Here is a 72,089-nt window from a genome sequence, read left to right on the forward strand (position 1 = left end):
TAACATTTATTATTATATCATAAAACCTAACCCTAACCCTCCCTTGCTATCCGATCAGCATTGCTGCAGCCTCCCCCACCTGCGATTTTCTTTTTTTTAGCCAACATAAGGGTCTAAACCTTCAATTCAAGGTTAGTTCTATGTTTCCCCAAGTCTTTTACACCTTAATTGATCATTATATCACGCGTATTGATTGATAAACGGCTTGTTCTAGGCTAACCGAGTGGCTGTCCAATTGAGCAATTCCGGGACTGCTCTGGTGGAGGATTTTGCATCAACATCATCCTATGTATGTATAGTATAACATACTATAAGATTATGCACATTGGTGTTAGTTTGATTGGTCAAGTAGTTGTAGTTTGAAAGATAGTTTTCGGTTGACTAGAATGGTAGATTGTTGAGTTTAACGCGAGGGATGATGTAAGTGATGACCAATTCAGTTTGGATAGCTTCGGTTTAATATACGGGCTATTGGAAAATGATTTTTATAAGTATTGGGGATGAATTGGTTGTCGGTTACTCAAACGGGTCGGTACAACGCGCATTTGTGTTTATTGAATAGTAGGTGCGTTGTACTTACGAGTTACCGACCCATTTGACTCGTGTAGAGTCGTGTGGACTTGTTGGCTGTGAAAATTTCATATTGGGTCCACACGGGGTTGAGTTGGATTTTAATTTCCTAAACGACTCTTAAACGCGCGTGTTAGTATTACCTAGTGCTTCGGGGGTAATTTGGGAATTCTTTATTCCTGGGAGTATCTAAGGGTCGTGTTGGTGAATGTAAGGCCCCGGGGGCTGTTATGATTGAGTTTGATAAGTTCGAGGCTTTAGGTAACTCGAACCATGCTAGAACGTCTCGTAGGGTAAACGAGTCCTTTCGGTGTCGTTAGTAATGCTTGTATGTAAACCGACAGACGTTTGAGTTTTGGGGATACTTAGGGGTTCTCTGGCTCGTGGTGAAAAAGTGCCTTGTGTCAGGTGAGTTCATGATGCCCCTTTTTACTCTTTTTAAGTTTTTGGGCTAGCATGCACACCTAAGCAATTTTGCTTGATGAACCGTTTAAATTATTTTGTATAGGCTTACTTGTATAGGGTAGGCCTCGGGATGATATTATGGTACGTTTGTATGTATTATTGTATGGCCAATAATTGGCGATGTTTATTAGTCATTATCGACTAAGGATGTTTACGTATGCCTACTTTGTGTTTGCATACGTTGGATGAGATGTTACGTGTTTGGGTTGTACGTGTGCTCGACCCAGATGTTATTACTTGGATGATATATATAGGGATATAATTATAAGGATGTTTATATATATATATATATATATGTGTGTGTGTGTGTGTGTATATATATATATAAGAATGATTATTTATTGATGATGATGGCCTAATCCCCTTTATTTTAAAACTCTTGGAATAATTATTATGGTTTTTATTATTTTAGATGTCCATTATTAAAACTTGAACTCACTCAGCTCAATCTGACTTTGTGTGCATGTTAGTGTGAGTTTCAGGTTAGGAGGAGGATGCGTTTCCGCTTGGACGTGCACGAGGCTACTTGGACGGTGGAGGGCATACTTGGTCGGAAGTTTTAATGATAAACATTTTTATTTTAAAGTTTTATTAAATACATTGAAGTTTGGTTTTGGGCATAATTCCCGGGTTTTAGGAACTTGTTTTAATAATTATGATTTATAGCTGAATTATACTCTGAATTGGTTATTTTAATGGGATGAATTGTTTTTGTGTTTAAGTATTTTTGTAAGTATTTTGTATGAATACCAACTGTAGGATTCCCGGTATTCGGGTTCTTACAAGTTGGTATCAGAGCCATGGTTCGAGGGATCGAGCATCCCTGAATGCTTGGACTCGAACCGTAAGGGAAGAGACTAATATGCCCACCGCGAGTAGCTGCACGCCAAGAGGTAACTTTAATTGTTAGTCATTCCTTTGAATTTTAAAATTTTAATTGTGATTAATTGTTTGACTGTTAGATAGAATGTTAATGTGGTTAGGGGCAGGGGGTGATTAGGACGTGCGGGTAAAGTAAATGACTAATTACACTTGATCAACGTCATTAGCAGTTTATCCTTACCTTACATGTTCTAAATGCCACTTGTACTTGACCGTGTTATAATTCTGGTCATGGGTAATACTCGTGCAGCTAAGAGAGGTGGTCCTAGTGTTCGTGGTCGTGGCCGTAAGCCACGTGTCGAAGCCGAGAGTGAGATCCCTACTCCCCAGCAGGAGGAAACCCTGATTCATGAGGAGGGGGATAACCCCGCCTTAGATCCTGCTACGCGCGCGGCAATCGCGGATGAGGTTTACCAGGTGCTCCATAGCGCCATTCCCAATATCGTTGCTGAGACTGTTAGGGCTATGGAGGAGTCTTTGGTTGGTAAGAGTTCGGGTAAGGAAAGGAAGGGTAAGGAGACGCAGGTCGAGGAGGAGGAGGAGGTGTATGTGCCGAGTGGGGATAAAGACGATGTGCGGACTATTAGTGTATCTACCCGAGGTTGTTCATATAGAGACTTTAAGAAATGTGACCCTTCTTCTTTTGATGGTACTAAGGATGTGTTGGCAGCACATCAGTGGGTGAGGGAGATGGAGGCCGTTCTGAGAGTTAGTAAATGTAAGGGGGATGACATGGTGACTTATGCCACTGCCTCGTTTTGTTCCGAGGTTCTGTGTTGGTGGGATAATCTGGCGCAGGCTATTGGTGATCGTTCCATTAGGAGGATGATTTGGGATGAGTTGAAGAAGTTGGTTCTTGATCAGTTTTGTCCTCCACACGAATTGGATAAGATTGAACAGGATTTCTTGACCTTGGAGGCGGGCAGTATGACGGATCGGGAGTATACCACAAAGTTTAATAAGATGGCTCGTTTATGTCCCGATTTGGTTACTCCCGAAGCTAAGAGGATTAAGAAGTATGTGAAAGGTCTTCAGGTGGATATTTGTAGGGGTGTGGTGACCACCCACATGACCTCCTTTCACTCGGTGGTTACCCTAGCGGGCACATTGTATGATCAGAAGGAGAGGTTGCCGCCGACCGAGACTAGGAAGACATGGAACTCAAATTCGTACGGTAAGCGGCCCGGGGGAAATAACTATAACTCGGCTGAGAAGAGGGTAAAGAATGAGGCTTCGGATTTTAAGAGAGATGCGGCATTTGGTAATTACAAGAAGTGCGGGAAACCGCACAAGGGGGAATGTAAGATTGGGTTTGGTTCTTGTTTTCGATGTGATAAGGTTGGACACCCCCAGTTCGAGTGTCCGATGTTGACTTGTTTCCGTTGTAAGGGTGCCGGCCACTTGGCATCAAATTATCCTACCAGCAAGGCGGGGGGGGGGGGGGGTCCGGTCAGTGGACTTCCTCTAGGGAGAAAGTGGAAAAGAAGCCGAAGGTCAGGGCGAGGGCCTTAGGAAAGTTGAGATCGCCGTAGAAAAGTTCGTTTCCATATCGATGTGTTTGAAGTTGAGATCGCCGTAGGAAAGTTCGTTTCCATGTCTAGGGCTATCCAGGGTTGTTCCATCGAGTTGTTTGGGTATATATTTCTGATGCCGTTGTACTTGATGCCGCTTAGCTGTTTCGATTGTGGTGCTTGGGATGGATTGGCTCGCAAGTGTTGATGCTCAGATCGTTTGTGGTAAAAAACTTGTACTTCTAAGGGCCCCGGATGGGACCCAAATTACGGTCTTTGGTGATCGGAATGGTGCGGCGCCACATATCATATCTATGCTTAAGGCGGGAAGATTGATGCAGCGGGGTTACGGGGCGTATCTGGCGTATGCTATAAACGTGAAAACCGAGGTGGCTACCGTCGGTGATGTTCCTATTGTGCGGGATTTCCCGGATGTATTTCCAGATGATTTGTCAGATGTGCCGCCGGATCGCGAGGTTGAGTTCCAGATAGACCTTGTGCCGGGCGCAAAACCCGTTGCTCGAGCCCCTTACCGTCTAGCACCGAATGAAATGAAAGAGCTTATGGCTCAATTGGAAGACTTGCTCGACAAGGGCTTCATTCGACAGAGCATCTCGCCTTGGGGTGCCCCGGTCCTATTCGTCAAGAAGAAGGACAGTAGCATGCGGATGTGCATTGACTACTGCAAATTGAATAAACTCACTGTGAAAAATCGGTACCCTCTACCAAGGATCGACGACCTATATGATTAGCTCCAAGGAGCTAGTTGGTTCTCGAAGATCGACCTTAGGTCCGGGTATCATCAGTTGAAAATTCGGGAGGAGGATATCCCTAAGACTGCCTTCCACACTCGTTATGGACATTATGAATTCCTGGTGATGTCTTTTGGTTTGACCAACGCACCGACTGCGTTCATGGATCTTATGAACCGGGTGTGTAGGCCGATGCTCGATCGTTCGGTTATTGTGTTCAGCGACGACATTCTTGTGTATTCCAAAAGCGAATCCGATCACGCCGGTCATCTCACGGAAGTTTTGGAAGCTCTGCGAAAGAACAAGTTGTACGCGAAATTTTGTAAGTGTTCTTTTTGGTTACGCGAGGTTCAATTCTTAGGTCATGTTATTAACCCGAGTGGTATTTTGGTTGACCCTGCAAAGGTGGAAGCCGTAAACGAATGGGAATCTCCTAAGTCTCCATCCGAAATCCGTAGTTTTCTAGGCTTGGCGGGGTATTACCGCCGCTTCATTCCCGACTTTTCCAAAATTGCATCATCATTGACCAAGTTGACTAAGAAGAGTGTTAAGTTTGTTGGGGTACCGAGCAGGAGGAGGCTTTTCTTAAATTAAAGAACAGGTTGACCCATGCTCCAATTTTAGCGTTACCCGATGGCACTGACGATCTAGTTGTTTATTCTGATGCCTCTTACCAGGGGCTTGGGTGTGTTATGATGCAGCAAGGCCGAGTCATCGCTTATGCTTCACGGCAGTTAAAGCCTCATGAGGCGAATTATCTTACTCACGATTTGGAACTGGCGGCGGTTGTGTTCGCGCTTAAGTTGTGGAGGCATTATTTGTATGGTGTCCCTTGTGTCATCTATGCCGATCATAAGAGCTTAAAGTATTTCTTCGAGCAGAAGGAATTGAATATGCGTCAGCGTCGGTGGATGGAGTTAATTAAGGATTATTATTTGGAGATTATGTACCATCCCGGTAAGGCTAACGTGGTAGCCGACGCCTTGAGCCGGAAGGAGAAACCGAAACCTATTCGTGTGAAATCTTACTAGCTTATTCTTAAACCCGATATTTTGAAGCAAATAGCCAATGGTCAGAACGAAGCTTTACAAGTGGAATGGATTATGTCAGAGCGTATTTGGGGTCAAGAAAAATTGTTGGAAGACGTCGGTGATGGTGTGAAGTATAAGGATGGGCGTTTATGGGTACCCAGGTATGGGGGATTCATGGGAAAAATATTGGATGAGGCACACAAGTCGCGCTATTCCATTTATGGTTAATTTTCGGTTTAATGATTTATATCTTGTAATATATGTACAATTCTCGGGAGTTATCCGTCGTTCCTCGATGACCTTATTATCCTTCTAGTACGTTAAATTACTTAAACTTTTCTTTCAAGTTGCCATATCCTTTAAATTGGAGGGGGTAGAGCGTAACATTTATTATTATATCATAAAACCTAACCCTAACCCCCCCCCCCTTGCTGTCCGATCGGCATTGCTGCAGCCTCCCCCACCTGCGATTTTCTTTTTTTCAGCCAACATTAGGGTCTAAAACTTCAATTCATGGTTAGTTCTATGTTTCCCCAAGTCTTTTACACCTTAATTGATCATTATATCACGCGTATTGATCAATAAACGGCTTGTTCTAGGCTAACCGAGTGGTTGTCCAATTGAGCAATTCCGGGACTGTTTTGGTGGAGGATTTTGCACCAACATCATCCTGGGTATGTCTAGTATAACATACTTTAAGATTATGCACATTGGTGTTAGTTTGATTCGTCAACTAGTTGTAGTTTGAAAGATAGTTTTCGGTTGACTAGAATGGTAAATTGTTAAGTTTAACCCGAGGGATGATGTAAGTGATGACCAATTCAGTTCGGATAGCTTCGGTTTAATATACGGGCTGTTGGAAAATGATTTTTATAAGTATTGGGTCTGAATTGGTTGTCGGTTACTCAAACGGGTCGGTACAAACGCGTATTTGCGTTTATTGAATAGTTGGTGCGTTGTACTTGCGAGTTACCGACCAATTTGACTCGTGTAGCGTCGTGTGGACTTGTTGGCTGTGAAATTATCATATTGGGTCCACAAGGGGCTGAGTTCGATGTTAATTGCCTAAACGACTCTTAAACGCGCGTGTTAGTATCACCTAGTGCTTCCGGGGGTAATTTGGGAATTCTTTATTCCTAGGAGTATCTAAGGGTTGTGTTGGTGAATGTAAGGCCCTGGGGGCTGTTATGATTGAGTTTGATAAGGTCAAGGCTTTAGGTAACTCGAACCATGCAAGAATGTCTCGTAGGGTAAACGAGTCCTTTCGATGTCGTTAGTAATGTTTGTATGTAAACCGACAGGCGTTTGAGTTTTGGGGATACTTAGGGGTTCTCTGGCTCTTGGTGAAATCGTGCCTTGTGTTAGGTGAGTTCATGATGCCCCTTTTTACTCTTTTTAAGCTTTTGGGCTAGCATGCACACCTAAGCAATTTTTCTTGATGAACCGTTTAAATTATTTTGTATAGGCTTACTTGTATAGGGTAGGCCTTGGGATGATATTATGGTACGTTTGTATGAATTATTGTATGGTTAATAATTGGCGATGTTTATTAGTCGTTTTCGACTATGGATGTTCACGTGTGCCTACTTTGTGTTTGCATACATTGGATGAGATGTTACGTGTTTGGGTTGTACGTGTGCTCGACCCTGATGTTATTACTTGGATGATATATATATAGGGATATAATTATAAGGATGTTTATATATATATATATATATATATATATATAGGGGTGGGTTCTAGTGAAACCTCCTCTTAAAGAGAAAACTTAAAAACTCTTAAAAACTTCTAAAAAACTATTTTTAACTTTTTTTAAAATTTTTTTTGAAGTTTCTTTTTTTTTCCATTATTCTTATATGTTTTTATTGGTTCAAAAAAAAAAACTTATCGGTAACCTCGTCAGTATAGTGCGCATGTGTAATAGTGTGCATTGCATATATGCAAAAGTGTTTGTATTGCATAGAATACAACACTATTGCACATATTTGATACACACTATTGTATATATGCAATATAAGACTAATACACACATCGAATACACATTAGTACGTATGTGTAATACAACATTAACGCACATGTGCACCACATCGACTTTTATTTTATTATTATTTTTTTTCCTTATAATACAACACTACTACACATATACAATAAATAAATATTGAATATATGTAATAAAACACTATTAAACTCAAAAATACATAGTAATACACATGTGTAATACAACGGTATCGCACAGTAATACGTATGTGCATTACAGCAGTTTTTTTTGTTTTTTTTATATTTTTTGAGTGAAATATAAGAAAAATGGCTAAAACAGAATTTTGAAAATATTTTTTTATTTTTAATTAAATATAATTCTTTAGGAGCTTTTAAGAGTTTTTTAGTTTTCTCTCTAAAGATGAGTTTTCTCTTGATCCTCTCCCTATATATATATATATATATGTATATATATATATAAGAATGATTATTTACTGATGATGATGGCCTAACTGTTGTATCTCGTTTATTTTAAAACTCTTGGAATGATTATTATGGTTTTTATTATTTTAGATGTCAATTATTAAAACTTGAACTCACTCAGCTCAAGCTGACTTTATGTGCATGTAAGTGTGAGTTTCAGGTTAGGAGGAGGATGCGTTTCCGCTTGGACGTGCACGAGGCTACTTGGACGGTGGAGGGCATACTTGGTCGGAAGGTTTAATGATAAACATTTTTCTTTTAAAGTTTTATTAAATACATTGAAGTTTGGTTTTGGGAATAATTCCCGGGTTTTGGGAACTTGTGTTAATAATTATGATTTTCCGCTGAATTATACTCTGAATTGGTTATTTTAATGGGATGAACTGTTTTTGAGTTTAAGTATTTTTGTAAGTATTTTGTATGAATACCAACTGTAGGATTCTAGGGATTCGGGGTCTTACAATATATATATATATATATATATATATATATATACATGAAAACTTGTAACGAGATCAATTGACAAGAAACGTTTAGCTTTATGATGTCGGTGTTAAATAAATAATGTTTATTTAATATGTAATATTAATTGTAATATATTATAACCAATTAAAAACAAGTTAAAAATGACCAAAAAGAATTTGGCCGGCCGGGACTCGAACCCGTGCCTATGTCCGGTTCCCTCGTTAACATACACACACCAGCCGGCTGCGATGGTGTGTCAGTTGATTAAGGTTTTGAAACAATTTATTATATACAGAACTTCATAAGATCCCCAATTGATCATAAACCCTAATTCTTCAATCATTCTAACTGTTTAATGTTTGATAAACTAATGTTAGGGTTTATGTTTATTGCTGTTAGACGAGTAATCTGCATATTTTAATTACATGGAACAATGATTCAATCAAGGAGAACGATCACTTCGTATTGCTGTCAAGAACAGAACGCGAGCAGAGGTTACGCCCGCCAATAACAAAATTAAACTTAGGGGTTTTGATCGCCGGGCTAAATAGAAGGTGTAGATGCGAGGAATTGAATTATTATGAATCCTAGATTATATAATCAATCCTAGGTTAGGACGGTTTAGCTTGAGAATCAATACACGTTTATATCTGATCTTGTTTCTTAATTAGAGGAGTTGGTTAGGCTCATAATGGCAATAATAATCACAAACTTGATTCAATTCCTAGTTTAGATCGATAATTGTGGCTCAAGTAATCTAAACGGGTCACGGATTGGGTATATGGGTCATGGGTTAACGAGTTGCGGGTTTGGTTAAATGGGTTATACGTATAACATGTAAAAATTGCATTTAGTCCCTGGAGAATTGTGGGGGAAACAATAAGGGATTAAAATTATTTTTGGGCTATAAATGTATATTTTGCAAAGTTATATATATATATATATATATCTATTAAACAAATATAATTGATTAATATAAATTGTATAGAAATTCCTCAATAAACGCGATTATTTTGCATTGTTAAAATTTCCCGAATATAAAACGGGTCGAGTAACGGGTATGAATCAGTACGTGGAAACCGAGTTGTTTAAAAACAAATGAGGCGGAGAATCACAGTGGATTATCCTAAACAAGTAAATGCGTATGCTAGATTTTAACGAGTCTAAACGGAAAGGAAATTACAACAAATTGGGACTTAGGGCTTTTTCATTTAAAATGAGTTTAACTAAAATGAATTAATGTTTTGTTTTTGAGTAACATATTAAATTAATTTACTAATTAATTTAAAGGTTTTTACATGAATTATTTTAAAAAAATTATACATATTAGTTTATGTTGAACAAAAAAACAATAATTACTTTACTCAATTAATTATTTTGAGATACCAAGTATATTAGTTCTATTATAAGAAATATTGAAATAATTTTTTTTTTTGTAAATCATCTTATTTAAAAGAAAGTTTATAAGTTTATGATGATCAACGGATCATAGTTTGCTAAATATTAATGCTTGTTCTTGCAAAATAACCAGGTTTGATCCAATATTTAGAAAATCAAAGTGTTTATCTTGGATATGCATGATGAAGAACAACTTATCAACAAGTATGGACATTCAAGGTAAAATTAAAACAAAAGCTTTAATATACATGAAATCGTAAAACTTACTTATTAGTGTTCTCAAGCTTTAGAAAAGAATATATTGATGTGTGAAAATGATGGAGAATTAGTCCTCTTTTTATAGTGAAATTGCAGATTTGCTATGTTTATAGAATTTATAAAATTTAATCATATTTAATATAATTATAAAAACAAAAATTAAAACGGTTTAAGCGGTTTTCAAAGTGTTAACTCTTTCAATAAATTTTATTTAATTAAAACTTTCATTGTTTTTTATTCGTTAAATACAACATATGAAAAGATGATAATAATAATAATAATGATCCAAGAATAATTCTAGTGATTTGCATGAGAAAAGTTCATGAATAAATAATTATGATTATGGAAGTTATAAATGTACATACAATACTACAAGGGCGATGAAAAATAAAATTGTATAGAAATGATCACAGGCTTGCAAAGACAACGCACAATATCAACAAATGAAATGATAAATAAACGGCCAATTTTATTAAAGATCTAAACGGGTTACGTTTCAGAAATGGATTTTGACGAATGTCACATCGGCGTCTTCGTCGATCACAACGTCACCAACTTCTTCAAAGTTGACGGTTGAAAGAATTTGTGCTTTAATTTGTTTCCTGCTTTCTAAGCTTCTTCATATTTATGCTTTAAAGTTTGTTGTTGCAGTATGATCAATCGACCACATTTATTACTTTAATTATTGAGTTAAGTGTCATTTTAGTATATGTGATTTGTTCAATTACGCAACTTTAGTACCGTTTTTGAATTTATTGTAAATGACTACTTCACTTTTCTAAAACTTGTTATTTTAATACTTTTTTCTAACCCCATCTATTTTGTCTGTCAAGTCAGGGCTAATTGGTAATTTCATTTATTTTATTTGTTTTCTCTTTTAAGCTAACTGTCATTTTCATACATGTGGTTTGTTCAATTACGCATATTTAATACCTTTTATGAATTTATTGTAACTGGATACTTGGTTTAGTTTTGTATATATAGGCAAAGCAATAGAGTCATTACATATTACAATTAAAAGGTCATCGCTAACCCTAAATGAACATATCAAACACATCGCCCTCCTCGCGCACGCTCAACGATCCTTCAAACACTAACCATTATTCATCTTCAAGTTCAATGAATTACTATATGGTGTTTTGCCCATGTGATTCTGAGGGGTGCGAAGCTGTGGGATTGTTTTTTGGCTTGATCCTCCGATGTGTCAAAGAGCCACTGCTATCATACCGAACTTTTGATAAAAATTAATGCACATTGAGAAAATACAAGAAAAATGGCTAAGATGAACTAAGATTTTGAGCTACTGGAAGTAAATTCGCAATCAAGAACAAAAGACTAAAAAATATACATTTCATGTTGTTTTTCATTTTCTATCATGTTTTTTAGTTACCTATTAGTTGTAATATGTAATGTCTCTCTTTCTTTGCCTATATATACAAAACTAGGGGAAGGTTAACTTACAAATGAAATTAACCAGCTAATTGTGAGAATCAAGTAGAGTAATTATATATACAAGTAAAGTAATTACGTAATTAAATCATATAGTATTACATAATTACTCTATTGTATTTATAATTACTATATTTGATTCTCACAATTAGCATGCTAATTTCATTTGTATTTGATCCAAACACTACAAAACTAATCGAAGTATCCAGTTGCAATAAATTCTAAGAAGGTACTAAATTTGCCTAATTGAATAAACTATATGTATGAAAATGATACTTAGCTCAAAAGAGAAATAAATAAAATAAACGAAATTACCAATTTATCCCTAAAATAGACGGGGTTAGAAAAAAGTATTAAAATGACAAGTTTTAGAAAAGTGAAGTAGCCATTTACAACAAAATTCAAAAACAATACTAAAGTTGCGTAATTGAACAAACCACGGGTACTAAAATGACACTTTAACTCTTAATTATTTGTAGTGCTTGATTTTATATCAGGCTAGATTCATACATTCACATTTAACATTTAGTATTTCCTTCAAATAGGAAAAGCTAAGCACACCGAAGCCAATCAAAACGAAACAAGATTTGCAGAACTAGGAATTAAGTTCGAAAGGCTGATAAAACTAATGATGCAACCACGTCTTTTACGTTATTTATAAAAATGTGCTCTCTTCTTACCAAGTAGACGTCACATGTCAAAGGTAACCGAAACATCTTTCTTAAATATTTTTGTATTCTAAACGAAATTTATGATAACAAGTTTAATTATTATTTATAAACAACGGGTCAAAACTAGTTTTGGTTAAAAGCGACGATCTTTTAGTATGAGTGAAATTGATTGGGCCAGGTTCAAATGACCCTTAAATTACCTCATTTGTTTATTTCTTTAAGGTTTTTTAACAATAATAGAATGCGTTGATTATGATTGGAAAGACAATATCGTTACCATTGTAGTTTAATTCTTTAGTATGCAAAAATTCAAAAACAATAACCACATTCTTCCTCTTGCAGTTCTTCGTTGTTGTCACTTGAATTAGTATACATTGTCTCCGATAGTCATCTTGTAGGACGAACAAGCACTTATCACATCTAAAATTATCTGAATATGTTTTTTCACACTTTACTCACCTTTGTTATGAAGTAGGAACAGTGCAGTTGTGCTTGTTGGGGTACATTGGATTATGGCTCCCACGAATAAGGAAATTTTAAGAATTATTAAAATATTTGTTGATTTTTCTAAAATCCACCTTTAAAAGTTGTGGTACTTTACTTTTCTAAGATATTTTCATATTATCATGTTTTCACATATTTTGAATCTTTTTCTAGCAAATAATGTTTTTCACAATGCAAGAAAATTAATAATTATGCTATTATAACATTAATAGCATAATATGTTTGGGCATTTATAGCACCAAGCCCATAACTCAATATGATTAAAAACACTGAGGGAAGCATCAAACACATTTTAGGAAATAAGAACTAAAAGTAATGAATGATCGAAACGAAAATGATGGATATGAGAACCAAGGTTATGATACTAGTGATGGATATGGAGTAGCTGGCAACCGATCTGGGCCAGGCGGTGCTGTAAATAGCATGGAATCCGTATAACGAGCAGCTTGGTTATTCTAATGCTAGCTGACAATCAAATTCTTGAAAAGTTTTGGTTTTCTATGATAAGAAATCAAAACTGGTTGGATCACTTAAATCTATAGATATTTTGGTAGTTGTATTTGCATTTTAAGTTTCTTTGTTTAATTTGTAGTAGCGTTTATAACTCATTTAGGTTTTAGTTGATTTGGTTCTTGAATCTTACATTGTTTTCGATCAGGTAAGTTCATCGTCAGGATAATGATTACCTTTGATGAATAATTATTCGCTTGTTATCTTTTCTTTGTTTTTTCAGGATATTTCAAATTCAAGAATATACATTTTGGACATGTATTGAAAAATTCAAGATTAACAAATGGGATGTAAAGTTGGTTAAAGAAAGAATGACACGGATAAGTTCTTGTGGTATGTTCATATTACATTATTATTACGGTTTTGATCTCTTTAAGTTTGAGAATTTACACCTTTTGTTCTCGCTGTTTACTTGCAAGTAATTTAACAGATTTTTATACACCAGTAAGTGAAAAATAAAAAATAAAAGGTTAGGTGTGTTACCTGCAGGTGAATGGTTACAGTAAGTGCCAAAAGTGTAATTTTTAAAATTTAGAGACCAGAATTGCAATATGAACATACCTCAGAGACTATCCATATGGACCATGCATATACTTGTTTAAAGTTTAAAATATGTTTTTTTTTAATTTATTTGCCTTCCACTAGGGTCAAAAACATGTATTTTTTTATGGGTCCAAACTTTAAACAGTGTAAGACCCCAAAATCCACTGTGTGATTCTCACCAACTACTTGTTAGTTGACTTTATTTTATATACATGCTACATGTACGATTATTAGAGAATGAAGCTCGATGAAGTAGATTTAGGTTATTTAAACAAATGGACAAACTGTTTAATGTATTTACTTTTCTTGTATTTCTTTGTTTTCAAACTTGTGTTTTTTATGTTGAAATTAATTAATGATAATATTGCACTTAATAGTGTCATATGTGTTTTGAGCAATATGTACATCACACTCGGGCGTTTCTACTTAAGCCGGGGTGTTACATACACGCTTAAAATTAAAACAACTATAGTCACTTTTTACTCTAGGTTGCTATCTATAATTCACTTGGTGGATCTCATTTGATTTTTGTATGATAGAGTGTCTGGAGATGATGATGATGATGATGATGATGATGATGAGATATTATTTTGGAAAATTTCTTCTGAATGGAATAGAAATTAGATGGGATGTGATATGGGGTAAATTCCAAAATTGTAGTTACAGTGTAAATGAATATGTCTTAAGTAGAAAATCTAGTGTTGGATAATGTAAATGTAATTTAACAGGGAAAAATGGTTACAATTGAGACAAAATACAATCAGCAATGCAACATCTTTATATCTTAATAGAAAAATTGTTTTTTTTTTTTTATTGTTGAAACAAAATTGCAGGACAAAATTGATATTTTGTCAATTTTGACTTTTTGGTGGAATGATTGACCTTTTGTCAATGGCTCGGTGCTGACTTTTTAGGGTCAGAGTTGATTTTGATGACGTCAGTGGTCAAACGGGAAATTTTAGTCGTTGATTTTGGAATTGAATGATCAAGGATGTGGGTTGTTGGTATAAGTTAAACCTTAGGTTTAGAATAGGGTAAGCTATTGTCTTTAATATGGAGCACAATTAAATATATAAATAGGGCTAATATTTTAAAAACAGAGGGTGTTGTCAAGAGTTGTCGTGGGCCAAAGATAAAGTTTTGGTTATAGTTGGTCTGAGAAGCTGTCAAATTATTGATAAATATTAAATGCTAGTGTATTAATTGTGATGGCTAATCTGTATTTGGAACGCAAAGATGCAATGAACCAAAGATGTGAAAATAAAAATTATATACATAGTATTATACTGAAGAAAAGTAGATTGATCATTATGGAATGGTGGTGTATTGGAGATAAATTGAAGAATGAAGGAGCTTTTTTTGAATTGTGACATCTTGATATGTTTTTCAATTTATTTTGCTTTGTATTCTAATTACATATTTAGAATAGGCAGTTTGTTGCCCGCTTGTCTTTTGTTTCGACATAATCTAAACAATTCAGTTCTAATTTAAAAAAAAATAAATAAAATTCTTTAAAAAAAATAGATATAAAATATTCTAAATTTGTTATTGGATACATTAATGTGATATTCCTCAAGTCAACTTGCTATTACGGTAAAGATGATAAAATTGGGACTCTAAAATGGTGATTCGCTCTCATAATCATGTTATTATTAAGGAAAATAACTTAGTGATCAATCTCTATTCATCTAAATCATTTTTATATACATGTGGCCTTTATTGTGATAATATTATATGAATGTGTGGGATTTCATAATTGCAAGTAAAAAAATATATAAACCAAGGACAAGGTCATGAGGTGAGATATATACAGCAGAAGCCCTTCTTCATGTCTATAATAGTTTGTTTTTAAATCCACAATGATTACAAAAGAGTTCCTAACATGGTCGACAGTGGTTGGGGTCAGCAACTTGGTATGATGTATAAAGTTTAACAAAGTTTACAAAATTCGAAGTATTCTCAAAGTTTACCAAGCTCCAATCATATGGAGATAGCATTTCTGCTAAAGGAGAGTATGATTTATAAGCAACTTTATCTTATACACCCTTCAGTTGCCGGTGATTTTTTTTTTGTTAAAGGCACCCAATATAGTCGAACTTAATGCTTGATTAGCCTTTTTTAAGAACGCATTTAACTCCATAATAACTTGAACAATAATCTGTCAATAAGTCTGTAGGCTTTGATTTCAAATATCAATACAATCCAATTTGACACTTTACATAATGGCAAATTCTGCAATAGTATTGTTTCGTCAGACTTATGCAACTATTATTAAATGATTCGTGTTTTTTCAAATATACTTTTTCTACCTATATATAATTTGTACCACATATACATTGGCAATTACATATATTTAAATTTTTTTATTATGCTCATTTCATTTAATTTGTTGACTTTATTGTTGGACCATAGTTTTGTTGAAGAACAATTCAAAATTTAATTTTATACTTTACTGTTGACTTTATTGTTGGACCATATATGCATTGGCAATTATATATATTTAAAAATAAATTATTATGCTCATTTCATCTTGCATTTAACTTTGATGCAATAATTTCTGTCTTTAACACTTGATTGGTATGCTACCACATATAATAAATCAAAAAAACTAAGATTTGAAGAAATTGAAACCAAAACGAAAGAGAATTGAAACGAAACCAAAAACTAAAAAACAAACAAACAAATGAAACTAAACTAAATCCTAAATCAAAACGAAGCTAAAAATCAAAAAATGATTTCATTGTTATCATATGAATACTCATCGGGGACGGAAACGCCATGGGTACTCGTCAGGGACGTTTCCTAAACGTTTCCACTTTTGCGGGAATGTATCCTAAACGTTTCCAATGTCGGGGACGTATCTGGTAGAAGTATTCAGCTCGTTTCCATTTAATTTTAGGGTTTAAACCTTTTCCAATTCCAAAACCGGTCATTAAATAAATAGACCATACATATTCGGCTTCTCTAATCTCTCAAGTAACATCATCTCTATCGATTACCCTCCATTATTTATTACCTTTGGAAGATGTAGTATGGGTTTGCGCTTGAATTTCAGTGATGAGGTTTTTCGAGGGAAGTAGGGCTCTTATTGACTAAAAGTGGGTTCTTCGCTTTCCTTATTTTTGGAGTTTACACTTTACATTAATATATATCTATTTTGGAATTTGTTTAATATATTTTTATTTTTTATATTTTTTTATTATCATAAATTTGCCGTACCAATGTATTGAATTTTTGAGTTTTGCCGTTCCCCGTTCCAGTATCGTCCACGTACCAGTTCCAGTATAGTCACACACTTAGAGATTGTTGTTATTAAACTTTGAACTAATATTTTGAATTTCAATCATACATGGCAATATGACATTCACACTAATTGCTCTCTTTAAGGGACATTGTCATTTCATTCGTCTAACGACACTACAGATTTTTGCAAGTCATACCAAGCATCCTTTGATATGTAGATAAGAATCATCTCAAAGTACTATGTGTGAGGGATTATTTATTTTATTTTATTTTATTTTATTATTATTTTTTTTTTGTTAGTGTCATTCTTTATTTTTTGATTTGTGGCCTTCTTTGTTTTTTTTCTTTTATTATTTAGTAATTGAGTTGGATGCTTAGTGTAAGGTCAAGTCTAAGATATTTCATGGGTTTTTTTTTTAATGGTGGTTTTGTGGGTTTAGCATCTTATTAATCTGTTTTATCGGTAACGATTATTCACATGTTGACTGACTAACCAAAACTTGAACGGGCTAACAACCAATAGTAAGACCTCATACCCTGGTTCCAGTTTTGCTCCCTTTCTCGGCTCAAGTTGGTTTCGATATACAGCGAACATAAACAAACATAGATGGATCAAAATAGGTCAAAATATATAAATTTTGATTGAATATAACCAACTTTTTTATAATAAAATAACTTAAAACAATTAATTATAAAAATATAATTGCAAAATGGTTAAAAACAAAATCTAAATAAACCCGCATCACATACAGGCTAAAAGCTAGTGTGTGTAGAGAGAGAGGGGGTTAGTTTGCCAAGTACAATTATTACAAATTTGTTCTTCATTTAATTATATGAAATAATTGATTTAGGAAGTTTTATGTCATAAAATTATTGTTCGTAGTAAATTTTGATCCATTTGATCAGTTTCCGTTTTAGCACAGTTTTTTTTAGATGTTTCATATTTCACTCGTTATGGATAAAAATTTTAAAAATAGCCTGCCTCAACCAATATTATAAGTAAATTACTTTAAACCTGTGATTCTTGAATTACAACTGATCGAAAATAGCCTACCGGTGATCTGGCAGCTGATCTTATCAGGTTTGTAGGACATGATATATATAACAGCAATGGATGGTGTCTCCATTATGTTTAGAAAAATTGGATTAGTATTTTAATTATTTGAATTTTATGATAATATATATTTAATACATTACAGTGTATTCATTCATGATTTTATAATATTAAAGCAGTAATTAAATATATTCATGTAATTAATTATACATGAAAGCTACAATAATTTAAAACAAAAAATTGAAGAATCGTGGCGATGATTTATGTACGATTCTAGGCCTTGTCAAGTATCTTTGTAAATATAATATATTTAGTTACTGTCGGTAGGTTTGTAATCAATCAAAGTATATAATAAAATAAAGAGGGATAATAGTTTAAACTTTAAACCAAAGTTGATGGATCAGTAAGCAAAATGTTAAACGTAAACTTTTCATAACATAAATATTTATAAGGGTAAATCATTTTCATGATCAGTTTTAGCTTTATTTATAGGCATGTTAGAGAACAATTACAGTTGAAGTCGTATACGTAAATCCATGGTCGCGTGTCTAGGTTTGCTTGCATATCCAACTTTATTCTAATCAATTCCGATTATAAATCATCTAGTACGCATATGTGTAACCATAACAACACGTTTAGTTAATAAAATTCATGTATAATGCATGTCCGACATGACTCACGTGTGCCTTGTTTTTGCGTCTACTTCCAACTCAATTTTGCTATACCAAACCTTTATGAAAGTTCGCATATGTTATAAGATACGATTGGTTTGGCCTTTATTACAGACAATATTTAAAATAAAAGTGGTACCGACTTAACACTTGATAATTCTAATTTTCTTGTTTGATTTTGCATCTTACACTTATTGTATACCTTCATAGCTTACAGATATTAATCGTGAATATGTCTCAACGTGTGTGTGTGTATAGAAGAACGTTAAATACATAGCAGTTTTAAGTACAAAACAACATAAACACTTATAGCTATTGTTTTTGGTGTGACACAGAGACGGTTATGTGACCTCCCTACTCTCTTTCTTCCACCATATCTGATCAGCATTACGTAAAATGCATCTTGCAGTCATCACAGGTCCTTAAAATTACTTATGCATTAAATGTGTGTGTGATACATATCTTGTATTCTACTCATCTGGTAGCAGAACATTAACGTACGAGTACATGTTTATACTTATCAATTATGTCACTCATTTTTAATATTTATTGTGACATCATATTTAAAACTTATACAACATATATATATATATATATATATATATATTGGGATATTATATACAAACACCACCTCCATGGTGTTTGTACAGGCCTATACGACTCGTTTAGGCATGTATAGCCCGTAAAGGGGTTGTACCCTTTGTATAGTTCTTCATGGATGAACTATATGCCTCGTATAAACCTAAATATCTCATTCTTGTTCAAAATTTTCACCTTCACTTGTATACACGCTATACTACTCGTGTAGGTTTTTGTCAACGTCATTTGACACCATCATCAATCGACTTGTTTTTAACCTGTTGATATATAATATTGAAACGGGTTATCGAAAGTTGAAGGGGCTTGGTGAAAGTATTTTATTATGTTTATTTTGGTACGTTTATTTAGTATGGTAAGAATATTAAATATTATTTAGTTGCCTAGAATAAGTTGTTTTGTTTTGTAAGTTGTTAGTTTATTGTAAATAGATGGTTAGAGTTTATGTAATTTGCAAGAATCAAGAATTATAATAAAGAAGAAAGAGTCGATCTTAATTGAGATCAAATTTCTGTTTGTGTTCTTGGGCCTGATTTCCAGCATAACCAACCTCTCCCTCATCAAACAACCTATTTTTAATCAACCTCTCCATCATCAAATGACTATATTTTTTACAAGTTTTAATTAATTAATAAATAAATAAAATTGTGCCCACACGAGCAGATAGATCTATATGTAGGCACCAGAAACTGAAGCATGTTGACACAAATTGACACAATTCAGGTCCAATATGATTTATACGAGTTGCATATTGGTGTCTGGATAATCAAGTTGGTGTTTGTAGAACCCAAGCCTTCCTTGTATATCTTCATTCTTTATGCATTGTGCTAGAGATGATGATACGGGCCAGTCATCGACCGAGCCAGCCCAAGCCATCTCTGTCACAAACCGGAAGTCCAAACGTGCCAAAACCATTACTAAAAGACTTTTTAGGGAATATTTCACATAATAATAACCAAGTTTCAAAATTATGAAAAGGCTTGACTTGCAAGTCGGGTTACTATCCAATTTTATTATTATTTAATTTCCTTATCAGTTTATTATTTGGTTTCCTGATTGTTTTATGTTTCCTAATTCCTAGCATTTTTTTTCCTATAAATTATAACCTTAGTTGAGAAATAAAATCATAAAATTGTCCAAAAGTTCTTGTTTTCTTCTTCTTGCTCTTGAAGTCTAACCCGATGACAAGATCAGCGCGTCATGCCGTCATACAGGTGCCGTAACGAATATTTTTGAAGGCATATCCAAACGGCAAGTCAAATTAATTAATTATTTGGCTTGCCAATACTATTGCTCGTGTTATAACTTTCTGTTTGTCTAGTTTGACAATAATTAATAATATAGGCATCATCATAAAAGATTATAATATAATATTAAGATAATATTTTGATATTTCACACCGAAGTTAACTTGTTATAAACATCAAAACTGCACTTTTGAGTTTTGAGTTTTGACGATTTCCAACTCCTTGACTAAGGTTGTAAATGAGTAGTTTTCGTGTGCTAGTGGGTTGAACCCAACACAAATATAAATAACACAAATCCAAAAATTGTGTCAGAAACATGAAAATACATGAATCGCTACACAATTTTCACAAGTGCGAACGCATGGCATGTTTAGCCTAAGTATTTTATTTTAATATTTTCATTAATACTCACTTAACTTATAATTTAACCAAACAAGAGATGTTTTCTAACCGTTATATTTAAACAATAAAACGTAACGCTTTTCTTATCTTTTATCTTATCTATTTTTATTTTTTTAAGTTGGACATAAAATACCAAATATGTTAAGGTATGGCATACAATATATTTGTAATTATGAAAGTTATAACCTTATAATAAATAGCTGGGTTAAAGTGGTTAACCTGCAAGTAGGTCAAGTCGACTTAAACACGACCTATTAGCTACATGTATTCATAAGTTTAATCCAAAGTAGACCATATCCGTTTATACTAAACCCAAACCCATGAAATTCGTGTTACGCCTATGTCATGTTTTCATGTCATCTAAATATTTATTCACACATATACGTCTTACTCATCCCATTTTAGCTTATATTTTAAATCTTTATTACAAGTTAAAAGGTAATATTAACCCAACTTATCTAAATAAATTTGACATGTCTTGTTAGTGGAATCAAATGTTGCCGAATTTGCTATTACTATCGACATGTCTCATGGATCCATAATGCTAAAATGATCCAAATTCCAAAACAAAGAGGTTGCCATGAGGGGCAATATAGTAAATTCAAACTAAACAAAACAAACAAAAAATGACATTAGGATAGAAAGGGACTAAAAAGGAATTGTTGAAAACAAGAATTTTTTTGTTTCCATATAATTTGACAAAGCTCTTAAGAGTTTATAAAAGCCAAACCTTACATACATATTGATGGTATTCGTTCTTGCTCTTTTTACAAGATGGAATACGAAAAGGGATTCGAGCAAGATCTTACGCAAGATGGGACTACTGATCTTAAGGGTAGACGTGCCCTAAGATCAACTACTGGGAGATGGAGAGCGTGCTATTACATGCAAGGTAAGTGTCATGACATCTTCATGATATCATAAAAGTATAACACACGTTTCGAGAGAAAATAAGTAATATCATTTTGAATGATGAAAGCTAAACGTATGCCAAAGTTCTGTGTAATGAGTGATTTTAGATATGATAACTATGCTGAATTATAAAAAAAAATGATTGATGGTAACTAAAAGCAAACAATTAATTTCTTTATAACACTCCTATGCTCTTGTATTTAATTTGTTACTAAAATGACAGAAAAAAATCGTCTATACATGTGAAACTAAGAGTTGGAGGCCTGACAGGTGAAATTTACTTTGTTATCTAACTTAACAAATCAAAATCTAACCCTTTTCTTTTTGTAAAGAGTGTTCTTTTGCAACTCCTGTATCACCCTCCGATGCCTCCAAAAACGAGTTTCTCAGCTCTTGAAATTATGGTATTAAATGGGTCTTGTTAGTTGGTTGAGAACTCGAACATGACATGAGTTTCCGTGGGTTGACAAAACCATGACTCTTTGAACCTAAGTTTAATTTACTATTTTTATGTTTGCATATTAATACCCCAAACTAAATATTTACGATCACTTGTACAAATGTGAATAACTATAAACTGATGTTGATTTCTCTTTTCTCTTTTAAATGATGACATGAAGTACCTAATATCTTTAAGTTATGACACAATACATTTTTTACATAGTAAAATAAACAAGTCAACCTGTGACTAACCAGGTTGACCCACACACTACCCACTTAATTAAACGTGTGTGCGGGTCCAACCCTAAACTAGCCCCAACTCATCCAGACTCAACTAAACCCACTTAGCCTAAACCCAAGCCTTTAAATTGTGTTAGCTAACTTAGGTTCGTGGCATGTGAAAAATTGCTAGGTCACATGAAATGTTAATATGATTTGGGTTGTAGGTTATGAAGTTTGCGAAAGAATGGCATACTATGGAATATCAACCAATCTCGTGTTGTACTTAACAAGAGAATTGCATGAAGGCACTGTGAAATCCTCAAACAATGTCACAAATTGGGTCGGGACTGTGTGGATGACTCCTCTTTTGGGTGCGTATATTGCTGACACATATTTGGGTCGATATTGGACTTTCATGATTGCCTCACTCATTTATCTTGTGGTAAGTATATAATTTTATCCAACACTATTTATGTTATAGACCAAAGCCCTTGATTTAATTACTATGTTATCCGGGTTTTTCTAACCTCAGTGTACTTGTTATATATATATATATATATATATATATATATATATATATATATATATATATATATATATATATATATATATATATATTCTTTTATAATAAATCTGTCATTCTTTGTCTACCTTACTATTTTGGGTATCAGGCCCAACTAGAAACACGGACCATAAAATGGACCTTCTTTTGTGAATAAAATATAAGAGGTAGCAACCGTTGACACGACCTAATCCGACACAGAAAACATGTTTTGGGTTGACTTAAAAACGGGTCAGGTATGGGTTGACCCGTATAAAAATGGGCTGACATGTTAATCCGTTTAAGTATTTAAAAATTATAATTATATTTTTTGTTTTTCGGTTGTCCATTCATCTTAATATTGTTGAAATTTCCAATCCGATTTAAAGGATTTTAATATTTATAAAAAAGACAAAGTCATATTACTCGGTTGTAGCTTCTCTAGATTATATCCATCTTGTTTTAAAAAAATATATTATTTTTGTTTTAATAAATGGATTAAACGGGTCATTTTCGAGTCGAACCGAATTTGTGTGTATACAGGTTAGGATTGAAAATTTTGAAATGAATAATATTATGGGTCGGGTTTGGGTTTCATATTTCGGCCCGTCAACTCACCATCATGACACGATGAACATCCCTAATAAACATGTAATGTTATCCTTAGGTGGAATTTACTTTGGTTATGGGCTTTAATCTCAAGTATTCTCATTATTATTAGGCTCGATAAACATGGGCCTAAACATTAAATTTTGTTATTTATTCTTACAAATACATAATTATAAAATTATAATTACCAATTCTTTTATTATAGTCGTTAAGCCCAAATCATTTTATTTTGGGCCTACGTAAAAATAATGGGCTTAGTCTTAGTATTGTTCTACTTAGTTATAACATTTTCTTTAAAATTACAGGGTATGTGCTTAATAACTCTAGTGGTTTCAATACCATCTCTAAAGCCACCAACATGCGGCAAAGGCGTGAGTTATCTAGATTGCGCTAAACGGGCCTCTCAGTTCCAAATCGGTATCTTCTATTGCGCACTCTACATTATTGCAATAGGGACGGGCGGAACCAAGCCCAATATCTCAACAATGGGTGCAGACCAGTTTGACGATTTTGAGCCCAAGGAGCGGGCCCATAAGCTCACTTTCTTTAATTGGTGGATGTTTAGCATTTTCTTTGGTACCCTTTTCGCAAACACATTTTTGGTGTACCTTCAAGATCACGCAGGTTGGGGATTAGGATACACTATTCCTACAATTGCGCTACTTGTGGCCATAATAGCGTTTGTGTTTGGAACACCAGTTTATAGACACAAACCACGGGCCGAAAGCCCATTTACACGAATGGCCAAGGTAATAGTTGCAACTGCCAGAAAGTGGAATGTAAAGGTACCCGTTGACCCGAAAGAGCTTTATGAGCTGACTTTGGATGAGTACGCTAGTCCCGGGAAGTATAGAATTGACCAATCGTCTTCATTAAGGTAAGCCCATTTGAACAATTTTCGATACGGCACCTACACAACATTGAAATAATCTAATTTTATTTTGTCACGTCTAACCTATTTAACACACAAGTGGTGTTCAGGTTAACATGTTTAGTTAAATGGGTCGTGTTTGGGTTGACCTATTTAACCTTTTTAACTAAACAGGTCAACACAACATGTTTACAACCCACCAATCTGATTAAATACAATTAAACTTGATCACCATCATCAACCCATTTGACATGATTAGTTTAACGGGTGTCATGCTTTGGTTACACACTTTTAAGTGTGTCTGGGTTGGGGTTGATATTTTTTTACACAAATATTAATAGAGTTAGTGTTTAGTTTAAACAATTAAACTCGCCAGACACAATTGACCCTTAATCTAAATGTTATTGAATGCATAACCTCTTTAACATTGTAACATACAGTTTTCTTGACAAAGCAGCCGTGAAAGTTGAAGAACCAGCTTCCGAATGGACCCTATGCCCGGTGACACAAGTCGAGCAAACAAAGCAAATGGTCAAGATGATCCCAATCTTGTGCGCAACATTCATTCCTAGCACACTAATGGCACAAACCCACACACTTTTCATCAAACAAGGCACCACATTGATTCGGTCCATGGGACCCCATTTTGAGATCCCACCGGCTTCTTTATCGGTTTTCGTTACAATATCAATGCTCATTAGCCTTGCGGTTTACGACCGGTTATTTGTTCCCTTCGTTCGAAAGTACACAAAAAACCCGAGAGGTATCACTTTATTGCAACGAATGATCGTTGGAATAATAATCCATATCGTCACCATGGTTGTCGCTAGTCTAGTAGAAAGACATCGACTAAGTGTGGCTAAAGATCATAGCATATTTAAAACCGGGAAAATTGTGCCTCTAAAAATATACATTCTCATTCCCCAATTCGCATTGTTGGGTGTCGCTGATTGTTTCTTGGAAGTCGCTAAACTCGAGTTTTTCTATGATCAAGCGCCTGAAGGAATGAAGAGTCTAGGGACGGCTTATTTCACGACTAGTCTTGGTGTCGGATATTTTTTAAGCAGTTTTATATTATCGACTGTGGCCAATGTTACAAAGAGGAATGGACACAAAGGTTGGATACTAAACAACCTTAACGTGTCACACCTAGATTATTATTATGCATTTTATGCAGTTTTGAGCGTTGTGAACTTCCTTTTCTTCCTTTTCGTTGCGAAAAACTTTGAATACAATGCCGAAGTCAACGAGACCGAGCAAGAAGAGTTGAAAGAAGATATTGGAAAGATCACAGAACAAAGTTATGTTGCAGGGTGATGCTTTTCTAGTTAGGGTCGATACCAATGAGATTGTGTATATTTGTTTGTTTGCTTTCTTTTTGTCGGTTAATCCGTTAAGCATAATATTGTTAAGCATAATATTGTTTTATGCAATAACGCTGTTTATGCCATACAAATTCATTATATTAATCAGTTAATCAGTTACAATATATTGGAAAATTGGATTTTTAATAATCCCAACTTTCTGTTATTAGCCGATAATAATACCATCTTAGTTTATTCCCACCAGTGATCCCAAATTTAAAAAAATTGGCTCTTAATGGTCCCCGTTAAAAAAAACCTAACAGTGTTAAGTTTTTTCCGAATTTTAAACTGATTTTTTAGGGCTTTTGATCAGAAGAAGGATACGAGTCGATTGATGTAAAACTTAGCTCGCAACGATACTCTAAACAACTTAATTTTTGTTAATTTGAAGTCAAACATCCGATTTAAAGCACTAATCAAGCCATTTGAAGCATCATTTCGAGCTAAGTTTTACGTTAATCGACTTGTATCCTCCTTACGATCAAAAGCTCTAAAAATCAGTTTGAAATTCGAAAAAAACTTAACGCCGTTAGGTTTTTATTAACGGGGGACCATTGAGAGCCAATTTTTTTAAATTTGGGACCATTTGTGGGAATAAACTAAGTTGGATTATTATCGGCCAATAACATAAAGCTAGGAATTATTAAAATCCAATTTTCAATTTTGCAAAATCTATGCCTTATCTCATTTTCTGAATACTCCAAATAATTTAGACTAATGAAATTTAACACTTAAAAAATCTGCAATATGGACCCATTCTTTTTTTTCTTTTAAATATTAATATTAACAACAATAAAGATTACTTAAATCAAATAAAAGACTTGAAAAGCAATCCAAGGAGACGTTTTTGCTAGTTAAGATTATTTTTTTGGCATGCATTAAACACGCACCAGATTGGTTATCAAACACCAGGAAATATATACCAATCGTATAGAGGCTATACAAGCCGTATAGGTCCAGGCCCTGCACGAGTCTCTTTCTATATGGGTCGTATAGCCCATATGGCCATATACGAATCATATGGGTCAAATGTGATATAAGGTCCTACATGAGCCAGGAAGCCTATACGACTCTTATAGGGGCTATACAATCCGTATAGATTGCAAAAAGCTGTCATCATGTTCCCTCCGTACATTTGTCAGTAATGTGATGCCTATACGACTCGTATAGACTAATATGAGCCGTATATGGCTGTAAAGACACCATGGGGTGGTGTTTGTATATAGCATCCCTTAATTGTTTTTTTTTTTAATTTGTTTTCAAACAAACGGGCTAGAAAGCATTACACCGGTTAGAATATTCAGGCCCTGATCCTAAAATGTGTTTATTAATTATTTAGTTATCTGTTTGGGCATCAATAATTCAATAGCACTAAATGTAGGCCCTGAATAATGAATCCAGTTACCCCAAGCCCATAAGTCAATATGATAAAAAAAAATTGAGGCAAGCATCAAAGACATTTTAGGAAATACCAACTAATAGTAAGTTAGTAACAAATTAACAGAAAATGACAGAAAGATTAGGCTTGTGATGTACAAACAAAAGGGACCGAAAATGATGGAAGGCCTAAATTCGATCTTGGTTTGTTTATACCAAATTGTTTAGGTATAGTTTGGTAGAGTTCGATGGAGACAGGCATTTATAAGAAGACGTGGCTTGTGGGCCTGTATTGAAATGCATGCATTTATTGCCGGTGTTTTGATATGATGGAGTTGACCGAAGATGGGAGGAGGGTCGGAGAGGACTTTACACAAGACGGGACTAGAAATCTCAAGGGTAAGCCCGTCTTAAGATCAAATACCGGGAAATGGAGAGCTTGTTACTTCATGCTAGGTGAGTTTAATATTTGAATGATTTTATAATGTATATTTCTATGTCTCAATAACACAATATACAAGTCTATATATAAATATATAGCCTAATCCTAATGTGCTTAACCCAAATTTATAATATTTATTAATGATTTTATACATGTTATATTCCATTTGTTGAATAAGTTGATTTATAATCAAACATTTTTTTATAAATTATTTTCAGGGTATGAAATGTGTGAAAGAATGGCATATTATAGCAGCAAATTTGGTGTTGTACTTGACAAGGGAATTACATGAAGGCACTGTGAAATCATCGAACAATGTCACAAATTGGATTGGGACCGTGTGGATGACCCCTATTTTAGGTGCATATATTGCTGACACGTATTTGGGCCGATACTGGACATTCATGATTTCTTCTATTATTTATCTTATGGTAAATCATTAATATGTGTCAAAGTCATCAACCCTAACTTGCACACACTTAAAATCATGTAAACTTACCACGATCCGTTTACCTAAACGAGTCAAACATATTGCAATCAACTTGTGAATATGTTAAACGGGTTGGAGTGTTGTTATAATTGGGTTAAACAACTTGTAAGCATGTTAGACATGACAACCCAAAACCTGATTATTTCATATCGAGTCACAAATTATGTATCATGGATTGTGACCCATAACTCTACATGTATCATGGGTCATCGATTTCATGCTTTATTTTGTCATCCATGTTTGGGCTTAAGGCCGATCATGGGCCGAATGATGGTTCTTTCAGCACTAGGTTAATCATTTGCATTTTAATAAATAAATACGACCACTAATTTATGTTTATGGGCCTTAAGCCCAAGTCTTTTTTTGTTTTGTTTTTATGGACATAGGTTCTTAAACAAAGCTTCTTATTCTTGTTGCTTGTTTCTTATTTACTTTTTTTCTTTAAACGAAACAGGGGATGTGCTTATTGACTCTTGTGGTTTCACTACCATCTTTAAAGCCACCATCATGTGGAAAGCACGTGACCTACTTAGACTGCGATAAACGGACCTCGCCATTTCAAGTTGGTATATTTTATTGTGCACTCTACATTGTGGCGGTTGGGACAGGTGGAACCAAGCCCAATATCTCGACAATGGGTGCAGACCAATTCGACGATTTTGAGCCCAATGAGAAAGCCCAAAAGATCAATTTCTTCAATAGGTGGATGTTTAGCATCTTTTTCGGCACCCTATTCTCAAATACATTCCTAGTATACATTCAAGACAATGTGGGCTGGGCTTTAGGGTATGTTATCTCTACATTGGCACTTTTTGTTGCCTTAGTAGTGTTTATAGTCGGGACACCGGTTTATAGGCACAAGCCCATGACAGGAAGCCCGTTTACTAATCTGGCCCAAGTACTAGTTGCTGCCACAAGAAAGTGGAATGTAGTTATGCCTGTTGACCATGAAGAGCTTCATGAGTTGACTTTGGATGACTCTTCTGGTTCTTGGAAGTATAGAATTAATCATTCATCTTCATTAAGGTACTTTTGTAACTCTTTTTACATTTTGTAAATACTCTTTTACATTTTGTTATACTATGACACACTTTGGATTTAAACAACATTTTTCTTTTTGAATATAGGTTCCTTGACAAAGCCGTGGTGAAGATCAATGAACCGGTTTTCTAAATGGAACCTATGTCCTGTGACTCAAGTTGAGCAAACAAAGCAAATGCTCAAAATGGTCCCAATCTTGTTCACAACAATCATTCCTAGCACACTAATGGCTCAAACTCACACCCTTTTCATCAAACAAGGAACCACATTGGTTCGGTCCATGGGACCACATTTTGAGATCCCACCGGACATTTTGAGATCCCACCGGCTTGTCTAGCTGCATTCATAACAATCTCCATGCTTATATCCATTGTTATATACGACCGTTACTTTGTACCATTCGCTAAAAAATACACAAATAACCCTCTTGGTATCACTATATTGCAAAGAATGGGAGTCGGCATAGCGCTACATATTATTATCATGATCGTTGCTAGTTTGGTAGAAATGCTACGATTAAGTGTCGCTAGAGACCATGGTATATTTGAGACGGGTAAAATCGTGCCTTTGAGTATATTCATTCTCTTTCCTCAGTTCTTTTTAATGGGCGTCGCTGATAACTTCTTAGAAGTCGGAAAACTTGAATTTTTCTATGATCAAGCACCTGAAGGAATGAAAAGTCTTGGCACGGCTTATTTTACAACCATATTATCTATTGTGGCTAATGTTACACAAAGAAATGGGCATAAAGGTTGGATCCTAGACAACTTGAACGAGTCGCACCTAGATTATTATTATGCACTTTCCACGGTTTTGTGCATTTTGAACTTCATTTTGTTTCTTATAGCCGCGAAAAACTTTGACTACAAAGTAGAAAAACGTGCTGATGATCTTGCATCATCGAGAGACTGCTAAGGTACAAGTACAACCATGGCTGCAAAGTGAAATTAGGTTGAAAATGTAGAGCTTTAACACAACATATTGTAGAATCCTTTGATAAATAAGAAAAAAAGACATGAAGAATGCAAATATTTAGACAGTGATTGCATTGTTGTAGTTTTCCTCTAGTTGACATTTGAGCAAACAAGTTGCGTAAAAATTATTCAAAACCCACTCATCGAAACCAAAAGGGAGTTGTATGCTAATTTTCATTACAAATTGTTATTGGCCAACGAGTCACAACTCAAACCTTTTGACCCTAACCAGTTCCGACCCAAACCAAAACAACTGTTTTTTTAGTTGACCAATTCCAACCCTAACCTATTTCGACCCTAACTCGTTCCGACCCATGACCCATTTCGACCTAACCCAACCCAACCCATTTGCCACCCTTAGTTAGCAGCATATAATTTTGTAATAAAACAGCCCATAACTTTACCCTATACACACATGACACATAGGGGTGTGCATAGGTCAGTTTGGGGCGGTTTTAGACCAAACCAATAACCATAACCAATATGTCGGTTAATCGATAACCATAACCATAACTGATCTGTTATGGCGGTTTTGGTTAATCGGTTTTTAAGGTTATAGCGAGTTGGTTATGGGTCGGTTAACCGTGACCAAAACAATTTAATTGGGCCTAAAACTTTGGTACTAAATATTATCAAAAAAAAAAAAAATTAAAATGACATGACATAGTTTAACAAAATATATAATCAATAATATTAATAATAATATGCACTCAAACAAGCGATAGATAAATGAATAACTTTTTAGTAAAATTCAATCATATAGTAAAAAAATGAGAGCATTATTAATTTATTACCTTATTTAATTTTCTCTAAATTATCAACATGTTCAAATTATACTCCATAAAGTAGAGAATCTTGTAAATGGGGCGGTTTGGTTATGGCGAATTTGAAATTATCTTTAACCAAAATCGACCCGACCCGTATTTGGCGGTTTTCAAAATTTCATTAAACCAGCCCACCGGTTACATCAGTTATCGGTTAAAATCAGTTCGGTTATGCTGGTTATGGTTCGGTTAACGGTTATGACGGTTAATTTGCACACCCCTACCGAAACACCAACTTTCAAGTTTCAATATATTACGGAATTAAATGTGGACTGGTTCTTAAAAGAATGGGCCGGTCACTAAATGGTTATATATATGGCCCAATATCAAACCCTCACCAGACGCCTATAAATACCCACCACTCTTTCACAACCAAATCTATCATATCCATTTTTTCATTTATGCTTACTCCGCCGTCATCGTAATCTTTTTTATTCATTACCTTAATAATTGTAGATCTACGTTGTTGTTGTTGGCCCATCTTGGCAAAGCAGCTGAGGCTTCTGTCTGTGAACTGTTTTGAATGCTAATGGACTTAAAACAAACATTTCAGTCTTTTACTGTTCTGGACTTTCTAATATTATTATTCTTGTGGGAGATTCAAGTCATTCGGGCTGAAACATTAAAATACTGTGTTATGTTTGAATGTTTTTTTATTTGTTTTAATTATTTTAGTCTATCTTGGCAAAGCAGTAGAGGTTTTTTCCGATGATCTGTTTTGAATGCTAATGGACTTAGACCGAGTCTCAGTCTTTATCTGTTGTGGGATTCTGTTTTCATGGGATTACCACTTCATTCGGGCTGAAACATTCATTTCTTACAAACATGTTATCCACTCTTTCTAAATTTGATTTTGTGTTAATAAAAAAAGGTTTCCTTGCGCTTTCCGAATGTGGCCTGAAATTACTTGTAAATCTTTTCCAAAGTTAAATTTCATAAATTATAAATAAGGCTGTCACTCACGACGGGATCAGAAACTGAATTTAACTAATTTAATATGAGATTACACTTACTAAAATTAATTCACGGTTGGTTACTAATAATTTTATGCCAAAAAGCTAGAATGAAGTGTAATGAACATGGCCGTATTTGATGACGTATCCAGCCGAGGCGACAAACATAAAAAGGTCCATAGGTGATAGATTCATAATATTATGTTCAATAAAATCTGACTTAACATGGTTTAAAAAAAATACGACAACATATAGATAGAAAAATATGTCTTCACACTATATACACCAATCAGAACTTTCATTTTAAATTATATAAGTATACATATTGAAAGTTATAAAAGAAATCAAAATATAAGTAAAATTAGTAAAACAAAAGGAGAGCATGTTAGGAAGAGGTCAGGGACAGATAGGGCGGAGGAAGTCCGGGACTGGGCGGGGCGGAGAAAGGAACAGAGAAACTTTTTTTTTCGTCTCCAACATTCCTGATGGGGCTACAAGGACTGAATTGTGGGAGGCTTTTAGCCACCAGGGCGTTATGTCGGACGCTTAGGTGGCAAGGAAGGACATTTGGGGGGGGGGGGGGGGGGTGTGGTTTTGGTTTTATCAGATTCAGGGGGGTGAAAGACGCTATGAGCTTTGCTGAAGATCTGAATGGAACGAAGATATTTGAAGCCCTAGTTGCGGTCTTGGTAGCCTTGTATGATCAGAGGGGTGGTTGTGGAGGCAAAAAGGAGGGCTTCGACGGATAGGGTGGATCCGGTGAGGGGTAAGGAGAATAATGTGGTAAATCAGGCATAAGCAATTTGGGGTTTCGTACAAAGCGGTCGTAGAAAAGGGTGGTGGTTGCAAACTTGGGGAGCTTAAAAAAGAAATTAAGTTGCAATGCCAAGCTCTGTGTTATCCGGTTCAGATTGTGGGAAGAGCTGTTCTTGGGGTGGCAAAGAGTGTGAAGGCGGTGTGTGATGCAAAAGTGCTATTGAAGGAGAAGGGGTATCCGGATGCGGCATTTTCTTATATTGGGGGTTTGAAGATCCTTATGGTGTTTAAGAACCGTGAACATGCGGGGGATTTTTTGAGTAAAAAGAAACAAATATGGGAAAAACTCTTGGTGGAGTCTTCGATTTGGAAAGGCCAAGAAGTGAAATTCGATCGTGTGGCGGGGTTAAGAGTTGTGGGTTTGCCCATTATGCTTCGGGACAGCTCGATATATGACAAAATTGGAGAATTATTTGGAACGTCGGTATGTCCTTCGGAATTCTCTTGGCAAAGATTAGATAACTCTTCGGGAGATTGCTATGTCCTAACTGAAATTGGAAGAAGAATTGAGGAAGAGATAGTGGTCAAGTGGAAGGGGAAGGAATTCCCGGTGTGGGTGGTTGAGGAAATGAAGACGTGGGTTCCAAATTTCTATGGTGACACTTCATCTGCTTGGTCAGTAGACTCATCAAGTGGAGATACTAACTCTAGTAGGGAGGAGGTAGATAGGGAAGAAGGAGAGTTTGTCCCTCAGTCGCCGGTGGGATTGGGTGCCGGAAAATCAACGGCCAGCCTATCGGGGGTAGGTGAACTTTTGAAGGGTGACAAGTCGGAGGACGCTTTGGTAGACGTGCAGAGGCAAAAAGAGGATGGTTTGGGTGATGTGCCTCAGATGTCAACTCCCAAGAACCTAGGAAAAGTGAGTCAAATTAATGTGGGTATGGATGTGGATGTCTTGCTAAAAGATGTGGGCCCTATAAAGGAGGTGGTTGGAGACTCAGTTGATGGGCCTGGGGTGGGCCAAACTTTCACTCCCGCATCCAGAAAGAGACCAAGGAAAACTAGGAGCCCAGGTAGTGAAAGCCCAATGGACATTTATCTAGATGGTGGGAGGGGGCCAGCGAAGGTTCTTTTTCCAAATCTGGAGACCGAATTGGATGGGTCTTATGTTGAGAAACAAGTTTCCGAGCCAGAAGTGGTATCTTCTCAAGTCAATGGTGATTCGTTGGTGCAGGTTCAATTTCAGGAGTTCGACGGGGAGGTGTCGGAGGGTAGCTCGGAGAGGCGGTTGGAAACAGAAGTGAATGCTACCATCAGAATGGGGGCTGAATTAGGGGTGGATCTTGATGTTCATAGAAACTTGGTGCTAGTGGCAATTACAGGTGAGGGTGTATACAATGGTTCCTCATGAATACATTATCAATAAATATTAGGGGGGGTTCGCGAGTCCAAAAAGGCAGTTTGGATCCGTGGTTTGAAGACGAGCAACGGAGTGCATTTTGTGGCTTTGCAGGATACGAAGTCGACAGAGTTAGCGTCCTATCTTGTGACCAGCTTTTGGGGCCGATCTGCATTGGAGTTTGATTATGTGAGTGCGGTTGGTCATTCTTGGGGAGTTTTAAGTATTTGGCACCCGTCGTATTTTCTGAAATTGAGCTCGATTAAGCATCGCAGATTCCTCGTAACAACCGGGGTAATTAAACCGTTGGGTTGTTCCGTGAGCATCATTAATATATATGCTCCGAACGATCCCGCGGAGAGGAGGGGCCTATGGCATGAGCTGTTACTGGTTAGGAATTCCCTTACTGGTATGTGTGTCTTAATTGGTGATTTTAACGAGGTTCGGAGGCCTAAAGAGAGGAAGAATTCTGAGTTTGTGCTTGCGAATGCTACCACTTTTAATGATTTTATAGATAAGGCGGAGCTGGATGAATATCAAATGGGGGGAGGCTTTTATACATATGTATCGGATAAAGGGGATAAGTTTAGCAAGTTGTATCATGCTTTGGTATGTAAAGAATTCATGAATAGGTGGCCTCTTGCATCTTTATCCATTATCTCGAAGGGTTGTTCAGACCACCGGCCTTTATTATTATCCCCGGTTGCTTCGGATTTTGGTCACGTTCCGTTCAAAATTTTCAATTCTTGGCTTGACTTAGTAGGTTTTGAGGAGTATATGGGGGCTCAATGCATTCGGTTCAGCTTTGATGGTCCCGCAGATCTTGCTCTAACTACTAAGCTTCGTTGGTTGAAGTATCGCATAAAAGATTGGCTAGTGAGAAAGAACAAACCAAAGTTGGGAGTTTATATGGAGAAAAATGATATTATTCAAAAAATTGAAACGGCAAGGGAAAACAGGGACTTGTCAGTGGAAGAATTGGATTTAAGATCGGAGCGTCGGGCATTTGTGAAAGACTTTGATATGCGGGAACAATGGGATCTCAAACAGAAGGCGAGGGTTAGATGGGCCGTGGATGGTGACGAGAACTCAAAATATTTTCATGGCGTTCTTAATGCTAATTTGAGTAGTAGTCGGTTGCACGGTTTGGTGGTGGATGGTGTTTGGGTTGCAAGTCCGATTATCTTAAAGAATGTGATTGTTGACTTTTTTGAGAAAAGGTTTGAGGACCCTCCCTTTTCTAGATCGAGGGTGATTCTGTTTTACGTTAACAAACTTAATGAGGAGGAGGCATGTTCACTAGTCATTCCGTTTACGAGATTGGAAATAAAAGAGGCTGTATGGAGTTGCGATGGGGATCGGTCTCCAGGACCTGATGGGTATAACTTCAAGTTTTTGAAACGGTTTTGGAATTTTCTTTAAGAAGATTTTTTTTAAAGTGTGTAATGAATTCTTTGAGTCGGATTCGTTCAGCCCAGGTTGTATGTCTTCTTTTATGGCCTTAATTCCTAAGGTAAATGACCCCAGTTCCTTAAATGAGTTTAGACCGATTAGTCTTATCGATTGTGTGAACAAGGTGATTTCAAAGGTGTTGGTTGGCAGACTTAAAAAGGTAATTGGTGGCTTAATTTCCGAGGAGCAATCGGCTTTTTGGAATTTTCTTGGATGGCCCGCTAGTGCTTAATGAAGTTTTGGCATGGCTAAATAGGTTGAAGAAACGTGGTATGATCTTCAAAGTAGATCTCGAGAAAGCATATGACTCGTTAAGTTGGGGCTTTATTAACTCGGTGCTAGAACAAATGCATTTCCCGGTGAGGTGGCGTCGGTGGGTGTCGGCTCTTCTATCTGCAAGTCGGGCATCGGTTTTGGTGAACGGCTCACCTACTCGGGAGTTTCAGTGTCATCGGGGTCTTAGACAAGGGGATTCGTTATCTCCATTTTTGTTTGTTATCGCTATGGAAGCCCTTACGGGTTTGATGAAAAAGCATTGGATTTAGGGTTATTCCGCGGTCTTAAGTGTGGGATGGATGGTCCGATTTTATCGCATCTCATATACGCGGATGATGTCGTGTTCCTTGGCAATTGGAATACCTCTAATGCTTTAAACTTATGCAGAATTTTGAGATGCTTTTATCTTGTTTCGGGTTTACGGAACAACTTGTCTAAGTGTCAGCTATTTGGTACTAGTGTGAATAGGGCTGAAAGGAATCGGTTGCCTGAGGCTTTAGGATGTAGAGTGGGCGAGATCCCTTTTATCCATTTGGGTCTTCAAGTAGGAAAGAATATGGGTGGGATAAATGCATGGGATCATGTGGTTCAAATTTTTAGAAAACGCTTATCGTGTTGGAAGGCAAAAGTTCTTTCCGTTGGAGGGCGTATTACGGTGTTAAAATCGGTTCTTAATTCCCTTCCGACCTATTATTTTTCTCTTTTTAAAGCGCCGGAAAGGGTGATTGATAAACTTGAGAGGCTTAGGAGGGTGTTTTTTTTGGGGAGGGACCGAAGAAAAGGAGAAAGTTAATTGGGTAGCTTGGGAAAAGGTGGTGTCACCGATTAAATATGGTGGTCTTGGTCTTGGGTTATTACGAGACCCAAACGTGTCATTATTGACAAAATGGTAGTGGCGTTTCAAGAATGAGAGGGGTAGATTGTGGTGGAATGTTATTTGGGCACTCCATCATTCTTCATGATCGTGGACGGCCATCCCGGCAAGACTCTCGAGTCCGTATCTGTGGAGCCGAATTATAAAAATTGATTCGGTGTTGAAGGCTTATGGGGTGGAATTAAATAGGTACTTCCGCCATGTTGTGAAGAACGGGAAAAATACGTGGTTTTGGCTAGATTGTTGGGTTGACCAAATTCCACTGGCAATTAAGTTCCCAAAGCTTTTCTCCTTGAAAAATTCAAAGAGGTGCATGGTGGCAGATAGGTTGTATATGTTGGATGGTTGGATTTGTGGAGGTTGGGATTGGGCAAGGGATCCGAATAGTACAGAGGAGATTGGTGAGCTAAGGTGTTTGTTGCAATTATGTCAATGTGTGGGTTTAAAACAAGGGGAAGATTATGTGTTGGCAGTATGAATCTGATGGTAGCTTCTCGGTTAAAAGTGTGAAGAGTTGTATGTTGGTAAACTCGCATACGGCTACTGAATATATATCCGATTGGAACCGGTTTGTACCGAGAAAGGTTGGGTTTGTGGCTCGGAGAGCGGTTCTTGGCTGCTTACCAACATTCGATGCTTTAAAAAGGAGGAATATTTAGGTGAGCTCGATATTTTGTCCAATTTCTGGAGAGGTGGAGGAGTCAACCGAACATGTCTTCATTTCGTGTGGTCTTGCCTAAACTATGTGAAGTATCATTGCTCAATGGTGTAAGTTGCCCTCGTTTATATTATTTAGCTTTCGAGATGTGTTGGACTTTTATAAGTTCTCTTCTTTACCAAAGATAAGGCTAAAGTTTTTCAAGCGGTTTGTTTAATCGCAACTTGGTGCCTGTGGAAAAGGCGAAATGCGCTTGTCCACTCTGGGTCTTCGATTCAAATGACTAGCCTGATAGAGGAAATAAAGGTGATGGGATTCCTTTGGATAAAAAATAGAGCAAATAGAGGGGGGCTTTCTTGGGACGAGTGGTGTAGTTTTCGGTTGTAATGGGTATAGTTGGGTGGTCATATTTGTTGGTTTTGTCCTATGTTTGCTTTGTTTGGTAGCGACTTACGTTGTGTTGCTTGTATTGGTGTTTCTAGCGACTTGCTAGTGTTTTTGAATGAAATTTTGTTGGTCGTTCAAAAAAAAAAGTAAAATTAGTTATATTGATATAATATTAAAAACAATTTTGTTGGCCGTTCAAAAAAAAAGTAAAATTAGTTATATTGATATAATATTAAAAACAAACAAGAGACTAAACTAATCTTTAACAAATTGTTTGGTTGTCTAATGTATTTTTGATTATGTGTTTGGAATCTTAACACATTGTTGACTATGTGTTTGGAGGTCTAATATATCGTTAACTATGTGTTAGCTAACTTGTCAGCAGAACTACCTAACACATCGCCGACGATGCGTTAGAAGAGGGACAAATTTGAAACAACGATTTTAGGGGGGACAAATTTGAAATTTCTCACCATTATGGTGCTATTTTAGGAATTTTCCTTACATAAAACCCAAAATGAAGTTTTTATATAAAACTAAGGTCCTGTTCGTTTCAAGGATTTGAAAGAAATTCTTAGGAATGAGATTTTAAATCCCATGACTTGATATGTTCGTTTCATTAAATGAAAAATGGGAATGGAAACTAAATCCCATCAAATCACACATTTCATGGGATTTTAAAATCTCACATGTTTGAAAGGATTGTTATGAAAAATAAAGGATTTAATAATAAAAACCCCTCCAAAATAAATTCAAAAAAATTAATAAAAAATCATAACTCAAAATATAAATAAAAACGAAAAATGTAAAAAAAGTAAAACGTTTCCGCCTTTGCCCTCGTTCTTAAAAAAACCCGAAAAATGAATCGAAACCGAAAGTCGACGAAAACGAAACACAAACCAAAACTGAACCGAATTGATAGAAACCGAAAATATCGATCAAAACGAAACAAAAAAACTGAAACCGAACATAAATGAAACTGAAAAAACTGACCACAACGAAACAAAAGGCCGAAAACGAATCCGTAACCGACCAATAACAAACAAAATAAACCGAAACTCAACCCGTCTAGTGCTCCGAAACTGACCAAAAAGAAACAAAGAAAACCGAAACCAACCCGTCCAGTGCGAAAACTCGTGTCAGCTCGAAACCAATTCCAATTCCAATTCCAATACATATTAACCAACCAAACACATGATAGGGATTCTCAAACATTTCATTCCATTCCATTCCATTCCAATTCCAAATCCTTTAAAAAAAATCCGTGAAACGAACGCGCCCTAAAAACATCATTGATGGAATTGAACATATGACCTCTTAAAAAAATGTCACTAATGAGAATTGAACTTATAAATTTCAATTGCACCAAGGGGTTTGTGTCTCTCAACCCCTCTTTGGGCCGGCCGTTAACTTGATCACTGATACTTTAGGTGATCCTAGGTATTAGGAAGTTAGGATCAAACATTGGAAGAAAGACATTACAAATTTTCAATCTCGTTACTTTGTAAAAAATCAACTCTTACGGAATACTCGTTAGCACACTCTTTTCACCAAGGACTTAGCTCGGTGATCCTTGAAATTAGGACTTTTTCAATGCAATGAGATTAAAAATCACAATGTCTTTGTTCGCATGCTTGCTTGATCCTAATACCTAGATTAAAAAACAAAATCACAATTTATTTCTCTAAATTAACGTGCTAACTGCGAATCAAGTGATGTAATTATGTATACAAAATAGTGTAATTAGAGCATAGTGTAATTACACCACGATATAATAACATAATCGAACTACTTGTATAAATAATTACACTACTTGATTCGCAAAATTATGTGATTACACCATGATATAATTACATAATCGCACTACTTGTATAAATAATTACACTACCTGATTCACAAAATTAGCACGTTAATTTAATTTGTACGTTAAGTTTCCCCACCTTTCGTATTTGTTCAACTTGAAGCTTACTGATGTTAGGTAATTAAACTATTGCATCCTCTCCAATATAACATCCGTACTCTGTAGTCGGGCTTGATAGAGGATCTTACCCGTTTCTCTTTCTCTTTGTTGTTCCTCCTGGGCGGACAAATCAGTTCTTGTTGGACTTCAAGCTCGATATCCGTTTCGGTTGAGGTTAATTTGACAACGAACATCCTAACTATCTTCTTGGTTGTTATATTCGTTGGAGGATGATAGGTCTATCTTGATGATTGTTGCATCAACGGGATGTTCGACCACCTCGTAATTTCTCACAACCTCCCAAACTTTATTAAGACCAAGGTGCAAACCCATCTTGGTTTTATATTCGCCACAGGAATCCTAAAAAATATTGACATCAAATATTGTATCACTATGTCAGCTGTTAAAAGTTTTGTTGCAGATCCCGTTAAACTTTCCAACACACTAGATGAACGTCCATCCATTTGGACTATATGTTATGAAACTTTTCACTAGTGCATTCAATAAAAATATGAGGATGTTTATTTCCAATTAACTAATAAAAAATCACTACTAATAAAATTAGAAGTAACAAGCAGGTTCACAATGGTTTCCTCATGTGCCTAAAATAAATTACTAGCAAGGCCTTTTAAAAGTTAAAAATGCATAAATGAGACTGTCTAGTTAGGACCAGAAACAGAAAAAGTAAACAAGGTAATTATATGAGATCCCACTACCAATAACCAAACATAAAGTTAATATTTATTTGACTGTTCAGTTAAAGCAATCACCTAAACATTGACACATAAGGGGAGTGATAAGGGGATTGGGGGTGGTCTGTTATAGGTGGCCATCACGCGTGATGGCATCACGAACACCGCCGCCGGTCCTCCCATCACGCGTGATTGGGGGCCGGCCGTGATGGCCATCACGCACTCAATTCAATCGTTGGAAAACATTGTTACCGTTGAGAGGAGATAAAAAAAAACTTAATTAATCTATATAAATATAATCAAATCCATCTTCAAATCTAACTCAAATCCTCTACTACAAACAACATTCTAACATCACACAAATGGAGGGTTCAAAGAAACGTGGCTCGGGTTCAAAGAAAACACAATACCCACCAAAGGTTCGACAAAATCTTGGCGAGCCGGCGAGATTCCGATTACAAGATGAACCCGACACAACCCAACCATTCCAAAAACAACCTTTTCAACCACAACCGTTCCAAAACCAACCATTTCAATCTCAAACATTTAATTCACCGTTTTCATCGACACCGTATCAAAACCAACCGTTTATTCCACCTTTTTCTAGCCAAATATTTCAAAATAATCCTTTTGAAACGTTTTAATCTCAACCGTCACAAACGTCCATCGATCCTTTAGAGGATAACAATGTTATACATCAATTTGCACGTGCTTTTCGTGATGAAGAAGACAATGTGGATGAAGATGAACCCGCGGAGGAGCGCGCGGAGGAGGATGCCATCGTCCGTAGACCTTGGTCGTCCGCGGAGGAGGTCGCCTTGACCAAGGCTTATTTACACGCCTCTGAAACAAAAAAACACGGAAACCAACAAAAACGAGATATGTTATGGAGACGTGTTATTGCACATCTCGAAAAACTTCCCGGTGCAACCGATCGAAACATGGATAAAATGACTTCCAAGTGGGGAGATTTGAATAGAAAATGTCAAAATTTAATGTTTGCTACATCCAATTGGTAATTACTTTTTTAAATTTATTAGTTAAATTTTTTTTATAATTTATTACTTTATTTTTACAATTTTGATATATATATATATATTTTTCGAAATGTTTTGTAGAGCCGAGATCCACAAAGCGGAGCGAGCGAGGCGACTATCATATCCCGTGGTCGACATGGACGGACCGACGGCTCCAAGGAAAAAAGGATCTTCTTCAAAAAGATCAAAAACTTCTGATTCCAGGAACTACACAACGTCTACCGACGGCTTGTCAAGCAACACGCCGAACATGAACTTGAACGATCAACCCGGAGACGATCCCGACGAAGACACACCCACACCCACACGGCCGCATCGCAAGAAAAGTGGGGAATTGTCAAGATTAGGAAAGGAAACGGTGGCCGAGGACTTCAACGAATACAAGTCGGCTAAGTTGGCGGAAATGGTCGAGACGAAGGAGCGAAAGCAACTAGCTCTTGCTTCAAAATTAAAACGTGACGAGGCGTATATCAACCATTTGAATGAAAACCAAAAAAATGTCGATTTAACATTCATCGTACAACTGCACGAACATCTTAACGAACCTTTTAGATCGATCCTACTTCAACGCAAACGCGAGCTATGCGAGAAGTGGGGTTGGGAAGCGCCGTAGGTTTTTTTTTTGTCGGTTTTTTTAATTTATTTATCTTTGTAATATTTATTTAATCTTGTTTTATTTTTTATTTAATTTAACCTTGTTTTAGTATTTGTTGTAAAAAAAATAAAAAAATAAAAAAAAATTCCATCACATCATCACCCCCACCAAAATTCCTATCACTAGTGATGAAAAATGGTAAGGTGAGGTGGTACACCGTGATTGGTGGAAGCAAGTGATGGTTTTTAAACCACTGTTAATGCCATCTTTTTTTTGGACATTTTGTTATCTAATTATTGTCAATTAAACCAAACTGATAATTGAGCTATAATTTGCATACATGTAGATAACTAGTTGGTTTTTGTCAATATCAAAATTAAGCTGATAAAACCAAAACAATTGTCATTTAACTTTTCGCATTTTGTAACACCGTTCGATTATTTCTCTACAGTTAAACCGCTGTATATACTTACATCGAAAAACATATAACCATCATCTAAATGGCTCAATCGGTTCGGTTTCCTCAAGTATACTAGCAGCCTCAAAACAGTCCACAGCTTCCTTTATGAACATCGGGCCCTCATCCTTGTAAAACTGGCCCAGATTATACCAAGCCTGCGAGTTCATCCGATCCAACTGCAATGCTTCGGTCAAGAAACTTCTGATCACTGGTCCAGACTTGCCACCACCGAGCCGTCTTAAAACCATAGCCATGGAAACAAAACTTCGCACATGTCCCGGGTCAATGTCTAGAGCATTTTCATATGCTTTTAAAGCTTCTTTGTCCAGACCTTTCGCTTCATACAACGAACCTGTAACAATAATAATATGATAAACTTTTCAAATTTTTTAAAAAAGATTAAAGATCTGCAAGCATACCAGTGATGTGCCAACGGGATGAAGAATAATATTTGATAGCCTCGGATCTTGAAAGACAAGCTTCGACATCACGCCATTGAGATAAACTTATATACACCATAGCCAAATCATGCCATGTTTCTAATTCCAACTCTTTATAACGTTTTCCACCAACCTTAAACAATAAAAAGAGAAAACAAAAATCAACACTTTTTCCATCAAGAAACGACTTCCTGCAGGATAGTTTGGCAAATTGCAATAACCAACACCTTATTTTCATTTCAAAACTAATTTGGTCCATCATTGAGTTCCTGACCCATTTTGACCCATTGTATAGCTTTCCTAACCTATTTTGACCCATTGTATAATTTTAGTGCCCTAGCCCTGCTTGCGGTGCGCACATATGATGTATATATGTGTGAACCCTCGGGTGGGCAAAAGTGAAATTGCACTAATTTTGACGTTATTTTACTAATCTCGTGAAAATAACGTTAAAAGTGACGGACGGTTAATCAGGCATCATGTAGTGGCGATAGCCGAAAGACAAGGGTACATGCACCGATCAGCCGGTCCCGATGATTGAGTGCTATGTGCCTTATGTCCAAGGCTTGATGCAAAACTACTATCGAGCCGGGGGTCTCACCGGAAGCAGCCTCTCTATCCTTATGGGGTAGAGGTAAGGCTGTCTACATCTTACCCTCCTCAGACCCTACCATAGCTTTGCTATTGGTGGGATATATTGAGTACGATGATGATGATGATGATGATGATGATGATGATGATGATGATGATGATGATGATGATGATGTATAATTTTAGTGCCCAATTCAACCCATTTATTTAAGAGTGGCCCATGAATGTTGGGCGTTTGCTTTTCAAAAGTACAATGGTTTTAGTAAAGATCAGTAAAACGAAATGATAGTATATTGATATTTAATCCCAAAGATGCACCAAGATTGTGCCTTTTAGGGCTAATATGTGAAGAAATTCAATCATAAATGCATCAAGATTCTACCCAAGAATCTTGCATATCATGTTCCCTTGATGTGACCCATTATATCATTTGAGTGACCCAAATCAACCCATTAATTTAAACCATCACTTTTAAAAAGTACAACGGTTTAAGTAAGAGTTAATAAATATCAAGTGAAAATGTATTGCAATTTGGTGGGCAAAGACACACCAAGGTTGAGTCTTTTCGGCTATATATGAATAAATTACCTCAAGATTCTTCTTTTGTGTTAGAAAACTTTTATTCTGAACTTGAACAACAGCAAGAAGTTGAGTATACGTCTCAACCGCCTTCTTTATTTGACCCTGTGCAATTTGCAACTTAGCCTTTGTTCTCAACAATTCTCCCTGATCCCACTTTCCCGTTTCTTCCAAAGCCGCATTAACAATCGTCTCACCATCCAAAAACCGTTTCTGACCCGATAATATTCTAGCCAAAAGCAACCAACTTCGAACCCGGGACCCGGATTCCAATTTAATCAAATGCTTCACCTGACCGAGAGCCAAATCCAGTTTTCTCTGGTCGGCGTATTCTAAACAAAGATCATAAACAATTCTGGAATCTTTCATTCGGGTCAACTTATTTGCAGTCTCCAAACACTGGACCGCTTCTGCTTGAAGTTTGACCCGTTCGGCATCGGTCAAACCCATTTTAGTTTGACCCGATAGTGAAACAGCCAATAAAGAATTACCAACGCCCGCCATCTCATCACATTTGTTTTCCAAAATATTAATGGCCCTTTTAGCAAGAACCACACCTTCTTCTTCAAAACCGGGATTTTCTCCACATATCTTTGATGCCATTAACAAAGCCGACACATAATTCGGATCATCGTGTTTATAAACATTTTTTAACAAAGATAATGCGGATAAACCGTCACCTTGTCCATAATAACAAAGAGACAAAAGGAGATGTCTTTCTTTCTTGTCGATAACCGCAGGAAGTAATTCTTCCAATTGTTTACTGAGAGGACCGAGCCCGTTACAAATGGATAAAGCATAAGAAAGATGATCAACCACAGACGGGTCCCACTCGATTTTCTTTAAATTAACCTTTTTAAGTAAAATCATTAAAAGTAGAATAGCTTCTTCAGTGTTATTTCTTGGTACAAATGAAGTGTCCATTTGGGATCTTAGATTAGGTGGAGTGGCTTCTTTGCTTCCACTATAAAGAAGAAAAACCGCAAAATCTTTTTCGATTTTCGCGGTTGTTTGTTCGTTAAGGTTCCAGTTTCGAAGTAAGGCCCACCTGAACGACAAGATTGCTTCATGGGGTGCCTCAGCGAGTTGCCATAACTCGGGAAGCAACTCGACTGAGTTGCTTATTGTTTCTTGTAACTTACAGTCGACACCAAAGTTTTCGGGTACGCCTTCTGGTAAAGATGACTCGACAATGTCGAGTATGATTTTGCATGATTGAGCAGCTTCTGTAATTAAAAGAGGATTTAAAAAATGCCACAACTATAATTTAAACTAATGGACTAAATTATTTTTTGGGTCAAACCACAGGGACTAAAACCATATTTAACATTAAATAATTTATAAGAAATTAACAAAATAGTGTAAACCAAATATTTTAGCCCAAGTGTACAATAAAAAGATTTTGGCCCAAATTCATTATTTTGGCCCAATTTTTAATTTTTGACCTTAAAATGTCAAAGCCCAAATGGTAAAACTGAAAAATCCAAAACCGAATCGAAGCCAATGTGAGTGGACTTAAAATTATAATATGGAACAAAGTAATTACCTTTATACCTCCCGAGAATTTGCAGCGATTTTGACTTCAAGTAAATTGCTTCAAGAAGTAAACTAAGCGCGTGTGGTGATAATGGCGGACTGGTGTAAGTATGGGAACGCTTTTTACGTGTTTCCCCTGTTTTAGCAAGACTAAATTTGATTTTTGGAGTAACTGAAGATACATCTATTCCTTCAAATACATGAAGAGCAGCTTCTATGTTTCCCTTTTGATATTCATATCTTCCTAGTAATGCTCTTGCTTCCTGTATGACAGTCACAGTTTATTAAAAAGACAAAAAAAAAAAAACAGAAATCGGACCAGTTGAACCGGCGAAGCGGATCTTTCAACATTTATATATTTTCTTAATCTTTTTCTTCCAAATTCAGAGATTTACTATTTCAATCTTTATATTTTGTTTACTCCAGCCTGCATGTTATATTGTTAACATTCCAAATTCACACCTAAACATAAAGTAGTTTCATACTTTGTTTTATATTATTTATTATGTAATTTTTAAATTATTTAAGCATAAAGTAGGTTCATAGTCTCATATATGTAATATGTTTTTTTAATTTTTAAATTATATATTAAGCAATCCGCTTTTTGAAATCAATCTGACCTAGGGAGGTGCATGAAACCGATAAAACCCCCGAAATAATCACACCCAAACAAAAACTGACGGTTTGGGTTTATGTTCTCATAGAAGTCGGTTCGGTTTCGGTTTTGCATATAATTAAAACCTAAAAGACTGAACCAAATTTACAGATTCTGATTTTTATTTTTAAATTTTAAGTAATTTATAAAAAAGTTAATAAATATTGTTACCCTTAGCCAAAATGTATAATAATCAATAAATAATGTATTAGCAAAAATATTTAGGCCCAAATTCATTATTTTGGGCCAATTTTTTAAGCCCCAAAATTTCAAGCCCAAACGGAAATAGCCAAAAATAACTAGAACAAAAATAACCGAAACTGAATGGTTTTCAAAAAATTTAAAAACTGACTTTTCGGTGTTTAGTTCGGTGTGGGCTCAAAACCGACTCAAGCCAACCCAGGTGCACCCATTCTGGGTTGGTTCCTTCACCAGGACGACTGCAAAAACATTGGCTGGCAGAATGCTAAAAAACAGTTTTTTTGTGTACTGAATGGCTAATTAAGGAGAGTGATTAGATGTGCATTTATATTCAAGTTTCATAATCAGCATAGACAGAATCATAATCACTTTAGCCAAACACTAAAAACTAATTATTATTACACCTAATCAAATTAATAATTCATAAATTTTAACACAACTTTTAAGACACACAAGCTGTAAATCATTGATCATGCACATGGAAAACCCCCACAACATGTTTAGATCTTCAAAAATAATAACCAAAAGTGCTCAAAAAACGGACCTCATAATTGATGGAACCACTTTCACGAAGTGATAATTCTGCTTCTTCAATACTACCAGTATCCGGTTTCTTTTCGGGCTCACCAATAATTTGTGAAGAACAATCATTCGTTGCTACTGATTCTGATGAAGGGATCATCTCATTTGTGGTTCGTGATCTCTCACCCGAACACAAACACCCCAAGAACTTTGCAAACCGCCGACTTGATCTACCGTTGTGATGATTCCGGTTATTATTCCTCATATTGTATCTCCACCCTCAAGAAATCTTGAATCCACAAAATTAGATATCAAGTTCAGTCTTTTAAGTCAAATACTTGCAAAATTAACACAGAGAGATACAAAAAGTTGACTTGCAGCTAAAAAGATCAGATACCCAATTAAAAGATCAAGAAAACAAAAAAACTTTGATTAAAAAACCAAAATTTATTTTTAAAAAAACTTCAAAATGAACTTACAAGAACACCTAATTTTGATCTAATCAACACAGAAATATGCAAAAGTTGGCTTGCAGTTGAAAATTTCCATAATTTAGACCAAGAAACCACAAAACCTTGACTAAAAACACAAAATCTATTATTATTAAAAACCAAAAAAAAAAATCCAAATTGAACTTACAAGAAGACAGAATTTTGACTCAAATCAACTCAAAAATATGCAAAAGTTGACTTACAGTTAAAAATGATCAGATTTCAATTTCCCAAATTTAAATTAAGAAAACCACAAAACCATAATTAAAAACCCAAAATGTATTAAAAAAAAATAAAAAACTGCAAAATTTAGTTTACAAGAACACCTGATTTTGATTCAATCAACTAAAAAATATGCAAAAGTTGATTTGCAGTTAAAAAGATCAAACACCCAATTACAAATTACCCAAATTGAATTACCAATATGCAGTTAATAAAAATCTTGAAATTGAAGTTTGAAGAATAAATAATATCAATTCAACTGTGATTACCTTTCTTTATGGAAACTGAAATTGAGGACATGAAAATCAGAACCCATCTTCAGTATCAATCACAACTTCATTCAAGAAGCTTTTGATCACCAAAGAATCAAATAAAGTTTCAATCTTTTTCACTTTTTTCTTCTCTTTATCGAAAAACCAATCAATTATTCCAATACCCACTATTTAATTTGCTTTATTTCAAGAATTGAAGTTTTAAAGAACAAGAAATCAATGATTCTTAAAGCTGAAAATTATAAGGGGATATTGAAGAATCCTGAGCCGTGAGATTGAAGCTGTATTTGTATTTTTGTTTATTATTATTTTATTTATTTATTTATTTAATATTTTGTGAAATAAATGCAGTTGGAAATAAATAATTATAAAAGGCAACTGGTATGGGAAATTTAATGTTAAAAAATAAAATAATAAGGCCCATGGAGTTATGAGATTAACTGTCATGGTCTCATCTGGGCTCATGTGTTGCCACGTGGATCTAATCCTTTAAATACACGCCAACCCAAATATAAAAATAGAATTTTTGATTAAGATAATATTTTTATTTGATGGTACGAGTCATTGAAATTACGTGACTAATTAAGTTGTGACCTTTGATAATGTGCATGGGTGCTAAACTATTAAGACTAATGGTATAGGTGTACCATAATTACCTAACGTATATATGTTTTTTTGAATGATTTTATTAATTGGACTAGCAAGTGACTAGATTAAAAGAACACCAAAGTTACAACCGATTACATCATAAACACCAATGAAATCCATTTCTTTAAATCCTCTTTGATTATGGTGATTGACACGCTTGAGTTTTAAAAGATTGTTTCGTTACTATTCTTTCAAAGACATTAACATGTTATGACTATGATTGGTTGGAGGGCTTTTCGGTTTGCCTTCATATTCAGGGAAGATGGATCTTTAGTAAATATAAAAGATAGCCAAATAACCGTGGCTACATATGCTGTACCATCATAAAAAATTTGGTCCAATTTTGACAAATAATAAAGATGATGAACTAAAAATATTCATGATATAAGTAAAGGAAAAAATAAGATAAAAAAATGGAAATAGCTTATGTTAAAGGAATGAAGTAAGAAGACTCCATCCCATATAAAAAATAGTAAAGAAAATAAATCATTTTATAAGGAGGGAACTTTCCATGACAATGTTCTTATGTGGCTAACCACTCTCCCTAGTCCTAGCGGAGGGTGCGTAGCACCCGACGCACACGGGCTCGGGTGAAGGGCGATGGGCACAATGTGACGCTTTGATGGTGCACTTCGCACGCTCGCATCGTCGCGAGCTGCATTAGTATTTTTGGATGTTGATACGAGATCAAGACACAACAAGTTATTAAAAGACAAGGGACTAAAAATGAAAGATTTGAAATCTTGCGTCTTCGCGTCCATGCTAAGACGATATCAAGACACAGCAAGTTACCAAAAGATAAGGGACTAAAAATGAAAGATTTGAAATCTTGCGTCTTCGTGCGAAGCGAAGAAGCGAGAGTCTCGCAGCTTCGCGTGACGCGAAGTTGCAACTCCAGCGACAATCGACACGTGGCGACACGTCATGGGACATGTGTCACCACGCGGTGACATGTGGCAGGCCGAGATGACACGTGGCAAGCCTACTTGGCAGACTCAACAACCCTACTAGGCAACTTCGCGTGACGCGAAGTTCATCTTCGCGCGACACGAAGATGCGCGCCTCAACCTATAAATAGGCGGCCATGGAGGGTGTTCTCATTCATCCCTCACACCTTCAAAAACACACACAACCTCGATACTTGTGCAACAATCCTAGCATGCCGATATCCCGACGATATTGGTCTCGAAGTGCGTGATAGAACATCATAGTTGCTCTCTCGACTCTCCTCCGTCAAGTAGAAGTACCGTTCGAGTTAAAGCTTAGGCATTTCTTATAGCAAGCCATACAAGGTAGGGGTTCGGCCCGATTATTATAATATAAATGACTAAGACCCTAGTCGGGGATATAGTCCGTACCTTGATCATATAATAAAGTAAAAATATTTCATAAGTCGAGATTATAGATAAAATAATATTTCTCTATTATATGTAAAGATTTTTATAAATATTTCTTATGATAAAAGAAAACTTGAAATGTACGTTTCTTCATGAAGAAGAGACGTAGTTTATAAATGATTAACAAAAAAAAGGACTAGATATCCTTATATTTTATAAAGAGATAAATGTCAAGGTAAAGGTTATGCAAACGGACTAAAGGTCCGAAGCTAGATCGTTGATCTAGTACTTATAAAACGTTATTCTCGTACTATAGATCCGAGGTAACAAGACAAATCGGTGAGAAACACCAAACAAGAAGAAAGGTGAATACGCCCAACTAAAACAAGTCTATGAAATGTTTGCATGGGATTAAATATCCCTAAAACTTTATAAACAAAGGTAATCGTTGGCCCTCAGGCTATTGTATACGTTTGTTTGGATCCTTACATATGTGGATAGACGGTGGGCACACCGCACCACATTTGCTAATGCCTCCGCCACGTTGGGCCAGACCTAAGTAATGTGCGAGAGGGGATTATCTCGTGTATATTGGTAGTTGCTAAGTTCTCGATGCTGTGGTATCGCTGAGTGGTTTCAAGTAGAACTGGATGTTTATAATAGTAAATTTGGCTTGGTTATTTCCTAAGCCACGATGGCCCGGGTCATAAGATACCTGAGGGGATAACTAAGTATTTAAATGTTTTATGTCAGCGTGTTCACCAGCATGTGTTGCTGACGTATTTTTATAACTGTTTTATAGGTAATGGAGAGTAGGTGTTTGAGATGATGGATAGCCGTTAGACGATCTGATGGCTCAATGGACGTTTTATTATTAAAATAATGTAAATCATGGTTTTGTTATCCAAACACTTTTGTACAAATCAACGGGTGTTTAAAAATCCTGTCTTTTGAATATAATAATATTTGAATTAAGTCTTCCGCTTTACAACCTTAAACTCTGATATATTTACAAAACAGGTACCAACTTATGAGTCACACGCCTAGGCCCTAAGTCGGGGTGTGACAGGTTGGTATCAGAGCCATCGATCTTAGCGAATTAGGTATATAAGTATGCCTAAGCTTTGATCAGATATAAGTTTCGATATTCTATTTTATTAATATATAGGGATAAGATAGGTTGATACTCTTTCCAATCCCTTATTATTCTAATCCTTATAGATGTCAACATTTAAAAAGATGATGGAGTCCTTTTATGAAGAAATGAGACAGGTAGGCTGTCCGGAACCCATTATTCATCCCGATGGTGAAAGTGATAGCAACTACACCGATTTCTTCAGCCAAGACAAACCAGTCATACCAGTGGTACCCTATGGAAGCCAACCCATTCACTTCCCTGGCACAGAACAAATGCCTATCAACATACCAAGTGACCCGCCAACCCCGGAGAATCATCCTTCCGATAAATGGAGGTTGACGAGCCAGCTAACTCTGATCCTTAGGAGAACACCTCAAGCTCGATGCAGATTTATTCCGACCCAAGAACTCCAGTCTATAACCCCACAGATTCTCCTAATGATTCTGTTTTAGATCCATCAAGGAAACCCAAAATGAGAGTGATGCAACCTTTCGAAAAGGTGACCATTCAGGTTAATGTGAATAAAGGTAATATGGGATTTGAACTAGAGGAAGATCCCGAAGAAGAAGTTGAGCCAGAAGAGGAATCAGAAGAAGATCCAGAGGAAGAGTCAAAAGGAGATCCCGAGGAGGAAGCTTCAAAAGAAATGAGCACGGACGAAAGGAGCCAGAATGTCCAGAACACTCCAAGTTGTTACTGTCCACCGAGTATCAGCTGTCAACAACCATTGTTTCACATGTCTCCTTATTATGATCCGCAAGATCCGTATGTCCAAGCACTTACAAATGGTTTTCCACCCTACACCGGTGTTGTTTCGACCATATCAAAACAGGCGAATGAGACAAGGCAGCAAGGAGAGGTTGTGGAAGCTTTTTATAACTTGCCATTTGAATCAAGTCCCCTACCACCGTACCTAAGGAACCACTATGACATAGTCATGATGGGATATCGAGATCCACCACCTCGATATGGGTATCCAAATGTCATCCCTTAATCACAAGAAGAACACCTTGATCAGGCACTCCATGAAACCGATGAGTTGCGAAAAAAGATGGCTACAAAGAGTAGCAAGAAAGAGAAGGTGGGAAAGAAGTTACTACACAAATGTAGTAAGTTGAAGAAAATGATCAACAAATACATGAAGGATTAGGGATCCCACTCTGCTGTAGTTGTACAGTTTGTTTCCCCACTCTGCTGTAGTCATATCGTTTGTTTCCCCACTCTGTTGTAGTTGTACAGTTTGTTTCCCACTCTGCTGTAGTGTACCGTTAATAAGTCCGTTGTACTTGTGCTTGTATCGTTGTTTCAAAGTCCAGGGTAGTAGAAATTGTCAATGTTGTAATGTGTTCCCGTTTGTGAGATAAATAAAAACTTTTAGTTATGAATCAATTTCCTTATAATTTCAGAATGTTGAAACAAAGTAATCCCTCTCAAAATAAGGAAGCTTTGAACGCTAAAAGCAACCAATCAAAAACTGAGCCTGCTCAAGGAAACCATGAGCAGTTGATAACCAAAATGCAAGAAATGATTAATGCCATGAATACCTTATTACCCGCCATGAAAGAAAAATCTATCCATCAAAGTGAAAATCGACAACCCAGTAAGTCTGTCAAATCCAAATCCCGTCCAAATCCTACACCTCAAAAGGAAGAGAGTGATCAAGGATCAACCAACGGTGAAGAGTTCCACCAAACCTTTAAAAAGAAGTTAAGCATCGAAGGCTGTTTGTTCAAAGACTTCAAGAATTGTGGGCCGAAGGAGTTTTAAGGCGACAAATGTGCCATAGCAGCCATAAGATGGCTTGAAGAAATTGAATCAATAGTCATCATAAGCAAATGTACTGATGAGGAAAGGATTCAGTACACATCGCAAATGTTTAAAGAGAAGCCTTAGAGTGGTGGAACACTCTGTTGATGTCAAAGGGAAGAAAGACCATGTATCAGTTGACATGGGAAGAGTTTAAAGATCTGGTTCTGCATAAGTTCTGTCCAATGCATGAGACCGACTTAATCCAAACCAAGTTTCTCAATCACAAAGTAGTCGGAACTAACCTGAGAGACTACAATACCAAGTTCCAAAAGAGTATTGTAGGCTTGTGCCTCAACTGGTAACACCGGAATCAAGCAAGGTAACCCGCTACATATGGGGTTTATCGAGAGAGATACGAGACATGGTGAGGTCTCATTTGCCGCAGACGGCCAAATCCGCCATGGTGCTGGCCCGTTATCTGATGAACGGTCTGATCCGCAACAAGGAAGAGGATAAAAAGGAATATACAACGAATGACAAGAAAGGAAAGGGAAATAACCGTTTCAAAGGAAAAGATGTGGATAGGAGGAGGGGTGGTTTTAATTCCAACTACCCATTATGCAAGATTTGTAAAAGGCATCATTTGGGTCGACGCCGGTTTGCAACATCTACACTTGCCATCTGTGATACATGAAAAAAGCCAGGGCATGCTGCTGCTGATTGTTGGAAAAACAAAATGACTTGCTTCAACTGCAAAGAGATGGGACATCTTAGCTTTGAATTTCCAAAAAAGAATGCTGCTGGTAGTGGAGGTACTAGAGGTGCTGGAGGGAGCAGCACCAAGAACGATGGGAAGAAGAGGAATGCTTGAGTCTTTGTACTTGACACCAAGAAGGCCGCAGACATACTGGAAACCATCACTGGTACGTTCTTAGTTAATAACGTTTACGCGAGAGTTTTATTTGATTCTGGTTCAAATCAAAGTTTTATAGATTATAAGTTTTGTATTCTATTAAACGAACCTTTAAGGAAATTGAATAAAACTATAAACGTCGAGACGGCCAATGGTGAGATAGTTAAAATTTCCGAAACCTTAGAAAATGGAAAGATCTTGTTGGCAGGCTACGACATCCCTGTACAAATACTGCCATAACCTTAGCGGGCTTTGATATAGTTCTAGGTATGGACTGGTTATTCGACAACCATGCCCGTATCATTTGCAATAAGATAACCATAGAACTCCAAACCCCTGACAAGAGAACAATTCAAATCGCGGGCGACAAAGACGCTGGTCATGTTAGCATAATCTCCATGATGAAGGCCAAAAAATGCTTAAACCAAGGATGTTTAGCATTTATGGCTTATGTAACGGAAGAATCAAAACCGAAGGAAATCAAAGACGTACCTATAGTATCCGAATTTCCCGACGTCTTTCCTGATGAACTCCCGGGAATTCCACCCAATCGAGAAGTCGAATTTAGAATAGACTTAATGCCTGGAACAGCTCCAATAGCCAAATCCCCTTATCGTTTGGCTCCAACAGAAATGAAGGAACTGAAGAAACAACTAGATGAATTGTTAGAGAAAGGATTTATTCGTCCAGGCTCATCACCTTCGGGAGCACCGACATTATTCGTCAAGAAGAAAGATGGTTCCATGAGAATGTGTATCGATTACAGAGCCTTAAACAAAGTAACTATTAAGAATCGATGACCTATTCGATAAACTGCAAGGAGCGAGTTTCTTTTCGAAAATAGATTTACGTTCTGGATACCATCAGTTGAAAGTGCAAGAAGAAGATATTCTGAAAACAGCTTTTCGAACAAGGTCCATACATTATGAGTTCACCGTAATGCCATTTGGATTCACTTATGCCCCAGCCGCTTTCATGGACTTGATGAACAGAGTTTGTAAGGCTTATTTAGATAAATTTGTAATCGTATTCATCGACGATATACTTATTTATTCTAAATCAGAAGATCACAAAGTTCATCTTATCTTACTTGAGATACTCCGAAACGAGAAGTTATATGCTAAATTTTCCAAGTGCGAGTTCTGGCTGCATGAAGTATAATTTCTTGGCCACGTTATCAACGCAAATGGAATTCAAGTGGACCCCACAAAGATTGAAGCAATAGCTAAATGGGAGATTCCTGGATCACCAACCGAGGTCAGAAGTTTCCTAGGTTTGGCTAGATATTATAGAAGATTCATCGAAAACTTCTCCCATATAGCAGCTCCCCTAACTTCATTAACCCGAAAGAATGTTAAGTATGAATGGGGAATCAAACAACAAGAAGTATTTGATTTACTTAAAAAAAAAGCTTACAAATGCACCTATACTGGCCTTTCCAGAGGGTACAGAGGATTTCGTTGTATTTAGTGACGCGTCTCGTTCAAGTTTGGGTTGCGTACTAATACAAAGAAAGAAAGTAATAGCTTATGCTTCTCGTCAATTGAAAGTACATGAAAAGAATAATACGACTCATGATCTAGAGTTAGGTGCCATAATTTTTGCCTTAAAGTTATGGAGGCACTATCTCTATGGAGTCAAGTTTATCGTGTACACTGATCATAAGAGCTTAAAGCACATCTTTGATCAGAAGGAACTTAACATGCGCCAAAGAAGATGGATGGAAACCTTAAATGATTACGACTGTGAAATCATCTATCAATGAAAAAAAAGCAAATGTGGTAGCTGACGCATTGAGCCGGAAGGAACGTGAGAAACCCAAAAGAGTTCGAGCTTTGAGATTAGAGTTACAAATATATTTAATCGAACAAATCAAGAAGGCTCAGAAGCAAGCAATTGAAGAAAATCATATCTCCGAAGAAAAACGTAACGGCACCATTGATTCTTTGGTCAAAGGAGATGACGATATACGAAGACTCGGAAATAGAATCTGGGTACCGATTGTTGGTGATTTACGTGAAAAGATCATGAATGAAGCTCATAAAATTAAGTACATGATGCATCCCGGTAGTGATAAGATGTATCAAAATCTTAAGCCGAACTACTGGTGGAATGGGATGAAGAGAGATATCGCTTTATATGTTGCTAAGTGTTTAACATGTTTACAAGTCAAGGCAGAGCATCAAAAGCCTTCAGGTTTGCTTCAACAACCTGCACTTCCTGTATGGAAATGAGAAATGATAACAATGGATTTCATTACGAAACTCCCTAAGACTACCCAACAACACAATGCCATTTGGGTCATCATAGATAGGTTAACTAAATCCGCTCATTTCTTACATATCAATGAATCTTACTCTATAGATAGATTGGCACGAATATACGTGAACAACATTATATCATTACATGGTGTGCCACTATCTATCATATCCGATCGAGACAGTAGATTTACGTTTCATTTCTGGAATAGTTTCCAAAAAGCGTTAGGAACTCAGTTATCTTAGCACTGCTTATCATCCTCAAACTGATGGGCAGAGCGAAAGAACAATTCAAACGCTTGAGGACATGCTCCGAGCTTGTGTGATCGATTTAGGCGGATGTTGGGATGATTACCTGCCTCTGATGGAATTCTCGTATAATAATAGTTATCACACAAGTATTCAGGTCGCACCATTTGAACCTTTGTATGTACGAAAATGTAGAACGCCTGTATGTTGGTCCGAAACTGGAGACAATCAAATATCTGGACCCGAAGTTGTAACATCCAACTTTTTGTTAAATAATAAATGATGGAAAGTTTTGTTATTAACTGTGTGTCGTTAAGTTAGTCGTGTGTTAAATGTTTGGATAATATTTGGATTTGGAATTATGAGTGGGTTGTAGGGCCCATGGCCCCCTATATAAGCCTAACCTCTCCACCTTTTCACCATTTTGTTACCTTTCACCACACACACACTCAAGAACACACACACTTTCTCTCTACATTCCGGATCCAAATCCGTGTAAAAAGAGGAAGAATCTCGTGTGTAGACATCATCAAATAACAAGAATCACGTCCAGATCTACGTATTGTCCGGATCCGAACTCGAACCCGAAGAAAAAGGTAGGTTTCGGTTTAAATGGTTAAGTTTTATGGTTAGAATCGGCATGCAAATAGATATAATGATAGATCGGATTGTGAAATGTAAGAAAAATATAAACTTGGTAAGTTATAACCTCTCGGGTGCACCTTGTGATAAAAAGGTGGTGTTTGGACTTTGAGAGATGGGTTCAGGATCAGGTGCATGGGGTCAGAATGTGTCAAAAGTTGGGAAAGAGTAAATATCAGGTCCTGAGGAAGAGCCACGAAGTAAAATGGCTTTAAAATGGTAAAAACGAAGAAAGGAAGGCATTTCGCTTTGCTCAGCCTTGAGAAGCGAAACAGGCATTTCGCTTCGCTCATCCTTGAGAAGCGAAGCGCTCCCATGCGAAGCGAAATGCTCCCATGCGAAGCGAAACGAAACCTCCCATGCGAAATTGTTTAAGCTGTGACCCGATTAATTTTCTGATGCGTTTTTGTTAAAGGACTGTTAACGAATGCCAGGGGCTCTGCCCCTTGGACCCTGCCAGCTCAACCCCAGCCAGGGGCTCTGCCCCTTGGACCCTGCTAGGGGCTGCCGCCCCTAGACCCTGCTACCAGGGGCGCTGCCCCCGGACCCCCCGTTAAATGAGAGTTTCATTAACTTAGATGTAGGAAGTAGTAGTAATGGATAATTGACACGCGTAATGTATTGTACAGTTAGCCGTGCTCAACTAAGGAAGGGCATTACCATTAACGGCGAGAGAAACCGACTCCAGGTGAGTTCTAGCCCCATTTCCTTGTTATGTTTTCGGGGCTGTGTGCATACTCCTATGTGGCAGTAAAAGGCTTATCTTAAGTGATAGGTATATGATACGTGTATGATCATGCATTGAAAGTTATTGCTATAGGATGGTTATGTGAATGAATGTGTATGTAAATATTATATGCATAAGACAAGTAAAGTATGCACTTATGATAGGGACCAGACCCTCATAATATCTGAGATGATAGGGACCAGACCTTCATAATATCTGAGATGATAGGGACCAGACCCTTAATATCTGAGATGATAGGGACCAGAACCTTATAATATCTCAGATCTTAGGGACTAGACCCTTATAATATCTTATATAGGGAACAGACCCTTATAATATCTGAGATGTTTAAGATAGAATAGCTTATGGTATACCATAGGGTTTTATGAAAGAAAGTAATGTAAGTGCGTATGCATGTATATAAAGTATGTGTGAAAGAAGTAATAGCAAAGTAAGGTATGAATACGTATCTTCGGACGCGTATGAGTAAGGATAGGAATGTATTGTATGTTAAATTGATTAACTAGAACTCACTCAGCGTAGCTGAATTTTAGTATGCATGCAGGCAGATAGGTTGAGGCAGCTGGCTTGAGGAGGGACACATGGCACGAGCTAAAGAGACTGGCATCTATGAAGAAGTGTCATGACTATTTTATGTTATGTTATGAAAAGACAATTTGTATGTTAAGACAAAAAAATGAATGTTTTTAATGTGATGTTTGAAGTTTTAAATTATTCCGCGAAAGTTTAAATTAACTTTGATTTCAGAACTGTGTTTATGAGTAAATCCAACACCAAAGTAGGGTTACCGGGAACGGGGCCTTACAGAAGTAGTCCAAGAAACCACAAATAAAGTGTTGCAAATTCGTGAACGACTCAAAACGGCAAGAGACCGACAAAAGAGCTATGCAGACGTCCACCGTAAACCGTTGGAATTTCAAGTAGGCGATAAGGTCTTATTAAAAGTATCACCATGGAAAGGAGTTGTACGATCCGGCAAGAAAGGAAAGTTAAGTCCACGTTTCATGGGACCATTTGAAGTACTAGAATGAATCGGTACTGTTGCTTATCGCTTACGTTTGCCGGAAGAGATGAAAGGGATACATGACGTATTACATATCTCTAAGTTACGTAAATGTCTGGCCGACGAAATTTTAACCATGCCCTTGAAAGATGTCGAAATCAACAAAAATCTAAAATTTGTAGAACAACCTCTACAATATGAAGATTTTCAAGTTAAGTAACTTAAACGACGAAGGCTAAAGCTAGTCAAGATACGAAGGAACTCTCGAAGAGGACACGAGTTTACTTTGGAGTTAGAATCAGAGATGAGAAAGAAATACCCACATCTGTTCTAGCGAATCTCGAGGACGAGATTTATTTTAAGGTGGGGAGGATGTAACATCACGAAAAATTTGGTCCAATTTTTATAAATAATAAAGATGATGGACCAAAAATATTCATGGTATAAGTAAAGGGAAAAATAAGATAAAAAAAAATTGAAATAGCTTATGTTAAGGAAATGAAGTAAGGAGACTCCATCCCACATGGAAAGTGGCAAAGAAAATAAAGCACTTTATAGGGAGGAAACTTTCCATGACAATGTTCTTATGTGGCTAACCACTCTCCCTAGTCCTAGCGGAGGGTGCGAAGCATCCGACGCGCATGGGCACGGGCTCGAGTGAAGGGCGATGGGCGCAATGTGGCGCTTTGATGACGCACTTTGCATACTCGCATCGCCTCGAGTCGCTTGAGAGCCGCATTAGTATTTTTGGATGTTGAGACGAGATCAAGACACAACAAGTTACCAAAAGATAAGGGGCTAAAAATGAAAGATTTGAAATATTGCATCTTCGCGCGACGCGAAGAAACAAGAGTCTCGCAGCTTCACGTGACGCGAAGTTGCAACTCCACTGACAATCAACACGTGGCGACACGTCATGGGACATGTGTCACCACACAGTGACACATGGCAGACCGAGATGACACATGGCAAGCCTACTTGGCAGACTCAGCAACCCTACTAGCAACTTCGCGTGATGCGAAGTTCATCTTCGCGCGACACGAAGATGCGTGCCTCAGCCTATAAATAGGCGGCCATGGAGGGTGTTCTCATTCATCCCTCACACCTTCAAAACACACACACAACCTCGATATTTGTGCCACAATCCCGACATGCCGATATTCCGACGATATTGGTCTCGAAGTGCGTGCTAGAACTTCATAGTTGCTCTCTCGACTCTCCTCCGTCAAGTAGAAGTACCGTTCGAGTTAAAGCTTAGGCATTTCGTATAGCAAGCCATACAAGGTAGGGGTCCGGCTCGATTATTATAATATAAATGGCTTAGACCCTAGTCGGGGATATAGCCCGTACCTTGATCATATAATAAAGTAAAAATATTTCATAAGTCGAGATTATAGATGAAATAATATTTCTCTATTATATATAAAGATTTTTATAAATATTTCTTATGATAATTGAAAATTTGAAATGTACGTTTCTTCATGAAGAAGAAACGTAGATTATAAATGATTAACAATAAAAAGGACTAGAGATATTTATATTTTATAAAGAGATAAATGTCAAGGTAAAGATGATGCAAACGGACTAAAGGTCTGAAGCTAGATCGTTGATCTAGTACTTATAAAACGTTATTCTCGTACTATAGATCCGAGGTAACAAGACAAATCGGTGAGAAATACCAAACAAGAAGAAAGGTGAATACGCCCAACTTTTATAACTTTTATAAAACAAGTCTCTGAAATGTTTGCATGGCATTAAATATCCCTAAAGCTTTATAAACAAAGGTAATCGCTGGCCCTCAGGCTATTGTATACGTTTGTTTGGATCCTTACATATGTGGATAGACGGTGGGCACACCGCATCACACTTGCTAATGCCTCTGCCACGTTGGGCCGGACCTAAGTAATGTCCGAGAGGGGATTATCTCGTGTATATTGGTAGTTGCTAAGTCCTCGATGCTGCAGTATCGCTGAGTGGTTTCAAGTAGAACTGGATGTTTATAATAGTAAATTTGGCTTGGTTATTTCCTAAGCCACGATGGGCTGGGTCATAAGATATTCGAGGGGATAACTAAGTATTTAATTGTTTTGTGTCAGCGTGTTCACCAGCATGTGTTGCTGACGTATATTTATAACTGTTTTACAGGTAATGGAGAGTAGGTGTTTGGAGATGATGGATAGCCGTTAGACGATCAGATGGCTCAATGGACGTTTTATTATTAAAATAATGTAAATCATGGTTTTGTTATCAAAACACTTTTGTACAAATCAACGGGTGTTTAAAAATTCCGTCCTTTGAATATAATAATATTTGAATTAAGTATTCCGCTTTACAACCTTAAACTTTTTGATATATTTACAAAACAGGTACCAACTTATGAGTCACATGCGTAGTCCCTAAGTCGGGGTGTGACATATGCTCCACTTACTCAAGTGATTCTTCACATAACGGACATCGTTTAGTTTCATCAAGAGCCCTTCATTTGCATAGCTTGAACGAGATAGCAATTCTCTCCATCTCATACTTCCAACCGAATAGGTTCACCTTCATCGATACCCATTTATTCCAATCGAGAACAAAAAACGTCTTGAATCCCCCTTCCATGTGTAGTTCGGTCAAACAAGATTTTGAGTACATATAAACCACATCAAAACTAAGAAACACACACACAAACACACATTATATATATAGGATCAGGATCATGCGAGAACTTTTTGGGAATTGAGAACTATAAGAACCATTTTGGACAAAAAAAGAAAAAACCCGAAAATAAAAAAACTCATACAACAAAAAAAAAAACCAAAGTTCTTATTTATTATCCCCGTTTCTAAAAAAAGCATAAAATAAATCTTGGTTTAGCTAAATTATACATATATGTATAATATGTACATATATGTTTTTTTTCCTATACACATATGTATAATTTAAGGTAAATGATAATGTACACATGTGTACATTACGTAACTAGCGATTAAATGAAAGTATACATATGTGCATAGGTATAATACGAATTAAAAAGAAAAAGAAATTTTAGTTTTTTTTTGTTTTATAATTTTTTTAAATATTTTTTAGTGGTCCAAAATGGTTCTCAAAGTTCTTAATTTGCCAATGGTTCTCTTAGGATCCTTACCATATATATATATATATATATATAGAATGAGTATCATTAAAAAACTTTAAATTACTTAAGAACTCTAAGAAACTCATAATAACTAACGTTTTTTATAAAAAAAATTGTATGCTAATATTACTTGAGTGTAGTTTTATCACTTTTTATATTTTTATATATGATTACAATTATACAAATTATTTTTTACACATATCCAATTTTCTTTTACACATATGGAAGTTTATTATTACATAAATTTACATGTATGTAAACTTGTGATTTATATATGTAAATAAAAAAATTTATATATCAAATATGATAAAACTACTCTCAAATAATGTTATTATATAAAAAAAAGTAAAAAATTATTTGGTTTTTAAGAGTTCCTGAAAGTTTTTAACTTTTTTCGAATTCTTAAATTATATATATATATATATAATAACATAAAAGTTATGTAACATATGTATAAAATAATGTACCGTGTGTTATAAATTACGTCAGGTACGTCAACACATTTTAAATTCACCTTTTTAAATAAAAAGCACATAGAAATACTATGGTGAATTTAAAAATAGTAAAATTTTTTATTTTATTAACTTTTTAAACTATAGTAATAAGAAATGGTGTATATTAAGAAAACAATAAATGTTAATTATTTAGTATTTTGTAACTTACTATTAGACTGGGTGTTGTGGAGGCGTCACTCCACCTATACCTCAGCCTTTAGCCAGCCTTCCCACACAACAAGCTCAAGCGTCATTCTACTACCCCAGTTCTTGCTGACCAGGTGGCGACCAACATCACCAAAAAGGTAGGGTCCACCCTCTTATAAGTAATCATCTTTCTATTTTATTTTTTCTAATATTTTGGTTAACAAACCTCATCCATAACATTTGTTTTTTTTGGGTTAGTTAGCACCTCTTTGCCTACTTTATAGTGATCTGACGATACTTTTTGTTAACTAACCTTCATTGACAACACATGGTCGTATATGTACTTAATTCAAGGCTTATTTTATCATTGATTACATGTAATTTTATGATCATATGTATGGAAACTAACACATATGTACATTGTTTATGACGTTACATATATATGCAACTTGGTTATTACAATATATGTAAACATGTGATTGCATACATATACATAATCTTTTCAAAAATTACATATAACAAATAATAAAACTACCTTTAAATAAAATCAAATCTATATAAATGCTAAAATAAATATATTTGATGAAAAAGTGAATGCTATCAACACAAAAACCAGACGTTAAAATGATGGTGGTTCTACTCCCCTTGGTTCCTTTATAAAAAGTTATGATTTAAGTCATTCAACCATCAACCGCAATCATATCTTAATGTCACGAACTAAACTTTTTTGGTCAAACTACGAAATATCATCATTGTCGATTTACAAAACCGTATCATGCTGTATGGGTAATATTAAACTCTTGTAAGAGCTCATTTAATCATTTGGTTTGGTTTGGTTTGGTTTGACCTTAAATCATATGATCATAAGAATGTAGCATGAAATTTAGGATTTGAATCTGTTGGATGATATAAAAACTTAACCTGGTCACGCTATTCCTTTGAAATATGAGTTTCATCGTGCTCTTGTTCATGATGGGCCTGAATAACAGGATTAAGCGGTCTAATGCATTACAATGTCCATAAAACACGTGAAACACAACGGGTTCAAACGTATGAAAAGTTTCAGGATTCTATTGAAGATACTCTGTTTAACCTTTTACTTGTTTTAATTTCTTTCAAAGGTTTTTAATAAAATACGCTTTAAATCTATGGGTTGAGTTATTCTACAAAGACCAACAAAAAAAAGAAGTGTGAGAAACAATAATTAATTAACATGTGTCAAGTGGGGACCAAAGGGAAAAATGTATAAAAGTAATAGTTATATTTTTACTCTCTGCATGCAAGTCACATGTTAATTCCCCAATTATTTTAAAACGTCTATCTTTTTTAAATGATATATTTTTTTAAAAAAATCACCACAATAACAAGCGTTTTTTTATCTTTAATATGAGTATGACTTTGTTATATAAAAATTAACATAAAAATTACGTCATTGTGTCTTTGTGTTTGTCATTGTGTCTTTTTGTTTGTCATTATGTATTTTTTAGTCATTGTGTCTTTCAAAACATCATTGTGTTTATCATAATAATACGGTTGTGTAATAATAATACGTAAAATATAATGATAAGATAACAACAAATTATCTAATACATAAAACACAATGATGAATACATAGTACACAATTATCTGAAACATAAAACACAATGATGAATAAATATAACACAATGACTTGAAACGTAGAACACGATGGTAAATACATATAACACAATGACCTGAAACCTAAAACACAATAATCAGATAATTAAAATGTGTATAACTTTTTCATATTATGTTTTTTTTTAAAAAAAATCACCATAATAACAAATGTTTTTTTTATCTTTAATACGAGTATGACTTTGTTATATGAAAATTAAAACAAAAATTCGTCATCATGTCTTTCTGTCATTGTGTTTTTCGTCATTGTGTCTTTCAAATCATCATTGTGCTTTTAGTTTTTAAATGTTAATAACACCGTGGTGTAATAATATTATGCAAATATAATGATAAAATAACAACAAATTATCTAATACATAAAACACAATGATGAATACATATTACACAATAACCTGAAACGTAAAACATAATGATGAAACATATAACATAATGACCTGAAACGTAAAACACAATGGTGAATACATATAACACAATGATTTGAAACGTAAAACACAATGAAAACTACATATTAGACAATGACACGAACGCAATACGCAATGAACATAATACTTTTTTTCTCAAATTAAGTGAATGACACATGTCAATTCTGAACAAAAAACAATGAATATATTACATAATGAGTAAAACATAATGCTAAGTAGAAAGACAAGTGATGAGCATAAAGACACAATAACAAACAAAAAGATAAAATGACGTAATCTTTATTTTAATTTATATATTTAATATGAGTATCAATTGATATCACGATTACCAAAATCTATAACTGGTATAGAAAAACCCAATTAAAATCATAATGAACAACCAATAACACCATATAAAAAACCCATTATTTTTTTAATTTTTATATAACAATATAATACTCATATTAAAGATAAAAAAACGCTTGTTATTATGGTGAGGTTGTTTTTTTTTTTAAGAATGTTGCATGAAAAATTTATGGACGTTTTAAAATGATGGAGGAACTGACATGGCCTTGCATGTGGAAAAAAAAGTCAACAAAAATGGGTTATTACCTTTATGCCCTTCCCATCAATTTATTCTCTTAAATTAATCTCCACAATTCAAATATAAGATCAATAATTAGATTCCTTATCACAATTCTCATTTTTATTGTCATTTGTATTTTAACTTTACCCTTAAAGCTGTTATCTTTTATATTTATTTTGTATTTTTGCTATCTTTTACAACAACAACAACAATAATAATCTATTATTCTAATAATAGTAAATAATTGGATACACATGCCATTTGCATTATTCCTAGCCTAAAGTTCTTGCTCAAACTATTCTTCTATTTTAATGAAAATATATTTGTGTTAGTGTAATAAAAACATATCAATTCATTCTTTTATCGAATAACTAATTACCTAAATTATAGGTATTATAAATATGTGGGTATTTATGTCAATATAATCAAAATATTTATATTTTTAATAAAATCATATCTCCTACACTTTTGAGTGTAGGAGATGAATGTGATAAAACTCTATAAACAATATTTATATGTTTAAGATGATAAAGACACAAAATTATGAATGGATTACAATTTTATTCTCATATATTCATTCAACCTTCATAGGTCCATGGAATTTTCATCAATCTATTTCGAAACTATAATACAAAAACGTTTTTTATTCATGCTAATTTTATATATGATGTTCTTTTTTTATGTCATTTATAATGAAATACCTTATCATTTGTTATTAGAACTTGCTATTCCATTAAAAATGTAATTACAACTTATAAAACCACTAGGTGCATCTTTTTCATGATTATGAATAAATTGCGTGAGAATACACCACGTATTCGTATGAATATTCCATTAGAAAATATAATATAAACTTATAAAACCATTTAATTTGATAATTTATAGTTTAAAAAATAATCATGTAATTTATGTAGCTTAATTGTATTTCTTTTAAACATTTTTGTGTATCATACGGGTTCTAAAGTTACTATTAATAATAATAATTAGATGCAATGATAAACACCAGTACGACCCATTTTGAGAATTTTAAACAACATTTTTCTAAAATTTAAAACTTTGTTTAATTTATTTTCTTATTTTCAGAAGTAACATGAAATGTTTTTGTTTAACGCCATTTTGAGAATTTTATGATAATTTATTTATTTTATCCTTAACACATAAGTCTGAAAGTTTTTTGAGAGTATGCAATAACCAAGCTTGTCATGAAATGTCTTTCCATTTATATCTCAGTTAGAAAAAGGGAAGAAGGAAAAGTATGGCATAAGCGTTAACATCTTAAATTTTAGACTTTTTAGTTTATCTAGTAGTTGCAATAATTTGAACTCGTCGCCACATTTTCAGGGAGAAGCACCATACTGAAGAAGCGCTTTACATTCTATTAGAACTTTGATTATCATGTAAATGCTATATTTTCTAAAATCATAGCCTCGTGGACTGGGAGCCATGGACGATAAACATTCCCATATGTACTATGTATTACAAAGGAGAATGGGGCGAGTAGAGTGAGAGATTGGAACTAGTGTTCTTTGGGGTGAGATTATGGGTGTAAACGAGCCAAGCCAAGCCCGAGTTCGACTAGGCTCAAGCTCGGCTCATTTCGCCCTATATTTTCACAGCCCAGGTTTGGATCAAAGTCATTTTCCAAGCTCGAGCTTCTCTAGGCCCGACTCGTATATTATTTATCAGTTTAGTTATACACATTTTTTTTATTATTTTTATATATTTTTTAGTTATAATATTTATACATAACATAGTATATATTATTTAGTTATTTTTATAATAGATCAAATAAATATAATATATACACAGAACAAAAATAATATACACAATAAGCTAGTTTGGGCGCGTGAATAAGCTTGAGCTCAATAAGTAAAGCTCGAACTCTTTCTTTAAACAAGCTTATTTTAACAGCCCAATCTCGAGTGACTTACCATCCCATTTAGCTTGTTTACAACTCCTAGCACTAGGTGAAATGCAATCTATCTATTTTAATAAAGTAAAATAATTGGGAACACGTGTCATTTAGAGATTCATTCTTAGCCAAAATTTCTCGCTCGAACTATTTTCCTATTTTTAGTGAAAACTTATTTAATGCTAGTGTAATCAATACAAATCAATCCATCATTTGATCAAATAACTGATTACCTAAATTATAGAGATTAAAAATATGCGGGAATTTATGCCAGTATAATAAAAATATTTATATCTTTTATGAAATCACATCTACTTTTTTTTAATTAAATTTAGTATAGGAGATGAATGTGGTAAAAATTAATAAACGATATTAAATTATAGGTTTAAGAAGATAAACAAGAAGAAATTATGATTGAATATCAATTTTACTCTCACGTATTCATTCAAACTCCATTGATCAATGGAGTTCTCATCCGTCATTTTTAAATTTTGTAATACAAAAGCGTGTTTTAGTCATGCTAATTTTATATATGATGTTCTATTTTTATGTCATATATAGGGGATTGGATACGGTAGAAATAGAAATTATTGTGAGAATAGTAAGAACAAATCTTAGCCCTTCATCTTTTTTTCCTACGGATAAGATATTTTCAACTCATAACATCTAATTAACTAGTGTCTAAAACTAATGTAAAGGGTATGAAAGTAAATGTGTATTGTTTTTATACTGGAAACCCCTAAAATATCACAAACGATTTAATTCCTCTTCTATTTTACGAAACCATTTTTTAATTAATTTAAAAACTTAACCACCATCACTTCCATTATGTCAAATAATTACCAAGGTGTTGGTAATAATAACAATGATACACATAGACACACTAATAACAACACTCTAGTAAATAAAAATAATGTTGATTTCATAACAGCACATATGCCTTTCGATAACAACACGATTAGAAATCAAAAAAATTGCTAGTTTAGTGTTGTTATTAGTATGCATATCAATGCTTTTATTACCCACACTCATGTGTTGTTTAGCCTGCTTCATAACAACACTTATGCCTTATGATAACAAAATTAGAATTCCTAAGAATTGCTACTAAGTTAAAAAACAGCACGAGTGTTGGTAATAATAACATTGATATATACTAATAACAACACTACTAGTAAATAAAAGTAATCTTAGTTTCATGGCATCACAAACGTCTTATGATAACAACACTATTATAATTTAAAAAAAAGTGCTAATTTTGTTACTAAGTTACAACACATTTAAATAATGAAAAATAAATATATTTTTTTAAATAAATCCAAAGGATAAGTGAGTACGGAAAAAAGGTTATAAATAAACAAAGCACTTGTTCAAGATGGCAATCAATATAATTGGAAAAAAAATTGAAAACCAACAAAACAAATTTTTTTCCTGCTCACGAAGTTTGTTGGTAATATACTCACGAAAATAATCTAAAACCACAAATTAGTTAAAAATTTAAAAGTAAATTTCCTTGATTATAGCTATAGAGTATAAACTTCTTTGGATGCCAATTACTAAAACAACCTTCATTAAATTTTAAGGGTATGTTATGTGTCATCTTTTAATTGCCTTTTATTTTTCTCACATAAAACTATTTTGTATTTGATCCTTCCTCGTCATATATAATGAAACATCTTATCATCTTTTGTTAAAATTAGCTATTAACTACAACTTATAAAATCACTAGATGCATCTTTATTGTGATTATGAAATTGCATGAGAATGCACCGCGTATTCGTATGAATATTCCATTAGAAAATATAATTTGAACTTATTAAGCTATTTAATTCTATAAAATATAGGTTTTTTTAAGTTAATCATTTAATTTATATAACTTAATTGTATTTTTTTAGTTTCTCATACATTACACGGGTTATAAAACTAGTAATGTAATATTCAAGTTTTTAGATCCTCGAATTTTCAAATAAAGTTGGGCCTAATATCTATAGAAGTTGGGCCTTAAACATCGTTGTTCACGTATTAACTATGGGCCCCATTTTATGGTTTTATTGTTGTTTGTTGCTTAAACCTATTCGTTAGTAAAATCGATTTATCTAGTTTATTGGTTAAGCTTGGGTTGCTCTGAAAATTATATGAGTTGGTTTGGGTACAATATTTTAACTAAAATGGTCATAATGGGTCACTGCAAATCCACCTTCTTCTTTTCGTGTAAAAATGGATCGACAAATTTAAAGAAATGGGTCGATGTGGGTTAGTGCCCTAAGGAACTGTGGTAAGTTCGGGTTAGAACGGGTTTTGGAGTGGCACAGATTTCCACACGAGGTAGTTTCAACACAAAACGGGTTTTGGATGGAACGAGTGTTGTTTAGGTTTTGGCTCGAATCAGGTTTTTTGCACGTGACGGGTTCCGTTCGGTTTTTGTTTCGTTTTCTTCGATTTTTCGGTTTCAGTTCATTTCTCGGGTTTTTTAATTATTTTTTTAACGGGGAAAACAGTGGAAACATTTTCGGTTTTTATGTTCACAAGCACGTTTGTTTGTATGTTTATGATGTAATTATGCTAAGCTATAGTGAAGTCTTGACTGTTCGTGCTGCGTGCCTCCATTTTCCACGCTCAATCAACTACTGTGGCCCCCTTTCCGCTCACAACATGCCCCGAGTAGCTATATCTAACACTACATAGCGTGTTTGTATAATTATGGTCATGTGCAAACGGTTATATGTCTCGGCAAACTGTGTCGGCTCCGTTTGGGTTTGTCAAACCAATAGTACTATTCACAAGCCACCGGCTCGAAGTTAATCACTGTGTTTGTGGGGACTTTTGTGTGTTAGCACTTAGATAATTCCCATCATCAAACAGTTCAAAGTATAAATATGTATCAACATGTTTTTCACCCCAAAAGTTTGTAAAGGCAGTTTAAAAGCGGGGTCATGAAACTCACGGTTTAATCGGGATTCAGTACAGCGTCGGCTCGTTGTTCGTTTGACTCGTATCACTAAGCCCTATAATGAATATTGTAATAATATTAATATTTTAATATTATTATAATCATTATACTAGACTGGGCTGTATAGCTAATCTGGGTATAGTTGTTACACGCAGAAAGTGTCAGTAGCTTAGATTGTGATGTTGTTCAATGTCTAATACTTAAAACCGAACTTGGCTCAGTTTCCCCGTTTTCCAAGCTGGGCCAAGTTGTTCGTTTATGCATTCAAAAAACAGTTATGGGGGTGTAAGCTTGGGTAAGCGTGTTGGTCGATAAAATAATTATGTTATAAAGAAAGATCACACATTGAGGTTCTGGATTCGCTACGGGGCTCGTTCCGTTAAAAATGCGCACAATCTATCCAAATTATCCAGATTTCTCATAAAAAATTCGTTTTTACTTAACTAATCCAAAAATACAATTTCTGATCACTCTTGATATTCTGATATTCAAACGGGTTCGTTAATCACGAACTTGTCGGTTTTTATCAGAATTGAATTTGTTTAATCTTTAAATTAGCACAATTAATTATCCGTTAATCCTTAAATTATGAAAATTTAGCCACTTATCAATTAAAATATTTATATTTTAATAAAAATATTTCTGCAATTATTTACTGATTTATTAATTTATAAAAATTTATTTATATGCTATATTTAGCCCGAAAATTGTCTGTTTATACCAAACAATTTCTGAAAAATCCGCCAAAATTCCTGAGTGAACAAAATATTTCCCAAAATTACCTGTAAAAATTCCAGAAGCTAAAAATCTTGCCAAATACCTTTTTCGGCCCAAAAATGACTATGAAATCTTGAATAAACGTGAATCCACAAAGCATATTTAGGGTTTTCCAAATGATTCCAAATTTCATATTTGATCATATTATACCAAATATGAGTTCCCCACAAAATTTCATAATTTTTCAAGCATTTTAAGTATTTTTCCCAAATAAACGTCCCAATTCAGTAATAAATTCTTCAAATATTCTCGAATGATCAAAAAATTACCAAATTTGGACAGGGACTCAATGATATCGTCCCGGAGTTCCCTGAAACATTTCATGGCCTAAAACTATGCACTTAACAATCAAATCCTAAACAGCCCGTAATCGAGTGATTCGGTATTACCTTAGCGGTTTTGGTTCGTTTCGCCTTTCTAATCAAGTTTTCAGGTTCTTATGCTTCTATGAAAGGAAGGTACAGGTCCTATATCACAAACCAATCATGTTTCATCAATATGGAAGCCTTGAAACCTAGGGTTTCGGTTAGGGTATTAAACCGAACTTTTGAACCGTAAAAACGCCGTTTAAACCATTTAATCCTTGTCATGGCCAAAAAACTATCAACCTAGGTTCCTAACCATGTGTATGATCAAAATATGTTTTTGGACTATTTTTAGGAGTTGTACATGGTTAGGAATAATTTTTAGCAATTATACTATGTTGATATGGAATTACACTTGATTAAACATGTATCAAATTGATTAAAATGAATTTAATACCTTTGACTTTGAATGAAGATGTGAAAGATCAGCTGGTCTAGAAGTTATAAATCTGGAAACGAGATTTAAAATATCTCTACTTTACTTAGATTTGAAGATACCTTATAAATATATATATCTAGGGGCTGGCGGCCGTAATTGGTTTGGGCATCCTCTTGGGCCCATTTAGCCCATTTTTCTCAATTTAAGTTTCCGTACGTGAAATGTCGAATCCAAATTTATTTCGGGTTTTGTTTTTGACGCGAAAAATATACCGGGTATGACAAACAGTGCAAAAACAATCGTTTTTCGGCCATTTTATTATAAATTTATAAAAACATACTATTCGTTTGTAAAAATCGAAAATATTTTCACGGATTGCTTAAAACATTCACACTAAGTGTTTTGTAAATATTTTTTGGGTTAACGGATGATACAATGCTTGTTTCATAACTATCTTTCGCGTTTAAGTTCATAGCGGGTATATGTCTCTTTTTTGGTTAAACGAGCATGTTTTCGTTTAATTGGTTTGCTATCATACTAAGACCATAATACTAATATGTTGGCTTATATTCTATGTATATCTCTTATAGATGGCCCCCAGAGATATTTGGGTCATAACCAGACCCATTTGGTTATCCGTTCGTTCGTTACGCAATAAGCGGTTAAACGCTTATTTGATTTGTGAATACTGAGGTGTAACCGGTTTTGTCACGAATGTCACATTCTCCCCCCGTTAAGAAATTTCGTCCCCGAAATTTAATATGCCAATTATACGCTCCTTAGGGACAAACAGGAGTATATGTTTTCGTTTTCAAATATATTTG

General features: G+C 35.4%; 2 protein-coding genes and 1 pseudogene across 3 annotated transcripts; 2 read left to right on the top strand and 1 right to left on the bottom strand.

The window, feature by feature from the left end:
* The first annotated feature begins 21,411 nt into the window (after window positions 1-21,411).
* LOC143588427 (protein NRT1/ PTR FAMILY 5.2-like) lies at window positions 21,412-25,627 on the top strand. The gene is made up of 4 exons (XM_077069430.1): window positions 21,412-21,574; window positions 22,482-22,699; window positions 23,713-24,284; window positions 24,719-25,627. Exons 1-4 carry the CDS (start codon window positions 21,457-21,459, stop codon window positions 25,593-25,595), a joined length of 1,785 nt encoding a protein of 594 aa, XP_076925545.1. The 5' UTR covers window positions 21,412-21,456; the 3' UTR covers window positions 25,596-25,627.
* A 1,324-nt stretch (window positions 25,628-26,951) lies between these two features.
* LOC143588428 (protein NRT1/ PTR FAMILY 5.2-like) lies at window positions 26,952-30,021 on the top strand (annotated as a pseudogene). The gene is made up of 4 exons (XR_013145110.1): window positions 26,952-27,475; window positions 27,680-27,892; window positions 28,406-28,977; window positions 29,104-30,021. The product of XR_013145110.1 is annotated as a protein NRT1/ PTR FAMILY 5.2-like (transcript).
* Window positions 30,022-42,248: 12,227 nt separating this feature from the next.
* Window positions 42,249-47,990, bottom strand: LOC143588426 (protein NPGR2-like). The gene is made up of 6 exons (XM_077069429.1): window positions 47,796-47,990; window positions 46,836-47,102; window positions 45,446-45,698; window positions 43,909-45,125; window positions 42,709-42,862; window positions 42,249-42,641 (listed from the first exon to the last, which is right to left on the bottom strand). Exons 2-6 carry the CDS (start codon window positions 47,076-47,078, stop codon window positions 42,322-42,324), a joined length of 2,187 nt encoding a protein of 728 aa, XP_076925544.1. The 5' UTR covers window positions 47,079-47,102; window positions 47,796-47,990; the 3' UTR covers window positions 42,249-42,321.
* Between the last annotated feature and the right edge of the window lie 24,099 nt (window positions 47,991-72,089).

Source organism: Bidens hawaiensis, unplaced genomic scaffold (genome assembly GCF_021521415.1).
Source record: "Bidens hawaiensis isolate Kalapana, Puna unplaced genomic scaffold, B.hawaiensis_p1.1 tig00036364_1, whole genome shotgun sequence".
Taxonomy (NCBI): Eukaryota; Viridiplantae; Streptophyta; class Magnoliopsida; order Asterales; family Asteraceae; genus Bidens; species Bidens hawaiensis.

Excerpts from the sequence above, each read along its gene's own strand:
- LOC143588426 (XM_077069429.1), bottom strand. The coding sequence starts at position 47,078 with ATGAGGAATAATAACCGGAATCATCACAACGGTAGATCAAGTCGGCGG. Across the intron at positions 45,126-45,445 it reads AATTCTCGGGAGGTATAAAG|AAGCTGCTCAATCATGCAAA; the intron begins GTAATTACTTTG and ends TTTTAATTACAG. Across the intron at positions 42,642-42,708 it reads ATCCCGTTGGCACATCACTG|GTTCGTTGTATGAAGCGAAA; the intron begins GTATGCTTGCAG and ends TTATTGTTACAG.
- LOC143588427 (XM_077069430.1), top strand. The coding sequence starts at position 21,457 with ATGGAATACGAAAAGGGATTCGAGCAAGATCTTACGCAAGATGGGACT. Across the intron at positions 21,575-22,481 it reads AGCGTGCTATTACATGCAAG|GTTATGAAGTTTGCGAAAGA; the intron begins GTAAGTGTCATG and ends TTTGGGTTGTAG. Across the intron at positions 22,700-23,712 it reads CCTCACTCATTTATCTTGTG|GGTATGTGCTTAATAACTCT; the intron begins GTAAGTATATAA and ends TTAAAATTACAG.